This window comes from Nymphaea colorata, chromosome 13 (genome assembly GCF_008831285.2).
Source record: "Nymphaea colorata isolate Beijing-Zhang1983 chromosome 13, ASM883128v2, whole genome shotgun sequence".
In the NCBI taxonomy this organism is placed as follows: Eukaryota; Viridiplantae; Streptophyta; class Magnoliopsida; order Nymphaeales; family Nymphaeaceae; genus Nymphaea; species Nymphaea colorata.
Window position 1 is genome coordinate 10,741,075 of NC_045150.1, and position 72,089 is coordinate 10,813,163.

Sequence of the window (72,089 nt, forward strand, 5' to 3'; positions counted from 1 at the left end):
GGAAAGCTCCCATGTGTCATTTCTTTTCAATAACATGCATCTTTTTTTCACTGCATTTATCCAATTTTTTTCTAAACATGCTTCATCATAAGTTAATGGTTCTATAGTAGCAAAAGCAAAGACACAAAGACACACTTAACATGCTTTTCTTGGTTGAGTGTTATCACCAAGTGTACACTCTATATCTTCAATAGTTGGGTCTTTAATTTGAATGTTCATCTCCTCCTTCTGATTTTTTTTATGATGCTACTTCATCAAGATGGTTTAGTTCCATTTCAACTTCATCAATTTGTAGTATCACAGTTTCATCTTTTACCCATTTATAACAAGATTTTTCCTTAAAATGGCATCTCTTCTAATAATTAGTTTTTTAGTAGTAGGATTATCAACATGATAACCTTTAGCTAGGCTCAATACAATAGCCAATAAACATTCATTTATACCTCATATGTCATAGCTTATAATTAAGATCAACCTTTGCAATAAAAGCACAATCACCTATCTAGATGATTTTAAAAGCAATTTTTTTAATTTGAATAATACTGCTTCCATTTTCAATTTCACAAGCATCATTTTCAAATAAAAATGTGTAGAACTTTTGGATCAATTGCTCCACAATAAATAAATTTTCAGCTGATCCTAGAACATGGTACACATCATGATTCAATTTGCAATTTACACATGTCAAGCTTTAGAGTCTCTTGAATGTTTTTGAATACCACATGTCATATGGTTACTATAACCACTAGCTACAAACTATGTATATTTTACACTTTCAACTTTTAAAACTCATAGATGTACATAACACAAAAAAAAATCATTTTGTTCAACAAAACTAGCTTATTGCTTTGCCTTTTCAAAACATTTGGCTTCGATATGACAAACTTCTTGCAAACATGAAACCACTTTCCTCTAAAATATTGATCTCAACTACCTTCTGCTATGTCATTACACTATCGAAAAGCACCAAAAGATCTTCCCATTCCTCTACCACGCCCTTGAGTGGTTCCTCTAAAGGCTCCTTGTCCTTGACTTTTTCCTTCGTTCTTTTCATCACTTCTTCCATTTGTTTCTTTTGAAATATCTAATAAAGTTTGAAAGGCTTTCGCGGTTGACCTATTTATATGTTGTTCATGAGCTAGAAGAGACCCTCTTAAGTCATCAATAAAGTACATAGATAAATCCTTGGATTCTTCTATTGCAATATGAACATGTTCAGATTTAGAGGGGAGACTTCTCAAGACTTTTTCAACAACCGTTTTGCTCATTTATAACGTCACCAAAAGTCTTCATTTGTTTCATAATAATAAATGGTTTAGCCTAAAAATTTTGATCTCACCATTTTCTTGTCAAACTTGTAGACTCTATTCATAAAGTTTAAATTTGAACTGTGGTTAATCTTTTCATCCTCATGAAGTTTCAAAAGTAACGAAGGGTCTTTGCACTTTGTAGCACTAACAATAGTTGGAAAAATCACTATCAGACACAACCTACTATAATACCAAAAATGCCTTCGCATCCTTTTTTTGGTTGACTTGTTTGCTGCATTTGTTTGTTCGGTATCTTCATAACCATTCTTTTTAACACTCCAAAATTTAGAGTTGTTACAACTAAAAATAGCCACTAATGGTAGGGCAAGTTGAGAGTATTATAATTTTTTTCCATACCAGTTTATACCCTTTCACAAATTCTTTTTCTTGATGGTTCCAGAAATTAGAGGAGCTCCTTGCTTTAGCAGCCCTCCATAATGACCTGTAATGCCCATGTAACTTGGCAATATTATCACAATTTGAAGGTTGATTTTACAAACCTCACACAAACATGAAACCAAGAAATGAGAAAAAGTAGTAGGGTGAAGGCGAAAACTTGCATTATTTTTTTTTGCTTACTTTTCTGTATATGTAGTACATATTTTAAAATAATGGTAATTCACTTATTTGCTGCATCAAATGATGAATTAAATTATAGGAATACTCAGCATGAGGGAAATGGGTTGTGCAACCAGAGAAATTATTTGAGCTTCTCTTGGTAACTAAAGTATTTATTTCAAGCATAAGAGTGATGTTGGAAGATGATGGTATTTGAGAAATTAGTGTACACAATGTAGGCCTTACATATTATACAAGATGTTAACCGCATTTGAATTTATGCAAAGTTGCATAGCCATTTCTACGATATCAGTTCGCACATTTCGAAATGGTGACCAAATCCATTTTTTTAAGAAATTGAAATTATTAAACAAGTTAGCGTGGTTTTTGTTTGTTGGAACTAGGAAACTGAAACTTGAAAATTTTGATTCTGTTCCTGTTTGAGAAGAAATTATGATTCTAGAATTTTTATTTTTGAATAAAAATTTTTAACTAGGGGAGGCATTATCTTTGTGGGTCAAATACAAATGTAGCTTCCTTTAGCTGATGACTTGGGAGAATAAGTTTGCATGCGTGGTGAAGGCAAATTTTTAAATCGTTGTTGACTTTATTTTAGCTGACCTCCTCAACCTCTTTCAGCCCAAATGTATCAACCACGGAGTTTATGAGACTTTTCAGTTGATAAAGGTTGCCAATATATATCATGCCGTTTTTCATGCTTTCTAATGCGTGCTCCTTGCTTCTTTGGTAATTAATTTGTTTAAAAGAGTATATTGTTCTTAGGCAAAAGGGAAGCATAACAAAGTAAATTCTCTTCGCCCAATTGATCGTAATATTTATTTGAGAATCAATGAGTCATTCACTCCACCTAAGGCTCCTTTTTTAAGTTTTCTTCATGTATTGATTTTCTAAATTTTGGCATCTGCCGACTACTTACATCCAAGCCACCTTGCAGTTTTGAATGGTTATTCATTGATGAGCCGCTCTCTTTGCTTTGACATGCACCAATAGGTTTAGATCTACATACTCCTCCTGCTTTTCACAGAGAGAGAGAGAGAGAGAGAGAGAGAGAGAGGAGAGTTGGTGGGGGAGGGGGAGGGGGTCAAGTACCGGGAGACAGAGGACAGAGTCCAGTTTTTCCAAGGTAACATATATATATATATATATATATATATATATATATAAACATGGGCAACCACTGATTTTTTTCCTGCTTTCGCTTTCCTTTGCCTTGACAAAGTAGTTTCCCGTTCTTCATGGTGTTTGTTTGCAAGGTCTATGGCATAACTAAGGACCGATAGAAACCACATTCTCCTAAAAAACCCACAAGGAAGCGATAGAAGCTATGTGGCAATTCCCTTGATAATAAATTCCTAATGATATTATCAAAAAAATATCATACAGAAATAGTGGTCTGCTCGGGTAGGAGCACTACTTCCCTAGCAGCTTTGCATTGGAAACACACACCTGTTTGGATCAAGCCAAATTCTTAAACATGATTGCATATACAAATTCACATACTATGCATTTCGGTAGAATAAATAGGACGAGGTGACCTAACCAGTTCAAGGTGTAGACCGGCAGAAGCCAGCTTGACAAAAATCATAAATATGAGTAATTTTTGTCAACGTAAGCAATTTTAAATTGTCCCTTCAATTTAATGATCATCCTGAGGTAGCCCTCCGACAATTGAGATGTACATAATTTGTAGTTGCCTAAATGTTCGTAGTTTTCTCTACTTTGTCTTAGATTCTAGCACATCACTTGTAACAAGTGAGAATATGTTTTTGATAAAGTTTTATATTCTGCTCCATATATATAATGAGCATACTGCGGTTGAGGATGCTACTACCAATATGCATGTTCACTTTAATGCTCCAACATTGTGCATGCATGTGTAGGAGATAACAAATAGGTGTGAGATCACAAGTATGAGATAACAATTAGGTATGAGATAATAACAGATATATGAAACAACAAATAAGTAATATATATAAAATAACAAATACATATGAGATAATATCTATGAAATAACAAATAGGTAGGAGATACAAATAGATATGAGATAATATATATCAGATAAAAATAGGTACAAAAGAATGACAGATGTTGAGATAATATATAGGTACGAGATAATAAATATGTATGCGATAATGTATATGAGATAGCAAATAGGTATGAGATAATGATGGATGTACGAAATGACGCTAAACATAAGTATGATATAACAAAATATTTATGAGATAATGAGATAACACTATGAGTATGACAAAAAAAATAAAGACACTTTTTTATCACTTAAATGGGTATATTGGTTTAACAATATGCAAAATAATTTTAATGTTTGGGAAGAGTGGGCCTCAGCTCGATGGGCCAAGCCCCCTTTGCATGAGAGGTCCCTGGTGACTTGTTGTATGTAGGGTGCTTGCACATAGAATACCCACTTTCCCTGAGATTGCCCTAAGCCTGGGCATGGGGGCATTGGGTCGGGTACCCAATACGCGGCTCGACTCGAACAAGGCTCAAGCCCAAAAAAAGGCATCGGGCTGAACCAGGTGGGCTTGACTAAGCCTGATGTCACCTGATAAGAGAGTTTCAATGTTATTTTTGTTTATTATATATATATATATATAATTATAGTATTTTATTACAATTAATTATATCTATATATTATTTTATGTTAAAAATAAATATTTTAAATTTTGACTGACCCGGGTCTGAGCTCGGGTTTCAGGTTTTGGGCCGGGGCCAAGCCACAGTTATGAGTTGAGGCCCAGTGTGAGCCTGACTCCTTATCGGCCGTGCCAGGCTGATGCCCAAGCCTAGATTGCTAGTAGACCTTATTAGATCATTGTCTGTTTAAACCTAAAGGAATAGTTTTTGGTCTCAATCTAGGCCATGTTTGTTAGTGAAAGTTTAGTTACATATAAACAAAAAAAGAAGGAAAAAAAAAACGGATAAGAATTTTTTTCAATATAAAATTACCCCATCATTGACCTGTTGAGAAGTACTTAATTAGCTTATATAGGGAGCCCAAATCATTAATTATGAGTAGGTACATTTAACATCCTTAGTGGAGTCCTAACGCAGGTCTGGATCCAAGGGCAAGGGGAAGGAGGGGAGGCTTCAGCCTGTCAACCGAGCAATAGGGTTCACTTTGTGCACCCTAAAGATTATTTTTTCGTATTTGTAGGAGAAAAACACATAGAAAATATAAATTAAGTTACTCACCTTGAGTCAATGGCTAAAAATAAATAAAAACCATGTCTGAAAACATAGGCAACGAGGCGCTTCTCAACCCATAAATTCTTTTAAAATATCACATATGCACCATGACGATAAAACTTTTTGCAAAAAGTCCAAGGTCGAGTAGTAAATTTCAAGAAAATGGTATTATCCATCATAATTTTTTCAAAAATTATGCCAACTAGTTTAAAGGAAGAAATTCATAAAATAGTAATGATAAAATGCAAAAAACAAAAAGAAAATTAACAAGATCTATTCTCTCTCTTCTTACCCAAAAGGAATCCTCCTCCTCCTCCTCCTACTCTCCTTTTCTTTCAATTTTTTTTACATCCCTATGATTATTTCTTTTATTTAAACCATTTCTTTTGTAATATTAATTGGATATGTTCCCCGGAAAAAAATGAAGAAATGAAAAGGTAATAAGAGTTGACTGGCAAGAACAATTTGAGGAAATACTGGGTCCTAGAAGCTTATATGAACCCAAGGTAAGGAAATGAAAAAATAAAGTATTACGAGCCAAGAAAACTTGGTTTAATGGCATTCAAACATCTTCTTGGCGTGTTCAAAATAGAGAGAGAGGTGGGCTTTAGAGATAGAGCAGTTCGCATGTTTGGTGCTTAACATGGGTGTGTTCATTCTACCATTTGAGGAGATGGGGATTTTTGTTATTTTTAGATCAAATATCAGATATATATTTTAATTATTCTTTAGAAAGTGACTATTTCTTTCTATTCTCCTAGAGGAAAGGATCCTCCTTTCCAAGTAGGAAGGCTATCTGGTTAATTTCAACCCCCTAATATGCAACCATCATTAATCATGGCAAATGGCATATTAGAAAGTTTTTCACAAACCATGCAAAGCAAAGAGCTTTTTCTAATATTCATCCAAAAAAAAGTTTTTCTAATAATCCATATATATTCCTTTTAAACTCTCAATTTTCTTTTCAAAGCCAAGGATAATATATAGGTCTATGGTTATACAAGGTCAAAAATGCTAACGAAAATTGAATATATAATCAACTTAATTTTTGAAGGAGCTGCATGATTCCTAAGGAGAAGAATTCATATCCATCCATTAGATAATCACGGCAAATGGCATACCTGTTATAAGCATAAAAACAGTTACCAAAACATGTATATTCAAAAATACAATTTATATCCACTATCATATATATCACATGTCTTTAGAGTACATGTTCAAAAACACAATTTCCTTGTTCATGCAATTGGTGTGATTACTTTCAAAGTTTGAATGTTGAATTTAGAAACAATATCTATATATAATCAAGGTCTGTTTGCTGAAACAATAAAATGATTTTTTATTGACAAATTTGCTATGAGAAAATCTGCATAAAAAAAGATGCATGGGGCAAGAAATAAAAAAAAAATGATGCCAGGCAGTACACATAATGATCGACATGCATCTTGCCATCCAATGTCTTTTATGCCAGTGTTTCTGAGCATCGTTTTGGAAACCTAACTGTTAGAGTGTGTGTATAACATATGTTTATGATACTAAAAAGCAAACAGAAAGTTATGTTCATTAGTCCTGGCATCTGATTTTTGTAAGTCAAAAACATATTTTAGTCCAGTGAATTAATGATCAGGTTTAGATTGTTGGTTTCGATAATTTTCACAACCATATTATATGACCTTTCATGGACGCTTGAAAGGAGTGCATAATCAAACTTTGGAGTCTATTAGACTCAAGGCAATCATGAATTATATCTGTGAGTGCTAACTCCTTTGCCCTTAAGTGTCTTTGTAGTTGACAATTAACTAGCAACTCCATGTTGTTTGAATAGACTTTACTAATCCATGCGATGCATAAAGATGAAAAAATTGTACTTTTGATCTTTTATCTTCATCCATCTTAACCTCCTCATAAATATATTTTGCCGCCCATTTACATTAACCCATGTGATTCTTTCCCTAACATGCTTACACACATGTACAAACATATGAGCTTTATGGAGTTACCTTGTCAACTGTTGGTGCATCAATTGACCATGGTGGGTCCTGTGTGGGCAATCATAGAAATTAACCACCTTTGCGCAATGTCATGACTCACATATTGTTATTCTTTATCAATTAAATGTGATATCAATCAACAAAATCATGAAGAAATCATCACACAGAAGGTTACATCCAAGGAGAAGAAGAGACATCGTACAAGTGAGAATATAAAGGCTACAGGATAATGAGCAAGGGAAGAAATCTCGAAACCAAGAAATTAAGAACAGCCAAAATGCATTCACTAGGAGAACAATAAGCTTCTAGGAATAAAAGATATCACTTCCAAAAATGTGCAACCACCTGATATGCCTTAGCTGGGGGTGAAGATGCTGACCTCTTCTCCTAAATCACGTTATAGTCTCCCCCTTAAGTTGGTGTACAAATGTGAATTTGTCCAAATTTGCTGGCTATGCATTGATGCTTCGCTTTCGCATGACTCTTGGTTAAAATATAGGTTAGTTGTTTTTCACTTCTGACATATAGAGTTAGCACGGTTCTGTCTTGTATTTTTCCCTCACAATAATGGCAATCAACTTCTCTATGTTTAGGCATTAATGGAACACTGGTGCAGCCTAGTAGCATACCCTTTGGCATTAACCCAAGTATGTGAAAACTTGAATTGAATTCGGTTCTCGCACAAGAACCATTTCAAATCATGTTTTTCTAAAATATTTAGAAAGTTAAATTATTTAAATGATTTCAAAAACCTTAGGTCATGTAGACATCGAGTCTACAATAATGACCTGCTCATATCCGTTTAGAGTCACCTACTTGTGAACCTATTTCCACAACCTTTTTGTCTAGTCAAATTTCTTTAGACACCCATTCATATGAAATGAATGAAGTTTATATCATATATCACATGATTTGAATAATATCAAACACGTTTACTACAGTAAAACCTATCCCTATGTAGATTTAAACCTACTTTAGACCAACCTACCCCTGCCTATTTGGATGTTAGGTCTCAATTCATGGCACTGGATTCAAATCATCAGCCTTATAACTGGTCTAAACCTTCATATTAAACCCAATTATAGTACATGGGATTTGGATCTCAATTATTGGATTTTTCATCTTAGATTAGGGATTTCATATCGTGTTATGGATCTTGCATTTTAGATATTAGATTTTGGAAGTTGAATTTCAGACTTTCGATTTTAAAGCTGATTTTACATATGAGTCTCAAATCATGAATCTCAAACTATGGATATTGGATTATGGATTTCAAATTTTGCACCCTAGATTTTAGATCTTGCATTTTCGGTTTTGGAACTTGAATAGATTTTCTAAGCAAATGAGTATTTCATCATAAACCTTGGATCAATTCCCACAGAATCAAGCCCAAGTACAAGTCTTTAAATCATGTAATCACCATATTTGAATCTATTATCTCAAAATTTGGATTTTATAAGATTTAATATGAGATCATGATCTAATGGATTTCTGACCTTAAATTTTCAATCACGAACTCTTAATCTCAATATCATGATATAGTTTTCATTTCAATTTGAAACCAGAATTATATAAATCTCTCACATTTTGATTTCAATTTTTGGTTTCAGATCCAGATTTCCTTGCTAGGTCCATGTCCTACACTCAAGTCCTATTAGAGACTCCAGGTCTATATGGCCTAGTTTTGCATGCATCATATTAAATTTAAGATAACGATTTGTAATGATCTATAATAATTCGATGATAAACAAACTTCATATTAATTTCTTCTTGTTTATCTGTCTATTTCTAATATCTACTAAGATTTCAGCATATGCATGATTTCAAAATTAGGGTACGTTTGCTTTCTTAGGTTTTGGATGACATTCAGATTTAGGAAATGACACATTTTAGTACAGTTCTTGGTCTAATTACTCCTTGATAAAGTGCCAGAAATGATCAGACCTCGTGCCGACAGGTCTGATCTTGTCTTTCAGAATCCCACACAAGGCACACGAGCGTGTATAGGTAGACAAGCTCAATTTGTAACTTTCTTCATGTAAGATTAAAAAATTTGACATGGAAGCAGTTACCCTATTACAAAGTGAACTCACTGCCCATAACACGTAACAATTGGGTGTTCTTTGACATCAATAAGAGTGAGGTGGTCACAGATGATAATAGGTAGAGCTGTGCCATCTCACACAATTAATTGGCCAACAGACTATTGTCCGAACAAAAATGCGTGCATATATTGACTAGTGGTAATGATGCATAATTTTTATGCTTGAAACACCAAATTATTAAGCTCCCAAAATGTGCGAGCTGATTTTCAAAGTGATTAATTGTTTTGTAATATTGTCTCTGATCTTCATCTCCAATTTCTTCCATCATCATTGTGGATTTCCATGCTCGTCGTCAGTTTTCACACGCTACCAATCGTGGCTCAACGTCAATTTTGGCATTCAGTCATGATTTTCACAAACCACCTGCCATGGCGTGCAAGCAAACACTTGGCTCTGGTTCTCTCTCTACATTTTGTGAATCTTATTCTACCATCTCATACACACACACACACACACACACACATATATATATATAGAGAGAGAGGGAGGGAGGGAGAGAGACGAAGTGAAAAATCGACTAAATACTCAAATGAAAGAGTTTCGATGCTCAAGATCATGCTAAGGGCAGCCAAACATATGCTTGTTTAATGTACATTTCAAAAATTTAGATTTGCATGTATACCAGAAACAGGGATTAAATTTCAAGAAGAACCACTTTCACAGAATATATTTGGAGGTCTTCTTCTGGCAAGGATGTCATAAAATCTAATTTTGACCATCGTACGATTGAACTCGATTTTCCGTGAAACAAAATTTTAACATTTGATTAATAAATCAAATTGGATCCGGATTTAAGAAATGACATCCGATTAAAATTTAGATATAAATTCATATTTAAATAAATATCTGATCAGACTAGGATTTAGATTAAATTTGAAATATTAAATATCTGATGTCCAATGTCCAAGGTTTTTGAAAGTCGGCTATTAACATATTATAGTGCAGCTAGGATTCAATTTAAAATGCAGATTCAAATATAAATGTGAATTTAAAAATGAGATTTAAGTTGGATTCAGATTTGGATATGGTATTGATTTCTTTTACAATTGTTTTGAAATCAGAATTTGAACCAAAATATATGAACATCCAAAAAATAATGGATGTGGTTAAGAGAACATCCTATCTAGAGATATAGTCGCTCACCTCTTTCTGTGGGATCTGCTACATACCGCCTGCAAGTTGCTCGCATCTCTCCCCTTGATCTGCGACACACCGCCTGCAACCTGCCTGTCTCCCCTAGAACAGAGGCTTCCAAGTGAAAACCATTATTATAGAGGGAAACCTGTGTGTTGGCCATATTGCAGGGATACGAGTTTTAGGAGAGACAGGTTTCGCGCCCATTTACTTCCAGGTCCAAATGCAATGCACGTCCACACCATTGGAAGAGAGAGCCAAAATATTAAGGAGCAATGCAAAATGACCAGATGGTTGGACGCAAGAGAATAAAAAAAAAATTGCCATCGCCCACCTATTTGAGAGGAAAGCCCAGAGAAACACGACGAAGGAAAGAAAGACGCCTTGGTGCCCCTCTTCCAACCAAGCTTAGGCTCGGTTTCCCTTCTCTTTCACTTTCAAACCCATCTCCTCTCCACTCACTTATAAATACTCCCTTATCCCTCCCGTTCCATCCATCCTTGATCTTTCCCTCTTTCCCTGTCCTGTGGTAATAGAGAAGGAAACTCCTTCCTTCGACGAGCGTTCGTTCCCTATTGCTTTGTTCGTCTGGTAGTCATCGTCGAGAGACAGAGAGTAAGAGAGAGAGAGAGAGGAAGGGAGATCCAGGGAGAGGGAGAGTGTTTCGGTCATAGTCATCTGCAAGGAAAGGAGGGAAGACATGAATTCTATCACAAACCATGTGAGGGACTTCGTCGGCTTCACTATGTGGTTGTTCTATCACACCGCTCCTGCGGTAAACAGGCCAGAGGACCCTGAACTTCCCGCTGCCCTCTCTGTGGAGTTGGAAGTAGATGCAGACGCCGTACTCCACCTGAGCAGGTGGAGGTAGACGTAGAATTGGGCCGGCAGGAGGCATCGACATCGGCGGGGTTATCCGATGATGGTGAGAATTATTACTAGCCCATTCGTCCATCCTAGTTGCCATCCGCTTCCTCTTGCGTCTCCTTCTGTCTCTCTTTGTAGCGTCGTTCTCAAATTAACGTGTCGTTTTGTCAAAGTTGCACCACAAATTGAGCAGGAAGAAGGTAATTGACTAATTACTTCCCAAAGCAGCACGATTAAAGGGAATCTGATGATCGGCTTTGCACTCCTCAACCCTTCTTGCACCAGTCTTTTTGTAGCCGGCACCCGCTCTCATGCCTTGTACGTGGGCATCACTGGGCATAGCCCTCTCCCTCTTCCTTTGTTAAGCAGGTGGGTAGCGCTTTTAGTTTCGTAATTTTCTCTATTCTTTGTTTCCGGTGATACGAGTGTCCACTTCATTCATGACTGCCGGAATCTCCAGATACTTGACCCCCACCACGTGAAATTCACGAGTCTTCCTTTTCCTATATTGCACACAACCCGAAGAATAACAAAGTGTAGCATGTTGCTGGTGGTCACATGTCAATGAAGGTCCACAACGCCCTTCTGATGGTCTCCACCTCCTCCCTTCTTGGAGTGCTATTCATGCTGGGTGTTAGGGCATTACGGTGAAGGTTGGTTTAAAGAAACTTGGACAAACATACCCCAAAAATACAACTCAAAAATGCTATTTCCTTTTTTTCTCTTTAATATTTAAGAAGCAAAAAGGAAAAAAAAAGAAGCAAAGCCACCACACGGCTCAGCCTGCCATCTTGAAACACCACTCAAAAACGACCCACCAAAAAACACCATGCTTTGGAGGAGATGCACGCCGTGCAAAGTCCCCCAAAATAATAAACTATCAAGTCCTTCAAACTTCCATGACCACCACGGTGGCTACACACATAGGATACCCATAAATTTCTACCTGAAGAGTAACTAACATTTCTTCCCCTTAATGTGAAAAATGTTTGCACACCAATGGGCTTTCTAAACGTAACAAATTTTGATGGTGATAATGGTTTTATAAGACCGTTGGGAACATGATAACCTTTAGCTATACCTCATATGTCATAGCTTACGATTAAGATCAACCTTTGCAATAAAAGCACAATCACCTATCAGATGATTTTAAAAGCAATTTTTTTAATTTGAATAATACCACTTCCATTTTCAATTTCAAAAGCATCATTTTCAAATAAAAGGTGTAGGCCTTTTGGATCAATTGCTCCACAATAAATAAATTTTCAGCTGACCCTAGAACATAGTACACATCATGATATTAACTATTCAATTTGCAATTTACACTTACTTTTTGTTGTCTCCAAGCCACATATCAAGCTTTACAGTCTCATGAATATTTTTGAATACCACATGTTATATGGTTACTATAACCACTATCTACAAACTATATGTATTTTACACTTTCAACTTTTAAAACTCATAGATGTACATAAGGCAAAAAAAATTCATTTTGTTCAACAAACTAGCTTATTGCTTTGCCTTTTCAAAACATTTGGCTTCGATATGACAAACTTCTTGCAAACATGAAACTACTTTCCTCTAAAATATTGATCTCAACTACCTTCTTGCTATGTCATTACACTATCGAAAAGCACCAAAAGATCTTCCCATTCCTCTACCACGCCCTTGAGTGGTTCCTCTAAAGGCTCCATGTCCTTGACTTTTTCCTTCGTTCTTTTCATCACTTCTTCCATTTGTTTCTTTTGAAATATCTAATAAAGTTTGAAAGGCTTTTGCTGTTGACCTATTTATATGTTGTTCATGAGCTAGAAGAGACCCTCTTAAGTCATCAATAAAGTACATGGATAAATCCTTGGATTCTTCTATTGCAATATGAACATGTTCAGATTTAGAGGGGAGACTTCTCAAGACTTTTTCAACAACCGTTTTGCTCATTTATAACCTCAGCAAAAGTCTTCGTTTGTTTCATAATAATAAATGGTTTAGCCTAAAAATTTTTGATCTCACCATTTTCTTGTCAAACTTGTAGACACTATTCATAAAGTTTAAATTTGAACTGTGGTTAATCTTTCCATCCTCATGAAGTTTCAAAACTAACAAAGGGTCTTTGGACTTTGTAGCACTAACAATAGTTGGAAAAATCACATCAGACACAACCTACTATAATACCAAAAATGCCTTCGCATCCTTTTTTAGCACCAGTATTTTTTTGGTTGACTTGTCTGCTGCATTTGTTTGTTTGGTATCTTCATAACCATTCTTTTTAATACTCCAAAATTTATAGTTGTTACAACTAAAAATAGGCACTAATGATACGGCGAGTTGAGAGTATTATAATTTTTTTCCATCCCAGTTTATACCCTTTCACAAATTCTATTTCTTGATGGTTCCTGAAATTAGAGGAGCTCCTTGCTTTAGCAACCCTCCATAATGACCTGTAATGCCCATGTAACTTGGCAATATTACCACAATTTGAAGGTTGGTTTTACAAACCTCACACAAACAAGAAACCAAGAAATGAGAATAAGTAGTAGGGTGAAGCTGAAAACTTGCATTTTTTTGTTTGCCTACTTTTCTGTATACGTAATACATATTTTAAAACAATGGTAATTCAATTATATGCTGCGTCAAATGATCAATTAATTTACATGAATACTCAGCATGAGGGAAATGGGTAGTGCAACCAGAGAAATTATTTAGCTTCTCTTGGTAACTAAAGTATTTATTTCAAGCATAAGTGTGATGTTGGATGATGATGGTATTTGAAAAATTAGTGTACACAATGTAGGCCTTGCATATTATACAAGATGTTAATCGCATTTGAATTTATTCAAAGTTGCATAGCCATTTCTATGATATCAGTTCGCACATTTCGAATTTCACATCAATATGAGTATAGACGTAATGCTAGTCAAGGAATAATATAAAATTATAAATTACCCTCTGCCTTGGGCAGTAGACAAATCAGAGCATAACATTTTATTTTCCACATATCACCACTCAACTTTTCACAAGAACTCTGTAGTAGCAGCCTTTATTCATGACCATTAATGTAACTAATATTAAGCACATGCTATCATGATTTTTTGGCAATAATACACCTTGCGATTTTTTTCCCTCAATCCGGCCTCATTGCAAACACAGTGGCTAATTCCTATAGGGGAAAACATGATGCTGAAAAGATAATCATTAAAGGTAACAAAGGAAAATGAAAAGATGGTTTACCGCCATTATAGGATAGGCTATGCTCCAAATTCTCATTAATTATATTGGACTCCCCTGTTGCTTGTTGTAACGTTTTGGCACTTCATGATCACAAATGACCCTGCATGTGTTTCTACGTAAAGAAACAATATATTTCAATCAACTAAATCTGCCTCATCTGTCTGCCACATTCACAAATTTCTGCAATAAAAATGCCCCTACCTCCAGACTTCACCCCATGGAAAAGGATTGCCATCTTCCTCTGCATCATGCATGTTGGCATAGGGCTTATACATTTTTATGTGGTAAGGGAAATGGGAGAGATAACGGCATCAAAATATGTCAAATTCGTAGGATTGGGATGTTGGGACTCCTTTATCGCCGGAGACTTTTTGATACCCTGCTTTTGAGGGGAGTGGTTTAGTGTTTTCAGATATCACAATATAATTGAGGCCATGGTTTGGTTTCCCCTTTGCTAGAGGGATTCATGATTTTGTGATTCTAAGAATAATTGCATGGTCATGTAACATAAGAATTTCATTTTTTTGCCAGCATTTTCTTGGCCATTGGTCAAACAAACATTGAAAAATGGCTGAATTCATCCTAGAAAGCCTCATGGAAGGACTTATCTCTTACTTGAAGATACAAAGTAATATTACTGATGTAACAGAACACCAAATAACAAGGAAGATTAAAAAGTCTAAGGGGTTTAATACAAGCATCCAATCAATGTGTAGGAGGTAGGTGATCAAACATATCCATGGACAAGAGAAATTTACATCCCAACCATTGACATCCAACCACCATAGTTCCTTGCTTTTCCTATTTTTCATCCTCGATAACCACAAGTAAAACCAAGCAATCTGATCCTATATGGTCTTCTTCTCAAGTTAATAGCCACAGTTCTCCTCAAAACGATAGCCACACTCTACTCTACCACTCTAGTTCCTATAACCCGAAGTCCTAGCCTTGAATCTCAAACAAAGGTGGGCATTAATTTATATTAGCCTAAATTCTCCCACTTCACTATTTCCTACTATTGAGCCTAGTTGTATACACCAAATGATCACACAATACCTCAATGTTACACTAAACCCTCGTTTATTTCAAATTGTAATCCAAGATATTGAGAATCAACTCATTCTAATCTTAGACCCGTATGAACCAATAGACTTTTTTCAGTCAAGTCATTATGTTGAATAGCAACAAGCTATGCAACAAAAAATGGATGTACTTGTCAAGAACAAAAGATGGTTGATTGTACCACCAGAGAATATTTCAAACATCATCAGAGTGCAAGTGGATTTCTAAAATAAAGAGACATGTAGATAGCTCTATAACTAGATTTGAAGTTGGGTTAGTCACTAAGGGTGACACTTGGAAGTGGTGATAAAGTACTTTGAGATGTTTTATCTTGTTACTAACCAATCTCACTAAGAATTGTTGACTACCCTAAATAAAAAATAGCCTACCCACTTGTGTAGTATCGATCATGCCTTTTTTACTTGGTCACAATTTTGAAGAATGTAAGTTTGATTCATCACTATTTAGTTTACTTAAAAAAAATATAGGAATGACTAGCATTGGATTATGTAGCTAATATCATAGTCACAAGTAGCAGCAAGAATGCTACACAAAATCTTACTAAAAGCTTTTCTCAAGAATTTTCCATCAACGATTTGTGCACCCTAAATTTCCTTTCAAGCATTAAATTAATTTAGGATAATATTTGCATTGTGTTGTCACAAAGGAAATATACAAAAGATCTTGTCACAAAGAATTGCTTTAGTTGAGAAAATCCTATCAATGCTCCTACTGCTCCTAAAATAAAATTGTCCAAATATCAAAGTGAAGTACTTCAAGATGCTACTTTATGCAAGAGTACCATTGGATGTTTACAATGCATTTTGTTCACCAAGCTGAACATGACATATGCAATAATAAAACTTCTTTCTTCATAAAAAATTCCACTCAAGATAATTGAGGACATATTTCAAAAATACCTAATCTTAACCTAGATGTGTTCTTTGGAGCAAATTAGCTAGGATGTCTGAAGTTGAACTCAAGAATATCTCACCTATCTACACAATAATATAATCTCATGGAAGACAAGAAAACAACAAACAACAGCCAAGTAAAGCACTTTGACTAAATAAATGTCGTATAAAAATACAAGAGTTGTCCAATTTGTTATTTTTGTGTGCCTACAGTTGATTGGTAAGTAAAACTAAAATGTGTTTATAAGCATATTTGTAGTAATAATAATTGCATGCATATGCACAGATGTTTACGAAAATTGTTGCAATAAATATTTGGTACTATTAAATGTTTCGTCACCTATATGTATAATATTGAAACTGTGCATTTTGAGTCACTTCACTTCGTGCAGTAGTGATGTAAGATGACTTTGGGATTGCTTCATATAAGTTGCAATAAAGCAAATGTAGACATTGAACTGATAACTTTTTCAAATTCTCACCCCATTTTCCCTTTTTTGGTGACTGCAAATAGAATAGTTGGCAATGCAGCTGCTACATTGCTGAGATGGTTTGATGATGCCAAACTGGTACAAGATATGTCAAAAGTTTTAATAACTTTGAAAAATTTTGTGTCTTGTAATTGCGTTTTAAGTTTTGGCTTTTGTTGACTTGATTTTATTTGTAGTATTAGTGGTTTGTTATTAATAGTTTGTAATAAGATCTAATAGTTATAAAGTCATGGATGTTGGAAGATTATTTTTGTGTGCTATGTCTTTAAAAGATTTTGCTTCAAAAAATATACATTTGTTACATCTTTAGTTTTCTTGATGATATGGCACATGTACTTTGGCAGTTAAGTGTTTGAAATAAATATTGCTCAAAGTAGTTCACTAGATTGATGGTTTCATATGTCTAAATTTTTTCTTATTTATCCCATGCATATTTCTCATTGCAATTATTCAATTAGGCAATTTATGAAAGGGAAAAAAAACTATGTTTTTGTCCTATGAAATATGAAGTGTTCAGATATGATATTTAAACCAAGCAATTCCAAAAAAGTGGCTGCTATTTAATTGTTGGATGCTATTTAAATCCAACAATTAAACATCTACATAATGACACCATCATCTCTACAACAAGAAGTACATTAATCTTATTTTCAAAGAGCTTCTAAAGAATCAATAGGAGGATCAAAAATGAGATTTACTCAATAAGATGATGAAACGGAGCTACTAATAAAATGAGGATCCAGTTGTTCCTGTCCAATCCTACTAGAAGGATAGTCTCCCAACCTTTTGATTGTGTAGTTCAAAAGGTGAAGCACTAAAAGATGGTACCTTGGAAAAATACAGGAAAGTAATTAATTTTAGAGAGTGGGTCTCAAAATTTTAAATGGTATATGTTTTGGTAAAAATTTTGATGTTTGTGATGGACTTGTAATTTACTATGTTCTAATTTATGGAATAAATTAAATTGTCCTTCCTGGACCATGGGGTGTTCCATCAAAAATTGGATAGAATATCCAACAATCTGGGAAGTCTCTCTATCTCTCTCTCTCTCTCTCTCTCTCCCTCCCTCCCTACCAACTAGTGTTGTAAAAAATGGTTTGTTAATTGAATCGGCAAGGATGCAAATGGTTCATGACCGATTTAGTTGAATCGGTTGTGAATCTGCAAAAATATTATTAAAGTCATTGCAAAAATAGAAAATGCATAGAAATTAATTAAAAATAAAAGATTATTTTAAATTCTTATGTTAAAATAGTTAAAAGTTGACATGTGCATTCTTGAGTTGGATATGGACTTGAATATGTTTGCGCCAATCACATGGCAATTTGGGCCAATTAATTCTTATAATTGCATATACCATCAGTCTAAGGTTTAACATCCAACTCTTATTTGAGTTATTAATCGCTTCACATAACCTCAAACAAAGAGGAAAAATAAAACGAAAAATCAATTTAGCAATAATATTTAACAGCTGATGTGAAACAATATTGTTCACTTTCATGTCTATGATTTTTCAAATATTGAAGTCTCTAATTTTACAAAAAAGAATTGTAATAGTTGCAAAGAAAATTAGCAAACATGGGTTTGTCAAGTCTAATGTTGGGCTATGTAGAAGCCACATAAAGAAGGCTGGTCCCCTTCCCCCTGCACGTCCCCAAGGTCTAAGGTTGTTTCACGATTTAGGTAAACCTACAATGCACCCATCAAATAGAGTGCCATGCTAGCCACCCTTTGAAGTTCAGGGAGTAGCCGCCAAAAAGATTTGAACAGACAGCATGTTGTTAATGTGCCCGCCAGCCCAACCAATTGTGCTTTGTCTCTTGGATGTTAGGTATTGTCATGTATATGTCTATTAATTTTAGTTGAAATCAATTCCAAATAGTGCTTTATTTTTTTCTTTTAATTTTTCAGTACGTGCATAATCTGTTACAAACTTAAGACAAACTAGTTACCCTAACATAATACCTTTATATAAAGAAAGAATTAATTAATTATATAATTATTAAAGGCAACATTTTGGCAAAGAAAAAGAAAACCTATACAAATTTACAACTGTACACCCCTTAATTCTTTCTCTTGTGAGAATGATCAGGTTTACTTCTATAAGTTGGATCAAACTCAAGATGCATGCTTTGCAAATTTTAAGAGCTCTTCCTATGGTTGGCTTTAGATAGTCATTTGCAAGGAGAAAGTGTCTCAGAGGAGGATAGTTCTTTTTCTTCAACCCAATATCAGATGCGAAAATTCAGTGGGCAGCTTCCGAGGCAAACTCTAATGTTCCCCCTTGCTCTGATAGATTGCCAAATATTTCTTTCAACAATTGTAGGATATTATGGAGGCTAAGGTATCTTGTGTCATAAGAGATTTTTTTGAAAAAGGGAGGATGGTCAGGAGTATTGGTCGGAATTGTATAGTATTGATTCCGAGGAAGGCAAATGCGGTTCATATTACTGATTTTTTGATATCTTTAGGGAACATCTTTAAGTTCATTCCAATTAATGCCATGAAGTTGAGAATGAGAGAAATTTTCAGGAATTATTATGAAGAATCAGGAGGCTTTACTTATGAATAGAAGATTTGCCATTGCCTTTGTTGACCTATAAAATGATATACTCAATGTTAAAAACCAAGAATGGCAGTGTATGTCTGAAATTAGATCTTTTCAAGGCATATGAACAAGTTAATTGAGGCTTTCTTGCTGCAGCAACGTCATTTTAGTAGTGTTTGGATTGAGACGATTATGGTGTGACTTTGTAATGCTTCTTTTTCTATGTTGTTAAGTGGAAGAGAGGAAGATTTCATGTATAGTGAGTGTGGATTAAGGCAGCGGGATCCCCTTTCTCCCCTTTTATTTTCGATAGTGATGGAAATTTTGAACCACAGACTTCAAAAAGGGGATGTTTTTTTTGGGAGCCATTAAACTGCTGAGCCTGTTACATGGGTCAGAAGGGTGTGGGGTCTTCATACATGCAGATGGGACTATGCTGTTTTGCCAATTATAGTAAATTATTGTTAAGACAGGTGGGGCCGCATTGATTGAGTTTGCTTCACGTTCTGGCATGCAAATCAACGTCAGTAAATCCCAGTATTTTCCGTTTTTTATTGGAGATTTAGAGGAGTCATAGAATAGACCTTACTTTGGGTGGTCTATTCTATATATGGAGACTTTTCTGTCATATGCAGGGAAAGGATTGTTTGATTAAGTCTGTTCATTCTAATTGACTTATGACTTTAACATGCTACTTGTTAGTTTTTTGCAAAAAGATTGGAAGAGATCACGGTTAGTTTTCATTGAAAGAAGTAATCAGTCTTCCCTTTGCAATGTTACTTGGATGAAGAAGATCAGGAGGATTGTCTATTAAAAAAAAAAAGATGGTTCACTTATTAATTTCTAGTTAAATGGGTTCCATCTTATGCTTATAGAAAGATTTACCTCGAGATTTGCTTGATCTCAGGCGTGGAATGTTATCAGATTCAAAGGTGTGGTTGTTAAGTGGAGAAAGGCTCTTTGGATGTCTAAATCTTAATTTATCCCTAGTGCCCACTGGTTATCATACATAGCAACTTATGGTAGACTCCCCACTCAATGTTGGCTACAGAGGTTGAGAACTCCTTTAGCCTCTTCTTGTCATCTTTGCCACAAAAAGTGGGAAGATCAACATCACAAACTCTTACAAGCTCATAAAACATCATTTTTTGTAGTCTCGTCCATGCATATATCATCATTATAACATGCATCCAAGTCACAGGTCTAATTCGAACTTTGATCCGGCCTCCATTGCCACAAGATCTAAAATCTTAAATCCAAAACTCAACTTTCATATTCAAACATATCCATTTTAGATCCAAAATCAGTCCTAGTTCTCAATTCTGAATCCATTTCGTATCCAGACTATCAATTGGGGATTCAAATATGGTTTACAGATCCCATTTAGATACAAATCCATCTTTCAGGTCCATTTCAGATCCAAACCTAGCTTCCGGATCTGATTTGGTCCCAAATCTAACTTCTGTATCCAATTTCATATCGAAATCTAACTTATGGATCCAAATCTCACATCCATATCAATTACGGTTGCAAACTACCAATTTTAGATACAAATGGAACTTCTGGATCTAAGTGCCACTTATGGATCCATTTCAGATTCACAATATCAATTTCAGGCCTAAATCTAACTTCTGAATCCATGCAAATCCAAACTGTCACCTTCATATCCATTTGAATCCAAAATGTTGCTTTCGGATCAATTTGGATCTAAACTATTACTTTTGGATCGGTTTGGATCTGAACTATAATTTTGATATCCAAGTTTCGTTTTTTAGATCCAAATGTCCATCTGAATCAAATAATCACATTAAGACCTAAACTCCAAAGTTCGATCTCTTGAAGCACAAGACCTGATGTATGATGAAAATTACCCAAATTATCCTTCATTTTCATTTAAATTTTTTTAAATTAACCACGACTTTCCTTGTAACCTTGGTTTTGCTAATTACATTTAGGTTCCACTTCAAAAATGCCATAAACGTTCATTGTCTCAAAATACCCCTGGTTGGCCTTTTATTTTTTCTAAAATATCTAATATTTACAAATATTTCAAGACAAAGTAGGGAGGTGCCATGCACCGGATATGCAGGATATTTCTGCCATTTTGGCTTGGCAAGGATGGATTAGCCGGAACAAATAGATCAAATACGACCTGCCCATACTTTTGACCTTATAAAAAGACCAAAAAGACATTTGGTGCCAAACATTGACATTTTATTGGGCGGGGCCAACTGAAAGTAAAGATAGCTAGGTAAGCTAGTTATGGTGACTGAAATGCGAGTTGGCTTTGACGGACACGGTGGGCGATCAGAAATTTAAGAAATCTAATTTATATATTGATGCAAACATCATACTTAATTTTTAATAGGCGGCTTAGGTGGGCTATAAGTGCCCATTCAACATTTATTCTGATCAACTGCACCCAACCAATTGGGCAGAGATAATTTGTTTATATGTAAGTTTGTTCTTTAAAGGAAGGACTTGTAGGCACATGCACATGGCAGGAAATATATTTCGTTAACAATCTTAGTTTATGAATTGAAACCACCGTACGTTCGATCGAGAAGATACGCACGATTCCGCACCTCCTCGCCTCCCAGCTGCATCCAACTTTTATATGTATCCCGAACCAGCAGCTGGCAAACCTTCTACAGATTACCCATTCATGTATATATGGGAAAGAAGTCGTGTCGATATCTGTCCGGGAATCGTACCTTCAAATATCTGACCTTCAAAGGGGCGAGTTTCAGAAATTGCCCCCTTCTTTCGCACCAACCGATCTGCCAACACCGCCCCTGCCTTGACGGCAAACACAACCACACCGTATAGCGTACGTGAAGCAACAAAGTGGACGTGTTCAATTTTTAGAGAGAGAGAGAGAGGGAGAGAGCTATCTGACTAAATGAAAATATGTTAAGACAAAGAAAAAAACAAGCATCGCTGCTAGAGCCACCCTATATAGACCGTTATTACATCATAAACTATCGGTAACGTCGATCTAATGACACCTTTTTTTCTGATATTTTTGTTAAAACTTTAGTGATCTGAGAAAATATTCCACATTCAATAGGATTGAATTGTCATATATATATATATATATATATTAATATTGTTTAAAAAATAGTAATCTTCTATTTACATCAACTTCATTGTCATTTAAACTAAGATTGCATAAACAATAGTACTCTTTATTAGCATTAAGCTTCCGGTGAAATCATTTCAACGTTCACATAAAATTCATGTTTATTTAATATCAAAAATTTATATCGGTGCTTTTGGTTAAATCTTTTGCCAAAATAGTCCAGTTTTGTCACAGCAGTCCAACGTTAACGATATTGTAGTTTCAAAATCCACAATGATCGTATAGCATACGTGAAGCAACACGCAGGAAATTGGATTCGATACATAAAAATTAATTAAGAAAAGGGCAGCAGTAAAATGAATAAATAAATAAATAAATTACAGTTCTTACGCCAGAATACACGCACCATTGGTTTGATTAGACCGCCACGCCGGAGGCACTGATTCTTTATGATGACAACGTGATTTAAGTTTCAACGTCGACATTTACAATAATAATCCATTATCAGTTATCTCCCATCATTTCTTAAAATCGTACATGTGATCAGGTTGTGGTTTGGCCTCATAAATACGTTCTGCTACTTTAAATAATTTCAAGTTGCTGATGATTCTTCCTCAAATTTACAACTGTACAAATTTAAGGTAACTGATTACCCTAATATAATATCTTTATGTAAAGAACTTTAATACAAACTAATTACCCTAATATAATACCTTTAATAGTTGAAATGAATTCCAAATTGTCTTTTAATTTTTCAGTAGATGCATATTCTGCTACAAACTTAAGACAAACTACTTACCCTAATATAATATCTTTATATAAAGAATGAAATTAATTAATTATATAATCTATTAAAGGTAACATTTTGGCAAAGAAAGGATAACCTATACAAATTTACAACTGTACACCCCTTACTTCTTTGTCCTGTGAGAATGATTATGGTAACTTCTATAAGCTGGATCAAACTCATGATGCAAGCTTTGCACATGTTAAGAGCTTTTCCTCTAAAGATTTGTCATCTGGTTGGCTTTTAGAGAGTCTTTTGCAAGGAGAAAGTGTCTCAGACGAGGAGAATTCTTTTCCTTCAACCCAACATCACATGCCAAAATTCGGTGGGCTGTTTCGGAGGCAAACTCTAATGTTGCCCCTTGCCCTGATGGATAACCAAATATTTCTTTCAACAAATGTAGGATATTATGGAGGCTAATGTATCTTGCGCCATAAGAGATCTTTTGAAAAAGGGAGGACGGTTAGGAGCAATTGTCACAGAAAACACGTCTTATTCGAAATTCAAGAAATCAAATTTATATATTGATGCAAATATCATACTTAATTTTTAATAGGCGGCTTAGGTGGCCATAAGTGCCCATTCAACATTTATTCTGATCAACTGCACCGAATTGGGCAGAGATAATTTGTTTATATATATATATATTTGTTCTTTAAAGGATGGACTTGTAGGCGCCTGCATATGGCTGGAAATATATTTCGTTATCAATCTTAGTTTATGAATTGAAACCACCGTACGTAACTCCGGTTGATAAGTTCGGACCAAAGGAAGTGATAAGTTCGGACCGAAAGGAAGTGACTATGTGAAACAATGAAAGGTAAATTTGCTCAGAGTGGTGCATATTTCACCTTGATGTCGGAGTGACTAGTTGGCATATTTAATTCTATTTTTGACTTGGAATATAATTATAACTGCACTCGGCTAAATTAGTTTCCTAATTTCAATCTTAATTTGAACATGCCAAGCCATTGCTTGCATGTCACCTTAGACATGTTTCATTGCTTTATAAGCTTTGCAATTTGGGTCCTTCCTTCACCGACAATTAATTAATAAAAGTTATGACCATTATCTGTGAAATGCCTTTGGGTAGAGGGAATTTGGTCCATAATTTCCCTTCATTGAAAGTAAATTCAGTGCTAGTAAGATAGAGGGCATGCCTTGCATGTTACAGCCTGAACGAGCAAAGCTTAGGATGTATATTATGGTCATTTTCATCAAGAGGTGCCTATTTAGATGATGAAACAAATTCTTGGAAAGCTACACGGGTTAATATTACATGACAAAATTATATGGGGTACCTAGCTAGAGTCAAGCATAAATTTAAACTTGAGAGCTTGAGTGGAGATCTAGTTTACTTGAGCACTAAAGGAACACAGAGTTAATTTAAATGGAAATTTACCTGGCTCATCCTTTTCCTTTTGATGATGATCAGCAACATTGTCCATGGATTAACCATCTCCCTTTTGTCTACATGCCCATCAAACGATCAGACATCGCAGCCCTATATATGCCTTTAGGGAAAAGCCCATTTGGTGGCCAGCAGTCGGATTGGCATGCAAAGAAAATTCCGCTAGCTGCATGCCAGGGAACGACCGAAAATGAAACTCAGGAGATGCACATTTATATATTAACCGAGAAGACGATCAACCTTTTTTGTTTTTTCCTTTCCCTTTTTGAGGCCCATCTTGGCGGAAGGCCTCCTGAAGCGATATCTCTTACTCTATGGTGTGGACTAATTTTCAGGCTATAAATAACTGTTTCCTAATTTCAAGCGGCAATGGAAGAGTAGCAGCTGAGTGCGTGTAGATCATAAGAAGATGCAAGAACTGGTAAAAGAATAAGCCAGCTGGGGGTGGGTGCCTCCGGAATACTGGAAACGGTAGCTAAGCAAGGAGGAGGGAGGCGCCGCGGCTGTCACCGGTTCGATCGACAAGATATGTATGGCTCCGCACCTCCTTGCCTCCCAACTTTTATGTCTTTCCCGAACCAGCAGCTGGCAACCTTCTTGTTGCTTGGGGTCTACAAATTAGTATATATGCGTGGGGATATCTGACCTTGCCCCCCCAACACCGCCCTTGCCTTGATAGCAAACACAAGGCACAAACAACCATGCCGTGTAGCGTACGTGAAGCAACAAAGCAGACATGTTCAATTTTTAGAGAGACAGAGAGGGAGCTATCTGACTAAATGAAAATATATTAAGACAAAGAAAAAACAAGCATCCCTGCTAGAGCCACCCTATATACAGCGTCGTTACATCGTAAACTATCGGCAACATCAACATAATGACACCTTTTTTTCTGATATTCTCTTGAAAATTTTAGTCATCTAAGAAAATATTCCACATTCAATAGGATTGAATTTACATATATATATATATATATATATATAGTTTAAAAAATAGTAGTCTTCTACTTACATCAACTTCCTTGTCTTTTAGCTTTCGGTGAAATCATGTCAACGTTCACATAAAATTCATGTTTATTTAATATTAAAAATTTATATCGGTGCTTTTTAGTTAATTTTTTTGCCAAAATAGTCCAGTTTTGTCACAGCAGTGCAACGTTATCATGGTTGTAGCTTCAAAACCCACAATGATGGTTTATCACTACGTGTAAACTTTTTGTACAAAATTTATGTTCACTTATTACTAGCAACTCAATTAAATTGGTTTCTTTGGCTGAGGCTTTTACCAAAATAGCCCACGGTTGCAGCTTCAACATCCATAGAAACCTGCTCGGGGGGAGCACGACTTCATATTCCGATATCTTTAATCGGTACAAATATTAGCTCCCAACACTGTACCGGATTCAGATGTCAGATCAATCGGATATTAGCTCACGACTTTGGATTCAGATATCTATATTCGGAACAAATATTAACTCATAACATTGTATTCAGATATCTAAACTAGAGTTGGATATCCATGTTAAGATTTTTGTTATCCAATCTCCTTTTGTCTACATGCCTGTCAAACGATCAGATATCGCAGCCCTATATATGCCTTTGGGGAATTAACATTTGGTGGCCAGAAGCAAGATTGGCATGAAAAAAAGATTCCACTAGCTACATGACAGGGAACGACCGAAAATGAAACTCCGGACATGAACATTTATATACGAACTGGGAAGACGATCGACCTTTTATGTTTTTTCCTTTCCCTTTTTGAAGGCCATCATGTGGTGTTTGCCATGGGAAGGCTTTCTAACGTGATTTCTCTTCCTCTATGGTGCAGACTAATTTTCAGGAATTATTTCCTAATTTCAAGAGGCAAAGGTGGAGATATAGCTAGTAGCGACTGAGTGCATGTATAGCATAAGATGCAAGAGCTGGTAAAGGAATAAGCTAACGGAGTGGGTGGCTACACGGCTGGTGCCAGACCGCCACCCCGTTTTGCCTCCAAGTTGCGTCCTCCGCAATTTGACACCAACTTAATTTTATGTATATCTCGAATCAGCAACGGGCAACCTTCTTGTTATTTGGAGTGAAATTAATGGAGGGGAAGGCGTCTCAGATTGCTGATTCATGCATATATGGGAAAGAATCCTGTGGACACATAAGTTTCAGGGAAGCATGCATACCTTCAAATGTCTGAGCTTCAAAGACCAGAGTTTGTTTAGCACTCACGCCTTGTTTCGTGCCAATCTTCTAAGACTGCCCCTGCCTTGACGGCAAACAAAAGGCACATACGGCCAGGCTGTATAGCGTACATGAAGCAACAAAGCGGACATGTTCAATTTTTTAGCGAGAGAGCTATCTGACTAAATAAGAATATATTAAGACAAATAAAAAACAAGCATTGCTGCTACAGCCACCCTATATAGACCATCATTGCATCATAAACCATCCGCAGCGTCAATATAATAACAGCTTTTTTTCTGATATTCTTTTGAAAATTTTAGTCACCTGAGAAAATATTCCACATTCGATAGGATTGAATTGTCATATATATATATATATATATATATATATATATATAATATATAAATATAAAATATATATATATAATATATATATATATATATATATATATATATGGACATATATTGTTTAAAAAAAATAGTATTCTATTTACATCAACTTCCTTGTCATTTAAACTAAGGTTGCATAAACAATAGTACACTTTATTAGCTGCATTAAACTTCCAGTGAAATCATGTCAACGTTCACATAAAATTCATGTTTATTTAATATCAAAAATTTATATCGGTGCTTTTGGTTAAATCTTTTGCCAAAATAGTCCAGTTTTGTAACAGCAGCATGGTTGTAGCTTCAAAAACCACAATGATGGTGGCAAAATAGTCTAACTTTTATGTATATCTCGAACCTGCAAGTGGCAACCAACCATATATATATGTATATACCTGTTCAAATTTGTTGAGAAAAAGTGAGAGACGTGGAAGACGCGAAGGGAGTAAATGAGAGAAACAGAAAGCCGACTCAATGAAAAAAAATAATAAGAAAGCAAATGGAAGACAAGTATATATATATATATATATATATATATATATATATTAACTTTATCAGGTAGTTGGGGCGATGATACTCGGTTCAAAACTTTTTCGGGCCAATAAGAGGGCAGTCAATTCTGCAGCTTGGCGCCAGCCTATATCCTATATAAGGGTCACGTATGAGACTGCCAATTGGAGCTTATTTGAGTTGAGGAATTGTACAACATGGAAATAGAAATGGAAAGCATGGTCTCTACTCCGCCCTATGTACATAACAAATGTACTTTAATGGGTCGAAGAACTTTCAGTATTGACCTCTGTGCCAGTACAAGGTGTAAATAAATTGTTGATTATAACTTTTCAACTAAACTTAGCAATGAATTGTCAATTCATGTTTTGTTGCTTTCACGTATGCACTTAGTTGACTTTCTCAAAAAAAAAAAAACAAAGACCTTGATATATCATTTTTTGTCTAGACCAAACTTACTGTTTAATTTTTCTTTCATATTTTGTAACATCAATGTCTGCCCACGTTGCGATGTTCAAAGTGGATTGATAGATCAAATAACATGAAACACCTATTTTTGTATAAGGAAAAGAGTAGATAAGCTGCCAGTGAATGGAGATTTGAGAAGACATACTTCTTCAGTAATTGGTATGCATTTTTTTCCACGGTTGTCCACTAGCGGCTTAATTAGTTTGCATAAGATGTTTGGTTAGAGCTTAATAACCAATGTGTCTACTACACATGCCCTCATGGGATTTTTTTTATTCCTCTTGTGCATCTTCTTTTGTCAATTATCAGGTGTATTCAGAGTTAAACTTCCTTCAATATCAAACTCTTGCAAAATGAAGTATTGATTGCCTGCTTACCCTTTGAGCCATCTCTCCCTAATCAAAGTAGTCTTCTATTTACATCAACTTCCTTGTCATTTAAACTAAGGTTGCATAAACAATAGTACTCTTTATTAGCAGCATTAAACTTCCTGTGAAATCATGTCAACGTTCACATAAAATTCATGTTTATTTAATATCAAAAATTTATATCGGTGCTTTTGCTTAAATCTTTTGCCAAAATAGTCCAGTTTTGTAACAGCAGCTCGGTTGTACCTTCAAAACCCACAGTGATGGTGGCAAAATAGTCCAACTTTTATGTATATGTCAAACCTGCAACTGGCAACCAACCATATATACATGTATGTACCTGTTCAAATTTGTTGAGAAAAAGTGAGAGACGTGGAAGACACAAAGGGAGTAAATGAGAGAGATAGAGAGCCGACTAAATGAAAATGAATAATAAGAAAGCAGATGGGAGACAAGTATATATACATATATATGTATATATATATATATATGGAAGTTATCATGGTAGTTGGGGCGATGATACTCGGTTCAAAACTTTTTTGGACTAATAAGAGCTTGCAGTCAGTTTGGCAGCATGGTGGCAGCCTATATCCTATATAAGGGTCACTTATGAGACTGCCAATTGGAGCTGATTTGAGTCGAAGAATTGTTGAACATAGAAATAGAAATGGAAAGCAAGGTCTCTACTCCACCCTATGTACATAACAAGCGTACTTTAATGTGTGGACCCCAATATATGAACTTTCATTATTGACCTCTGTGACAGAGAAAGTACAAGGTGTCAATAAATTGTTAATTATAATTTTTCAACTAAACTTGGCAATGAACTGTTAATTCATGTTTTGTTGCTCTCACATATGCACTTAGTTGACTTTCTCAAAAAAAAAAAAAACCTTGATATATCATATTTTGTCTAACTGAACTTACCGTTTAATTTTTCCTTCATATTTTGTAACATCAATGTCTGCCCACGTTGCGATGTTATGGAGATCTGTGGTGCCCATTTGAGAAGATATACTTCTTCAGTAATTGGTAAGCATTTTTTGCCATGGTTGTCCACTAGCGGCGTAAGATGCTTGGTTAGAGCTTAATAGCCAAGGTGTCACTACACATGCCCTCATGGGTTTTTTTATATAACCTCTTGTGCATCTTCTTTTGTCAATTATTAGGTGTATTCAGAGTTAAACTTCCTTCAATATCAAACTCTTGCAAAATGAAGTATTGATTGCCTGCTTATCCTTTGAGCCATCTCTCCCTAGCAAAAAAGGTTTCTATCTTGGTGAAGTTTTTGATGTAGGGGGTCCATGAATGATTCTCACTCGTTCTATTCTATTATTAACCTTAGCTGATCCCTTACATGTTGGAATATGTTTTCCAACTTTAAAAGACTTGTTAGAATTGCCTTTCTAGTATAAATATAGGCGCAAGCTAATTAGGTTGTCTACCATGTTGTTTAGTTACTAATTGGTATGGGAAAAAAGCTATTTGTTATTAAAAAACTCTTACCAATTTTGAGAATATTTTTTCATCCCCGAAGGTGTGGACGGCACCGTAGATTGTTGTGCAACTCTTCAATATTTTGCAGTAATATCTGTGATATGTTACAAGGGAGTGTTTCTTTGACATCTGTATCATATAAAGAAAGTCGTCCAAAGCAACACTTTCCTTTCAAAGCTGAAAAGAGCACTTCTCCAACAAATGCATGGGCCATATTTTACATAATTAGACGCAAGACTTCTAAAGGTCAGGTTTTCAATACCTAGGTAAGACACATGATTAGACGCTACCTCATCATTGATTATCATATTAAAAAGGGATGAACCGCAGACCATCCAGATTTCACCAATAGAGGAAAAATATACTTGAGTGGGGAAAATTGGTCATGTTTGATTTTAACTTTTTAAGATTCCCCAATCAAATGATTAGATTGGATGACATTCAAAACCAAGTTTCTCCCTAAAAAAACATAAGTTCCTTACGAGGGAGAACTAAAAAGGGTGCTGCTTTTTCAACTGCCCCAATTAGTTCAGTTTACCCGGAGTTTGTGTTCAGATATTTAAACTTGGAATAGGATATTTAAGTTAAGACCTTTGTTATCTAACGAGACATTTATTTAAAACTGAATCTGAGTTTGATAAGATGGAGTTTCTTATTTAAATATGATGAATTCCGATTTCTTACTCAGATATATATATATATATATATAATATATATATATATATATATATATATATATATATTGCTATGTCCAATTCTTTAAAAGCATTTTGAAGGGATATCCAATCCAGATCTGATCCATTAACATCCCCAAGCGCCAATTGTTTAAATCCCCCACACCAGATGTACTGTTGGTCGTTAATTGTTTAGTGGATCATGAATGTGAATTTTAAGTTTTCCAACGTCCACATTTACAATAATACTCCATTATTTCCCACCATTTATATTAAAATGTACCAGACGTCCTTTGTTTAGCGGTCAAGGCGGGGATTTTGATTTTTTAAATTATTTAATCCTTTACATTACATCTTAGACATGTGAGGTTCTGATTTTCCCTCAAAAATACATTCTGAAAATTCAAAATCAACAATTGCAGGGACTTCACCAATGAACGTGGGAGTCAAGATCAACAGCAATTAAGATCATGCTGAGGATGAGAGCTGGTTAAAGTTCCTTCTGTCATACACCAAGAAGCATTAACTTGAGTTACATATGGCCTAAGTTTCCCATCAAGACAATGGAGGTGTTGATTAGCAGATCGGAGGGTGCACCTTGCTCGTTTTTGCAGATGGAAAGAAACTCAGATCTTTGAAGGGGTACGCTTCATGCAAACCTTATCTTCTATCCACAAGCTTTTTTTTTTTTTTCTCATACATGAATTGGAATCTCCAGCCTCCTGCCATTCTCTTCCGCCCAATAGTTTGATACAGTTAGTCTCAAGCCTTTGCTTGGGACACAACCTTTTACCTAAGAGGCAAAGGAAAAGGGAAGCCATGGTTTCTTGCCCCTCTCTCTAAGACCTTGTTCATAAGGTAGCAAGCTTCGTTTAGCAGTTCATGCATCGTATGGAATAATCTGGAAACCATAGCAGTGTAAGTGCATACTTTAACTTCACATCTCGTAGCAATTTTCTCATTTACATACTTAGTTCCCATTATCAGTCTTAAGATTTAAAATGTTAGGGCCACTCAGCCAGAAACTTTAGGCTCCTCACTCTCAGGAAGATTGAATAAGCCACTTGAGCGATTGATCTCCTTCTTTGCTGTTCAGAATTATAGGGGAGGAATTCTTTGGAAATTAAAGAAAAAAAAATTCCTCTTAACCATAAAACTTTGCACGGTAGAGGAAGAGAAATCGTGATAAAAGGTGCCAAGAGCAAACGATGACAAATTGACCCTTCTAAACGTAGAGTGAGAAAGGACAAGATTGCCTTCACAGTTGACATTCTTATACATGCATGTATGTAGCTATCATTTACTGAGTTTGATTTTACATTGTCCTCTCGCAGCACAGTTGTTTGGGCATCCCACTGTTACTGCTAGCACAACCAGTTAATGGCTTCTCACAAAAATATAAGGCTGCTTCTTCTGTGACATATAGACAGAGGCCGATGTAAATTCGTGGAAAACCTTTGTCATCATCGGTCGGAAGGAGGCAACCAGGTAAATTCCCACCATTCAACTTCTCACCGAACTGCTGTTCTTCTTCTCTTTTGAATGAATGGACACCCCTAGCTAGGCCTAGCTTTCATCTACTTTTGGCTTTCAGTAGGCAAGCAGAGGGAGAATTTGTCTCTCTCCCCACATCTTAATTAAGTGCCAATGAAGCGTAATTGTTGGCCAAATTAAGAAGCCAACTTCAGTAAGTTTAACCATACTGTTAATTGTTGGGTAGTTGGTCCTTTTTCTACAATCAATAATTAAATCTCAAAGAAGATCATTTCTCTAAGGAGGAGTTTGAAATATCCAGAATAGAAACAAAATGCTCATTTTTTTAAGAAATTGAAATATTAAACAAATTAACGTGGTATTTCGTTTGTTGGAACTAGGAAACTGAAACTTGAAAATTTTGATCCTGTTCCTGTTTGAGAAGAAATTATGATTCTATAATTTTTATTTATGAATCAAAATTTTTAAATAGGGGAGCCATTATCTTTGTGAGTCAAGTACAAATGTGCTTATTTTAGCTGATGACTTGGGAGAATAAGTTCGCAGGCGTGGTGAAGGCAAATTTTTAAATCATTGTTGACTTTATTTTAGCTGACCTCCTCAATCTCTTTGAGCCCAAATGTATCAACCACGAAGTTTATGAGATTTTTCAGTTGATAAAGGTTGCCAATAATCATGTCGTATTTTCACGCTTTGTAATGCATGCTCCTTGCTTCTTTGGAAATTAATTTGGTTAAAAGAGTCTATTGTTCTTAAGCAAAAGGGAAGCATAACAAAGTATATTCTCTTCGCCCAATTCATTGTAATATTTATTGAGAATGAATGAGTCATTCACTCCACCTAAGGCTCCTTTTTTAAGTCTCTACATGTATTGATTTTCTAAATTTTGGCATATCCCGACTACTTACACCCATGAGCCGCTCTTTTTATAACAACCTGACCCACTCTAGGTTCGGGCCCCTGGTTTGACTGATCCCAACCTGCCCCCTAGCAGTTTCAGCCCTAGCCTCAAAAAGGTAGGGACCAGGACAATCATCTCATTAATGGCCTCCCTTTATAAGTCCTTGAAGATCCCTCACTATCTTCGATACAGGACTAAACTTCTGGGTGTTACAATCCACCTCCCTTAAAGCACACGTGTCACGTGTTTGGGACCACAAGTCCGAGTGTTGAAACTTCTCTGATACCACTATAACAACCCGACCCACTCCTGGGCTCGGGCCCCTGGTTCGACGGATCCCAACCCATCCCCTGGCAGTTTCGGCTCTAGCCTCGCTAGGAACCAGGAGAATCATCTCATTAATGGCCTCCTTTTATAAGTCCTTGAAGATCCCTCATAATCTTCGATACAGGACTAAACTTATGGGGTGTTACACTATTTGCTTTGACGTGCACAAATAGGCATAATCCTCCTTCTGTTTTTCACACAGAGAGAGGAGAGGAGAGTTGGTGGGTGAGGGGGAGGGGGTCAAGTACTGGGAGAGAGAGTCCAGTTTTTCCAAGCTAATATATATATATATATATAAAAACATGGGCAACCACTGATTTTTTTCCTGCTTTCGTTTGCCTTGACAAAGTAGTTTCCCGTTCTTCACTGAAGTATGGCATTTGTTTGGAAGGTCTATGGCATAACTAAGAACCGATAGAAATCACATTCTCCTAGAAAACTCACAAGGAAGTGATAGAAGCTATGTGGCAATTCCCTTGATAATAAATTCTTAATGATATTATCAAAAAAATATGATACAGAAATAGTGGTCTGCTCGGATTGGAGCACTACTTCCCTAGAAGCTTTGCATTGGAAACACACTCCTGTTTGGATCAAGCCAAATTCTTAAACATGATTGCATATACAAACTCATGTACTATGGATTTTGGTAGAATAAAGTAGACAAGGTGACCTAACCCGTTCAAGGTGTAGACTGGTAGAAGGCAGCTTGACAAAAATCATAAATATGAGTAATTTTGGTCAATGTAAGCAATTTTAAATTGTCCCTTCAATTTAATGATCATCCTGAGGTAGCCCTCCGACAATTGAGATGTGCATAATTTGTAGTTGCCTAAATGTTCATAGTTTTCTCTACTTTGTCTTAGATTCTAGCACTTCACTTCTAACATTTGAGAATATGTTTTTGATAAAGTTTTATATGTCGCTCCATATATATAATGAGCATACGCCGGTTGTGGATGCTACTACCAATATGCATGTTTACTTTAATGCTCCAACATTGTGCATGCATGTGTAGGAGATAACAAATAGGTGTGAGATCACAAGTATGAGATAACAAATAGGTATGAAATAATTACAGATATATGAAATAACAAATAAGTAATATATATAAAATAACAAATACATATGAGATAATATGTATGAAATAACAAATAGGTAGGAGATACAAAAAGATATGAGATAATATATATGAGATAACAAATAGGTACAAAGAATGACGGATGTTTGAGATAATAAATAGGTACGAGTTAATAAATATGTATGCGATATTGTATATGACATAACAAATAGGTATGAGGTAATGATGGATGTATGAAATGACGCTAAACATAAGTATGATATAACAAAATATTTATGAGATAATGAGATAAAACTATGAGTATGACAAAAAAAATGAAGACACTTTTTTATCACTTAAATGGGTAAATGGGTCATAACAATATGCAAAATAATTTTAATGTTTGGAAGAGTGGGTCTCAGCTCAATGGGCCGAACCCCCTTTGCATGACAGGTCCCCGGTGCCTTGTCATATGTAGGGTGTTTGCACATGGAATACCCACTTTCCTTGAGATTGCCATAAGCCTGGGCATTGGGCCGGGTACCCAATACGTGGCTCAACTGGAACAAGGCTCAAGCCCAGGTGGGCTTGACTAAGCCCGATTCTGCCTGATAAAAGAGTTTTAATGTTATTTTTGTTTATTATATATATATATATAATTATAGTATTTATTAAAATTAATTATATCTATATATTATTTTATGTTAGTAATATATATTTTAAATTTTAACTGAGCCGGGTCTGAGCTCGGGTTTCGGGTGTTGGGCCGGGGCCAAGCCACAGTTATGAGTTGAGGACTAGTCTGGGCCTGACTCTTTATCGGCGGTGCCAGGCTGATGCCCAAGCCTAGATAGCCAGTAGACCTTATTAGATCATTGGCTGTTTAAACCTAAAGGCCAATACATATATAACGAAGAATAATGCCCCAATTAGTTTTTGGTCTCAATCTAGGCCATGTTTGTTAGTGAAAGTTTAGTTACGTATAAACAAAAAAAGAAGAAAAAGGAAACGCATAAGAATTTTCTTCAATATAAAATTACCTCATCATTGACCTGTTGAGAAGTACTTAATTAGCTTATATAGGTAGCCCAAATCATTAATTATGAGTAGGTACATTCAACATCCTGAGTGGAGTCCTAACGCAGGTCTCGATCCAAGGGCAAGGGGAAGGAGGGGAGGCTTCAGCCTGTCAACCGAGCGATAGGGTTCACTTTGTGCACCCAAAAAATTATTTTTTTGTATTTGTAGGAGAAAAACACATAGAAAATATAAATTAAGTTACTCACCTCGACTCAATGGCTAAAAATAAATGAAAACCATCTTTGAAAACATAGGCAACCAGGCACTTCTCAACCCATAAATTCTTTTAAAATATCACATATGCACCATGACCATAAAACTTTTTGCAAAAAGTTTAAGGTCGAGTAGTAAATTTCAAGAAAATGGTATTAACCATCATAATTTTTTTGAAAAATTATGTCAACTAGTTTAAAGGAAGAAATTCATAAAATAGTAATGATAAAATGCGAAAAACAAAAAGAAAATTAACAAGATCTCTTCTCTCTATTCTTCCCCAAAAGGAATCAATCCTCCTCCTCCTCCTACTCTCCTTTTCATTCAATTTTTTTTACATCCCTATGCTTCTTTCTTTTCTTTAAACCATTTCTTTTGTAATATTATTTGGATATGTTCACTGGAATAAAATGGAGAAATGAAAAGGTAATAAGAGTTGACTGGCTAGAACAATTTAAGGAAATACTGGGTCCTAGAAGTATATATGAAAAAACCCAAGGTAAGGAAAAGAAAAAATAAATTATTACGAGCCAAGAAAACTAGGTTTTATGGCATTCAAACATCTTCTTGGCGTGTTCAAAATAGAGAGAGGGGTGGGCTTTAGAGATAGAGCAGTTCGCATGTTTGGTGCTTAACATGGGTGTGTTTGTTCTACCGTTCGAGGAGATGGGGATTTTTGTTATTTTTAGATCAAATATCAGATACATATTTTAATTATTCTTTAGAAAGTGACTTTCTTTTTTCTATTCTCCAAGAGGAAAGGATACTCCTTTCCAAGTAGGAAGGCTATCTGGTTAATTTCAACCCCCTAATATGCAACCGTCATTAATCACGGCAAATGGCATATTAGAAAGCTTTTCACAAACCATGCAAAGCAAAGAGCTTTTTCTAATATTCATCTAAAAAAACGTTTTTCTAATAATCCATATATATTCCTTGTAAACTCTCAATTCTCTTTTCTTAGCCAAGGATAATATATAGGTCTATGGTTATACAAGGTAAAAAAAGCTAAGGAAAATTGAATATATAATATACTTAATTGTTGAAGGAGCTGCATGATTCCTAAGGAGAAGAATTCATATCCATCTATTAGATAATCACGGCAAATGGCATACCTGTTATAAGCATAAAAAAAGTTACCAAAACATATAGATTCAAAAATACAATTTATAACCACTATCATATATATCACATGTCTTTAGAGTACATGTTCAAAAACACAATTTCCTTGTTCGTGGAATTGGTGTGATTACTTTCAAAGTTTGAATGTTGAATTTAGAAACACTATCTATATATAATCAAGGCCTGTTTGCTGAAACAAGAACACGATTTGTTATTGACTAATTAGCTACGAGAAAAGCTGCATAAAAAAAGATGCATGGGGCAAGAATAAAAAAAAATGCTAAGCAGTACACATAATGATCGACATGCATCTGGCCATCCAATGTTTTTTTTTCCAGTGTTTCTGAACAATCATTTTGAAAACCTAACTGCTAAAGTGTGTGTATAACATATGTTTATGATACTAAAAAATGAACAAAAAGTTATGTTCATTAGTCCTGGCATCTGATTTTTGTAAGTCAAAAAACATCTGATATATCGCTAATCTTTTAGTCCACTGAATTAATGATCTGGTTTAGATTGTTGGTTTCGATAATTTTCACAACCATATTGTATGACCTTTCATGGACACTTGAAAGGAGTGCATAATCAAACTTTGGAGTCTATTAGACTCATGGAAATCATAAATTATATCTGTGAGTGCTAACTCCTTTGCCCTTAAGTGTCTTTGTAGTTGATAATTAACTAGCAACTCCATGTTGTTTGAATAAACTTTACTAATCCATGCGATGCATAAAGATGAAAAAATTGTACTTTTGATCTTTTATCTTCATCCATCTTAACCTCCTCATAAATATATTTTGCCACCCATTTACATGAACCCATGTGATTCTTTCCCTTACATGCTTACACACTTGTACAAACGTATGAGCTTTATGGAGTTACCTTGTCAACTGTTGGTGCATCAATTGACCATGGTGGGTCCTGTGTGGGCAATCATTGAAATTAACCACCTTTGCGCTATGTCATGACTCATATATTGTTATTCTTTATCAATTAAATCATGATATCAATCAACAAAATCACGAAGAAATCATCACACAGAAGATTACATGGTTTGACATATTAGCATACATCCAAGGAGAAGAAGAGATATCATACAAAGTGAGAATATAAAGGGCTACAGGATAATGAGCATGGGAAGAAATCTCGAAACCAAGAAATTAAGAATGGCCAAAATGCATTCACTAGGACAACAATAAGCTTCTAGGAATAAAAGATATCACTTCCAAAAATGTGCAACCACCTGATATGCCTTAGCTGGGGGTGAAGATGCTGACCTCTTCTCCTGAAATCACGTTATAGTCTCCCCCTTAAGTTGGTGTACAAATGTCAATTTGTCCAAATTTGCTGGCTATGCATTGATGCTTCTCTTTCGCATGACACTTGGTGAAAATATTGGTTAGTTGTTTTTCACTTCTGGCATATAAAGTTAGCATGGTTCTATCTTGTATTTTTCCCTCACAATAATGGCAATCGACTTCTATATGTTTAGGAACTAATGGAACAATGGGTCAGCCTAATAGCATACCCTTTGGCATTAACCCAAGTATGTGAAAACTTGAATCCAATTTGGTTCTCACACAAGAACCACTTCAAATTCATGTTTTTCTAAAATATTTAGAAAGTTAAATTATTTAAATGATTTCAAAAACCTTAGGTCATGTAGACATCGATTCCACAAAGACCTAGCTCATATCCGTCTTAGAGTCACCTACTTGTGAACCTATTTCCATAACCTTTTTGTCTAGTCAAATTTCTTTAGACACCCATTCATATGAAATGAATGAAGTTTATATCATATATCACATGATTTGAATAATATCAAACACATTTACTACAGTCAAACCCTATCCCTATGTAGGTTTAAACCTACTTTTGACCAACCTACCCCTAGCCTATTTGGATCTTAGGTCTGTTTTCACTCTACAACTTTGATGGCCTCCTGCAAGCGTTTCAGCTTCTCTTGGCGCTTCTCGAGTTCGACTTTGGCATTCCGGATGAGGTCCACCTTGTCTTTCAACAAACTCGTTACAGACTGGAACAAATTAGAAATGGCTGCTTCTGCAAGTGCATCGATTACTATTGCCATCTTCCCTGGTTTTTCAGTAGGTGGAAGAGGAAGAGGAGCAATTTTCAAGTGTGTGTGAGAGAGAGAGGGAGAGGGAATAAATACAATAGGTTTCCCTCTTTCTTTAATTTCTAGTTGCCAATTTTAGAAGACAGGCTGGAGCAGAGTTCCTCAGTTTTTCAGGTTCAAAACCTACCATGCTCCAACCCGTCTTTTAAAATAACAAACCATTTTCTGTCAATTAAAGAAGCCAAAAAGAAAAAGCCTACCTCGAAGTGGGCATCAATGAGCTAGGCAGTCCTTGAGTGGGTGACACTTAGAATATTTAAGTGGCCGAGGTAGTACAATGGGGCCTTTTAGTTTCATAGCCAAAATGATTTGGATTCAATGATGTTGATGGGTGCACTCAAAAACTCCCACTCACTCTAAAAATAACAATCTGTTCATCATGGGGGCCAACCCATTTGAAAATGGAGAATAAAATCTACCTGTCCATTGAAGAAAGGAGAAAAGAAAGGAAGAAAAGGACACCATGCACATGGTTGCCCTTCTGCCTCTTTTTTGTTTTTATTTTAAAGGAAACTAGAGAGCACCCATGTGGTGATCATGAGTTAATGGCCCTTTGGTAGGCAACTCTTCAAGGAAGGAATCAATAGGCTCAATCTAAGAGGTGACAAGAGCATCATTTTAATTAGGAAAGACCAAGGGTATTTGTATAAACTAAAGCAAAAAAAAGGCAGTTCTGATATGAATTTAATCCATAATATCCACCTGTAAAATAGACAAAGTGACGGGAACATCATTTTCTTTACGATAGACAAAGGGTATTTGTACAATCTAAAGCGAAAAAAAGACAGTTATGGAATGAATTTAATCCAATGCATCCAGCAGTCAAAAAGACAGTGATAAGAGAATTTTATTTACGATAGACCCAAAAGAATGGCTGCAAGGTGCTTGAACTGGCTTTAAGCACTAAAAGATTGCATTACTCATCCATTGAGAAAGAAGCCCCTTTAACCCTTCTCTCTCTCTCTCTCTCTCTCTCTCTCTCTCTCTCTCTCTCTCTCTGTGTGTGTGTGTGTGTGTGTGTGTGTCTTCATTCCATATGGTAACTTCAACTGATTTGGTGACATAGCCTCCTTTTATTGCTGGAACATTGCCTAATTTCCATCTTTTGTCTGTGTGTGCAATCTATGGAGCAAGTTTGCTCAGCTTTACAACAAATGCATGGCGTGAAGCAGCAACTGGAGTACTTTCTATCTATTTCTTCAAACTTCCATCTGACATTTTCTAGTTAATTTTTTTCTGCTTTACTCTGTATGTGTGAATATGCATGCTTGCTTGCATGCATATGTGTATGTGTCTGTGGCAGAAAGAGAGAAAGAGGGAGAGAGAGAAAGGACACAGTTGAGCGGCAAAAAAGGAGTCCACCCATGAGGAATGAGATTCCTTCACCAATGAGATATTGCCTCAAGGGACCCAACCACCAAGAAGTTCTGGCTGGATGACATGGACCCTGCACTTTGCTTTTGCATATGGCAGCCATGTTACTCTTTGCCAAACACTTTTCATGTTGACATGACACCCCTCAATTTTTTTCCCCTCTCTGTGTATCTGAAACTTGTTCTATATTCAACATTAATGGCACAGCATGGTTTAAATCCCAAGACAATAATAGATGGTAAAATTTTCACTTTCTATGTCTATCTGAAAACGACAAGTCCTTCACCTCATTCCCCCACATTAATTTCAAAGTTCTGGATGTTAGGTCAAGTATATCTATAGATATGCATCAACGAGTATGCACATCCAAGATGTCAGTTTCAAGTTTTCAACATCACCAAACCTTGGAGTGTAACTTACATCAACAAGAGTCTACCCCTTGAACATGTGTAAATAGTTCGTTATCAACATGACTGCCTTCTTTTCTTGATTTTCCTTACATGATATCTTTATCTGATGTGCATCATCTTCATTCCTCCGTTCAGTTAGCTGGTTCCAAAATTTTCTTGAAGGAGAAAGCGCTCTCTTTCTTGAGAGTCGAGCAAACGTTTCTTTAGGAGTAACAGACCTTATTACACATTATTGTTAGTTGGTTGAAACAGTTCGTGTGATTGAAAACGTCTCGAGGTTTTAAACAACGAGGTTTTTCTCAAGTATAATACGGCGAGCTTGACAAACATGACAAAAATACAATAAATTTTTTTAAAAATCTAAAAACTAAAACTGAGAGAAAAATAAAATAATTGGGAAAGTAATAACACAAACATCACAAGATAAGTAGATTTGCAACAAATAAAAAATAGAAAATAAAAAAAAACTATTTGACATTAAAAAACTGAAGAAAATGAAAAAAGTGAAAAAAAACACATTAAAAACATGTGTTTTCGTTTTTAACGTTTTTTTCAAAATAACGTGTTTTTTAAAGTATTGAACGGCTATTTAATTTATCATGTTTTTTTCATATTTTTTTTTACAAAACACGTGCTGTCTGTGACTATGGATTGAACCATATTCCCATTGCATTCTCAACTTATATTTTAAAATTGAACACATGTTGTGCCACTTTATTACACACATGTACACACAAAAACACTATATATATATATATATATATATATATATATATATATATATATATATATATATATATATATATATATATATATATATGTATGTATGTATGTATATATAATCAAAATGCCATAACATATGAGAAATTGTAACGAGCATTTGGATCAAATGGCTGTCCATCCATTAGCAATCATTTTCTTGACCAAGATAAGTACACCTAATTAAAGTTACAACATACAATTCTTGATTGATCATCAACATTGGGTCATCCTGCAGAAGAAGACGGACAGATTTTTAGCTCTTAAGGACTCACATCACTGCACAACAGATATCAGTTTAACAACAGTTAATTTCCCATGTGCCACATGCCCAATTCTACCGGCAAAATTGGAATAAGTGGTCACTCAGTTTGTGTGCATACCTCAGGTGGGAACATTAAAAATTCTTTTACAGTAATGATAATAAGAAATCATGTGATGTCTATAAGTACTGTTGGTGTTGGAGTAGGAATTATGAACAAAGTAAATAGACAACTTTTTCACCCAAAGTAAATCTTGCCTCCTTTTATATTCTCTCTTTATTAACTTGGGTATATTTCTTACTGCAAATACATGAAAAGAAAAAGATTTATCTGAAGAAGAGAAAGGAACTGCAACAAAATAGAAAGATGCAGATCTTAAGCGGTGCAGTTGGTACATCCTTTTCACTTCAGGGAAGGTGCATGCACTGTCCTTCAGGGAGCTGTAGTTATAGCATTCCTGCCTACTGGGTTTCAGGCAAGGTAGGGGTGTCTATCATTTTTAACAGACACAAGTTAACGACGTGGCTGTTGCGTATAACAAACAAAGCAGTTGTTTGCATTACCCACAGAAATGACCATGAAAATTGTGCCAGTTGTGTCTGCTATATATATATACACACACACACTACAAATTTTGATTTGAACATAAGTACAATCTTTTTTGCATAATTATCTTTATAAAATTTGATAAAATCTAGAATATGAAAAATCTATATTGACACCACCAACAGTAGATGCCGAAATCATGCTCCTTCCTTCGCTAATTGATACCACCAACGTGAATCTAAGCTGGCCATCACCGTCTCCATCTTGTTTTGCATGGTTCACAATCTAGTCCTGTGCTAGGTTCATCCATGTCGACAGCCTTCACAAGAGAAAACAGATGGCATGTCAGGAACAGAAGCAGTCAAGATGGTCTGTTAACTCCTGCTGCAGGTGGACTGCAGAACAGCTGTCAATTGTCAACAATTCAAGCTTGGAGAGTCAGGCGATCTCTTCGTTTGCATCCCTGGGACATGTTCTTGCTGCTGCAACTTTTTGTTGGTGAGTAATATTATTAAAGTCCACCAGAGACTTGAGACTGGGGAGGTCAGAAAGCCATAGGTGTCTTAGTTTCGCGAGGCATTTCCAGTAGCCTCCAAAGGTGATGTCCCCAGTGAAACCTTCCAGTTGCAATTCCTCAAGTCGGGAGTGACACCACACCCACTGCAAATGGATTGGATTCATATCAGCTTGAAAATGGATTCAACATGCATATTGTTGAATTTTGGCAGGTAAAAACAAATCCATTCGCAATAACAGCTTTATGGGGGTTAGGCCTCTTACCTTTATTTAAACAAAATCGCCTATACAGGGAATGGTTAGCATTTTACAAATGCTAATTTTCACAATCAGAAAAACAAAGGGTTGACTAAACCCTCCAGATGAGCAAAAAGAGAAGACCAACTATGAGCAGCTGTTGGTCTGCACAAAATAAATTTCCCCTCTCCGTTAGATGGGCATTATGAACACACCAAATCGACCATAGGGTTCCCTTTTTCCTCCTTCACTCTGTAGTCAAAACCTTCTAAAATTCTGCTGCAAACCGCCCCCACTCTCCTTCCATCAAGGTGTAGATGTAGCTTTAAGAGATTATTATTATCTGTTCACCATATTCTCTGTGGAACCTGAAAATCTGCTCTAGCACCTCTACCACACCCTCCAACATGCCTCCTCTAGGAGCCAGCAATATCCACACTCCTTTAGCTCCATCACCAGCGAATTGATGGTTCCTCCCACTTTATCTTTCAAATTGTTCAGAAAACTGGTTTTCATATCTAGTACCGTTGTCAGATTGAAAACATTTTATACCAATTTCAAATTGAGTTTCAACTATTTTGTAAAATTTTAGAAAATTTGGCAAAAACTTCATCTTTGGTTTATGGTAATTAACCAAGTAGTTTTTGAAAAATCATCAATAAATGTAAGATAATAACGAAAATTGAGTATGAGTTCACTGGGGCTGGTCCTGACACGTCAGTATGCACTAGTTCAAAGGGAGACAAAGCTTATTCAAAGATTCATTGAACGAGAGTCTTTGGACAATTTAGCATGCTTGCAAGTTTCACAAACACCTGAATCATAATTCAAATTTGGTAATAAAATATTCAGGTTGTGTCATGATGGATGAGCAAGTCTCTCATGTCAAAGCTCCCCATCATGACTGATTTGGGTAGTCAAGGAGCATGCATTAATTTTCAGCATATATAAGTCATTTTCTTGAGTTCCCTCACCAATCTTCCTCTTCAAAATACTCTCTTGCAATATAACATGAGTGGAGGACAAAATAACATGGCAATTTAAATCTTTAACGATCTTTGAAACAGAAAAGTTAGTTGAGACATCTCCCATAGAAAGTGCTTTAGGTTTGATACGATTTCTAAGAAAATCCAATTATCCTACTCATAGAACATTCATGAATATTCATTAGCAATAACGACAGATTTTATTCTAGACATCGAAGAATAATTGGTAAGGTTACAGCAATTCATAGGCACATGATCACTAGCTCAGTCGACTATCCAATAATCAGGTGTTAGGGAGACGGGAGCATTACAGATGGGAGGTTATGGTACCAAGTTGCTGCTCGATGCCGCATTGGTGTATAAGATGGCAACATGGATACCGATACACACCAGGGTATTTACTTTCACTTGATTGTTTCCAAGGTAATTTTTTTGCCTCCAAAACTAAAGCACAAGTCACAACACAGAGCCATATTGATTATGGTATCGTCATTTAATTGCCATTTGACATTTTTATTCTTATTTCTTATGCAATAACTATGTAGTAGCTTCAAGGCAAGTTGTATCTCGGTATTTTTCCTTTCGAAGAAGTTAAAAAAAAAGCTACACTATGTTAAGACTGCTCAAGTTTTAAAATATACTTTTAACGCACAGAAGGTTAAGTACTTGATACAGAACTGCATTTTTATGCGAAAAACACTTTCTTAAAGGTTCTTTTTATAGTGCCTCAATTATCTTTCAATCTAAACGTCCTTCAAGTTATTCTTTTTTTTAAATCTTTAACTTTCAATTACTTGAGTTTGTTTATGCGAACATTTAATTAACATGAGATTTTGTACAATATTTGACTTTTCAAAACCTAAAGTCATCTGGATATTGGGTTAATCATGTCTTTGGGAACATGTCATTATCAGTGGGAACTGACGAAACTGTGCTGGGACTCTGTAGAAGCTCACAAGAAGACCAGAGCTGAGATCTGTAATCGAGTGCGAGTAAGGAAGACTAAAGGGTGCCACAAAAGATTTGGTATATCTGTGGCTTCGGCCTATTCTACAAACTAATGCAAAATGAAAGTTTTGAAATGAATTTGATCCAAAGCATCCACCAGTCAAAATCCAAAATTTTGTTAGATGTTGGATTTGAGCATACGGCACACACTCTGGCGAAATCCTGGTGTATGTGTGTGTGTGTTTGTGTCTATGTGCATGTGTACATGTATGGATTTCTCCAACTGTCAAGATGCTCCGGCCTCTCAAACACACAGTCAAATGGGTGCTAGCATCTGCTAATAGTTAGTCGAGTCAAATGATTGCATGTACACGCGAAAATATTGTGTTTGTGCCATGTTTACTGTAAGTGCATACGCTCCACTGCTTCTACACCTCTCTTCTAGTAATCGTTATAGATATGATTTGGATCCAATCAAAATACACGACACATATTAAAACATGTGAATGCAATAAAATTTCAAACTAGATCCAACTCTTATGTCTTTGAATTGGATCCATACATCTTCAAATAGAATTACAGAATGCTGAGATGTAGAAATGTAAGTTTGAAACCATTCTGCCCCACTGCAAAGTCAAAATCTAATGTTATGAGAGTCTTTTATATTTTTATTATTAAAAAATATTTAAATAAGAAAATGACTAACTTAATATATGTTTCTCATCAAATCACTGTTAAGATCATATTTATGTGGTTAGATTGCCCAAAAATGTTTTAATAAATAATTTTAACAGGTCTAGTTTTTGTCTCTTACGCAAGTGGTCTGCTTTTCACTAACTTTCATTATACACACACACACATTTAAAGAGAGAGTGCAGCAGAAGTGCGCTCAGATCTGATTGAAGAATGGATCAATGGTGCAGGTTCACATGAATTGGATCTTAGAAGGGATCCAAAATACAATTAGTTAGGAAGCTCTATTTAAATGGACGGGTAGTTCATTTGGAGTGGGTGAAGATGATAATTAATTGAAAACCCTAAATTTATTTTGCTTTCATTTGTACATGTTTCCTTCTTTTACATTCAATTTGTGCTCTTGTTCCTCGCTAGATTTGTAGTTTTTCTTAGGAAATAGAGCTTATACTTTAGAGAGAAAGAAAGAGAGAGAGAGAGAGAGAGAGAGAGATGTTTTGTTTTGTCAACAAATCATTCTGTTTGTTAACCGTTCCAAAGTTCAGCTGCTGAAGATTTGATCTTCATTGTTCTTTCTAGCTCTGAAAAGTCTATGGTGGCGGTTTAATGGTTCAGTTTTATTCTTTTCCTTGTTTTCTTTTCAATGGAAAACCTGATTAACACTACAAAAAAAAACAATAGTTTTACCAAGGGTGGCATCAATACCTTAGGCCATCTCTATTGCCTTGTGATCTACCTTGCTAACTAGTGTCCTCTTTGCTGCGGAATCGACATACTAATTTTTTGTTGACTCTCATTTCTTTTATTGCTTGCTTGTCACCGCTTGGCCTTCTCTCCCCCACACACTCCCCTCCCCCCACAGCAGCTTTTTCTCCTTTCTCCTTCACCTTCAGTGAACAGTGGTGGCAATTTACTTGGCAGGGTTAGGAAGAGCACAATAATAGTATGTTCAAGAACATTTCAGTGAGTGTCGCTTCAATTGGATGCATTGTGAAGGTAGATGTGCACCTTGCTCTTTGCATTGGCCACGGAATGACTTCTGCCGAGAGGGGGTTGAGGGTCTGCCCTATCACCAAGCCCATTTTTTTCATCAAACATGAGAACACTCATCCAAGAAACTTCATTCCATTCATCACACGCAAGGGTGGAGGGAAGGGGGGCAGGCAGGGAGCCTTGCCCCCTCCCTCCCCTCAGATTTTAAAAACTTTAAAAATTTTATGTAAATCTAAAAAATTTTAGTTTAATATATATAAAAATTTCGAAAATTTCTATTTTTGTATTTCTGCCCCTGTTAAAATTTTGAAACTATAGTTTGCCCCCTGGTACGGCCCCTGATCATACATGGCTCATAACTAGAATGGGGACAACAGTTCCCATTCCAGTGATTCCTAGAAACAAGTTACCAGTTAAAGGTTTGCATAGGATCAAACTATACATAAAAGAAAAGTCTATACATGTAAAATTATTCATGGTATAGACTTTTAATCAACACCACCCTTCTAAGTATCAACTGTGCGTGTTCTCGCCCTTTCACTTTCGCTTCTCATGCTTTATGTTTGTGACCTTATCGACCATGTTTTTTCCTCTCTCATTTGTCTTCGTTGGATTCCTATGCTGCCATCTAAGAAACAAGCAGGGGCGGAGTCAGGAATTTTTCATGAGGGACCGATTTATAGTTTTAAAACAACAGCGAAAATATAATTTTTAAAATTTTTACATCAGATATGTGAATTTTGTAACATTTTTTTTACATGTGAATTTTCATTTTTATTTTTATTTCTTTTAAGGTCTGGATACCTGCTATTGGAGATACAAAAATTGGGGAGGATAAGTTCACCTTGGACTCATTGGAAATTCAGCTATCCTTTGCTTTGAGTTTCGAATAAGTGAACCTAGGGGATGAATCCAATGGAAATTCGAAGATATTCTTTGCGTCAACTTCCACTGGATTTTTTTTTTTTTTTGGCTGCCCTCCTTTATTTCCTTCTCCAATCATCTTGAGACTCTTCATTTCTTTGCCGTCTTGTTCATTGATTCAATTCTCATGCAGAATTTCCTGGAATAATGTTTTGCATTTCTTTCATAAATTTCTTTTCTGTATTTCTTCACTCCTATCAATAGCTTTTGTGATTGCAATCGGATTTGGTGTTCTTTTTTCTGGTTGCAATTGATTTTTAATGCGACCTCGTGAGTTTAAATTGATTGATTATTACAATTGGAAGAAAACAGAGCTGGTCGAGACAGAGGTGATGCATGAAAGCAACTATGTTCTTCCTCCATTCTTCCCGGTCCCAATGTAGAAAAAAAAATCAAAATTAGTATATAAATTCTAGAGATCACAATGCATAAAAGATTGATGAGTTAAAAAACCATTATTTTACTTCTTAAAATGTGTTAAAAAAATGTGACTTTTTTTAACAACAAAAATTGGGTTGAACATACCTATGAGCTTATTGTTCGCACCGCACTTCGATTGATGTGGGCTAGGAAGTTTGCATGCGAAGCAGGACAAATCAAGTTTTGATTGAAAATTGATTTTAAGAGAAAGGGACCCGTCCCTGCCACCATTAACAAGGTAATTGATCCAAGGTCTGAGTTTTATCAAGCTTGACAAGTTTTTTTTTTTTCTACACGCAAGTGTGGGGATTCGATTTCAGACTTTTAAAGTTGAATTTAAACAAATAGTTGGATTTGATTCAGAATAATTCTGTACTTCAAAAATTTTCAATATTGGAAGATCATTCTTGGAATGGAATTTTTGAATTAATCATAGATTTTAGCAACTGAAATTTGATTTGGTCCAAAAATTGGAATTTGGAATTGGAAATTGAGATTGAAGTATTGGATTTTGAATTGAATTGGGGATTGGACATTAACGCTTTGTTTTTGAAACTAGGATCCTAGAATTGAAAATTGAAAGTTTGAGCTAAACTTTAGAATTTCAAAGATAGTTTGGACTTGGGGATTTGAAATTTGACTTGAAAACTCTAGGAAGCCATGGAACTGGAATTCAGATTTGAAGCCAAAATTGAATGTGGAAAAAATGGATTGGATAGTTGAAGGCTAGTTGAAATTTTCGAGAATTGAATCTTTTAGATTGAAATTTTGGGTTTGGAATGGGTGGAACCTGATCGATTTTCCTGAAAACATCTTTGCGTTTAAGATTTTGATATTTGAATCTAGTTTTGGCATTTTGAGAGATTTGACTTTATTTGGTTGGTTTTCATACTGAAATGAGATTAGAAATTTGGAAATTGGGTGTCCAAGTCTAGTTTTATGATAATTTTCTTGATTGGATAAATTTGAATTTTGATTTTCTTTTTTGGAATTTTCTCAAGGTTATGAAATTTTGCTTGAGTAATTTTTGGATTTGTTTGAAAAAAATATGGAATCATTTTGAAATTCATTTTGAAAGTTTGGGTTTTATAATCATGTTGAAAATTTTTTGCTTCTGCATTAAACAAAGCGAGGTGCACAAGTTTTTGTCACAATACGACTTAATCATGGAAGCAACTCTGACTTGATTCACTTAGATTTTAGTGAATATGAGTGGGTGCATTCATGAAGTGAGTGCATGTATGCATGAAATAAACTGCAAGTATATTTATGCTTCGCTCTATTTCTCTCCATGCATAATTAAATTTGATCTCACATAGACATAGGTCCATCTTGGAGGTAGAAAATATAAGACGTTCCCAAGCCCCAACTTGATGTGGAGGACATAAGCTTAGGTTTTGAAATAGGATTTCAAAAATTCATTTGATAGGCTGATTTCAACTCAGTTTTTACTAGATCGTAGGCAAAAGGAATTAATTTGTTTGAAAATTTGGAGAATTTGAGCTTTGACAAATTTTCTCTTTGGGTAGCAATATCACTTTTGCGAAGTCTTTTAGGAAGAAACTTTTTGAAGAAATGATTCTTTAATTTTGATTTTGGAAATAGCTTGATATATATTGATTTTGGAAAATAGCATGATTTTGAAGATGATTGGATTTTTGGAAATAAGTATTCCCAAATGGGTTTTGTAAAAAATTGAATTTCTTTTGTGGTTTCGAACTTGATCAAAGTCTAAGGATTTCTTTTTGAAACCCAACAAGATTAGATATTTTCATTAATTGCTGATTTTCAAAATCACGAGGATTTTTGAAAATTTCACAAGCAAATGGGTTAAAACGGGCTCATTGCAATTGATATATTCCATTTACAATATAAACCACACTCATAAATTGAGTGGATCAGATTCTTGGTGGAATCGATCTGATGAGATAATGAAGTCTGATTCGTTGCTCGTCCAAGGAGTAAGGAAACCATTCAGGCTTCACTCGTCTTTTTTTTTCTTTGCATACATCATTCACATAGACAATGAACAACATTTTCTTCCAAGCCATAGTGGTCTTCTCTTTTCAATTTTGCACAGGTAGGAGGACTCTTTGAAAATTAGATTTTTTTTTATGGAATAAACTCAGCTTGAATATTCAATTTCCCAATTTTTAAAAATAAAACATTTAGTTTGGATTAGTTGTGAGAATCATGATGCACATATGCTTTTAATATGTATATTATCATGGTGACCCATCAGACTGCTTTTAAATGTGCAGGGTAGAACAGGGGAGGCCAGGCTGGGCTTGACTTGAAGGTAGGTAGTAGTTGGACGCCAAGCAAATGATGCCTTGGGCATGGGTTGTTTTGAGCAGGGGTTGCCTTGGGCAGGGGACTGCTTTGAGCTGAGGACTCCTTGGGCAAGAGTTCAACTATCACTACAAAAAACCTAAGCATTACTGGCAGCCACAAAATGTCAGTGAAAATAGAATGCATGTCAGTAATGGTTTAACTGACATTTCATTTTTTTGTTGGTAAAGGGAATGTCGGTAAAAGTCATCATCGATACATTGGACAATGCATCAGTGTATGGTATCACCAGCGCGACCTAAACATAGGTAAACATTGACTACTAACGACGTCCTCTCACATCGATAATAATATATTATTTTCAACATGTTAGTGACCTTCGGTAAAAACACTACCAGCAGCGAGACAGTCCATTGGTAGAATATAACTTTTCACTCATTTAAACAATTTGGTACAAACACTGATGGGTGGCTAAAAAGGCTAAGGACGGGAAACATTCAAACATCCAAAAAACATTCATATGACAACTAATCAAAATAATATTCTATGAATAAATATATCTGTACCTGAATTTGACATGGTCTAAATTTGATGCCAAAATTCAGCCACAGTGCTCTGGAATCCGGTGATGACAAAAATTAGGGTAAAATTGAGGGTTTTGTAGACATTTTGTTTAATTAATATATCAAATTGAAGGTACTAAGATCAACAAATATTTTTCTGAAATTTCACGTTGGCTTACATCCTAAGCCAACTCAAGCGAAGGAAGCCTACACAGCCTGACGATTAAGCCATTCCAAGAGCACTACTATGTGTTTACGGCAGCTGTACAAGCAACTCAAATTGTGTTGCTTCCATTGGCTGGTTGCCACATCCATGCCAAAGCAGTCCTTTGCAACAAGCATCTCTCTGCGGCCCGCACCTTGGCTTAACAGTGACTTTAACCGGTACATTTATAGACATGCCACCCGTGAAACCTCAGCGTGGCTTGCAGTGACAATCATGGAGAGCCATTCCATGATCCACCATGGCCGAAGTATAAACAAGAACACTTGCAAAGTTATCTATGGACACAGTCATCATCTCTTGGCTATGAGGGAACCTTTTATAGGTGAATGACAAGCTCAGCAGTCTGCTCTCACCTAGAAGGGGCAGAGGGGCCCTAGACCGCACTCAAAAAAAAAAAAAGTTTACTTGTAAATTTTAGAAAATTTCACTTGTCCTATATAAGAATTTTGAAAAATGATATTTCGGTCCCTATCAAAATTTAGAAACTTTAATTCAGCTCTCCTCATGAATGTTGATTTTACAACATAAAGATTCCTCATACAATCATGTCAAGAGCTGAGTAATGCGGCACCTGGAGTTCAAAAGCCAACATTTTTGCTGCCGCAGAAACTTGTTTAAACTTTTTTAAAAAATTGAAAAATCTGAACAGTTTTAATCGAATATGAAGATATCCTCAAAAGATGCTGGTAGAAGTGAATTTGGCTTTCTTGAGAATCTTCATTGTTTCGAGTTTGTTGACAGAAAGTAACTAGCTCATATATATAATAAAATCATTGGCTGGTGGATTTGAAGGTATATTTGTATGTATGTTATCTCTTTTGCGACGGTATCTGGCGAGTATGGGAAGAGAGATACTGACAAGGATTTAGCTGAGAATGGTACTCCTCAGGCCAAACCTCCCGTAGCGCTGTTTCTAAAATTGAAAGCCGTGAAGTTTTGGAATGAAGTGGACAAGTTTTTGTCAGCTTCCTATGGAATAACCAAAGCTAAAGGTTTATATATATATATATATATATATGTATATATATATATATATATGGATATATAATTAATGACTCCACCATCTAACCCAGGTCATTCTTTGAAAATAGATAAAGATTGAGAGAAAAACAAACAGAAAAATGTGTTAACTAAAAAATGCTCATCTTTTTTTTTCTTTGTTTTTCTTTTAAATATCTATCATGCTAGATTCAATAGTTTTACTTAAGTGGCTGGGTGACTCTGAAAGCCAGAGTCACCATGACCTTACATGTTGGCAGCTTCAACCACCACTAGCAAGCATACGAGATTGAAGCAATGGTCAAAGCCCCCTCTGAGCATCCTTCATGTGTCTTCACGCCTCCCTCTAGTCAAGGCAATCACTACTTGCCGACTGGCATGATATTCGGCAACCTCGTGATATTGGCAGGCCTTCTACCATGGATTATGCAAGAAGACATGCACCGGTAGGTTGCCCACTCGTTGGGCCTTGAGAAGAAGGCCCATTTTAAGGGGAGTGGGTTGATGTCGTCCCGGCTTCACCTGCATCTATTTATCTACCCTTGAACCAGCTGCAACCTGCCACACTTGACAAGAGCCATCATAGGCGCTTTCAAGGAGGCTGTCTCTTGGTCCAGACCTCAGTATGGGCCTACCCGCCCTTATCAAACCTTGCCTGCATCCACTTATTCTAGCATGTCCGTCTGCCTCACGAAGAAGTTAACCCAGCAGCTCTAGCAGCCAAGAATGAACCGGCCATGCCAGCCCAATGCCAACTCTAGCAACAAGGTTTGGAGAGTAAAGCAGGGAAGGGCATTTTGGTAATTTATTAAAAAGAAATGTCTTCTATAGTCTTTTAAATTTTTTCTGTTTCAATTTTGTCTTTACAAACAGTTTTCTTTTTCTATGTGAATTAAGGGTATTTTAGTCCTTAATCATAATGACACACGAAAATTCATGCACCAGTATGGTGCATATAACCAGATTCGTAAGGCATGCAAAAGGTAGCATCCAAGGCTTGGTTGAAATGTTTTTGTTGTTTCCTATATTTAATGACCAGATCATTTGCCTATGACCGCTAAATATAAGGATAGAAGGGAATGTCCATACAAAGCATAAGATTGCTGGACGAACATAGTGGTTAAGGTCTTGCCACCCAGTGGGTTCTTCGGCCTTCTCTTTTAAGCCATGTTTAGATGGAGGGAACTTAAGGAAATGTTTAGTGGATGGAAGGAACAAGAAAGGAAAGGAATTGAAAGAAAATTGGTACCGAAAGGAAAGAAAATGAGAAGAAAAGTAAAAAAGATTATTATAAAAGCTTGTTTGTATATAAAAGAAAGGAAAAGAGAAGTATTTTATATTAATATGCATGCCATTTCATGTAACATATTTTACTTCTTCTACGCAGGTTTGACGACACCTCCTGATTTCTGCCATTGATACATATAGAGGAAATTTGAATTCTAGAGTATTGGACTTGGTCCCATGTTTTGAATATCATGTATAAATACCATTGGAATATCTAAGATGGACTTCATGTATCAAAAGCCTTGTTAGACTTATTCATACCTATATACTTGTTATTAAAGATAATATCATTCATTTGTATGTTGATCAACCATATGTTCTATATAATACATTGATTGCATCTTTGTTCTGTTATTGATATCGGGCAAGGCTTTTTTGTATTCCTATTTTTCAGGTTGTACATATTATATAAATTTTTACTGACAGGTATGTCACATCAGTAAAAATGTAATTTGGCGTCCATAAAATAACTATTACTGGCAAGAAGTGATCATCAATATTAAATATAAATTCTTGACGGGTATTTCCTTTAGTAAAAAGTGCATTGACGGTAGCCAGTTGTTAGTATATCTGGTGGACTTTAATAATGGCTGTGGGTGTGTGTCAGTAAATCCTCAGCAATACATGATGTTCACGATTGTCAGAATAAGTGTACAACTTACTGACAGATGTAAGCAAGTGTCGTTAAACCCAATGCAATATACTAACAGCAACAGCGGTTAGTATTTAACGACACAATCTACACTGATGGATGTGCATCCATCAATAAAAATATTAATGGTGGTTTTGACCATTTTAATTGACGTTTTTTGTCATCTCAATAATGTTTTTTTTTTTTTTTGGTGATCTAAGCCTTTGGATGCCAACAAATTGGATTTGAACCACATGTATCGTTTCATAATGTCCAATTTCCAATGAAAACTGACCAGCAGTAGGCTCCCACCTTTTATTAAGAACAGAAAAAATTTGGAAACCATACACAAGTTATAAATATCCAGTTTATTGGATACGGTCCATGTACTTGAATTCAAATTCAAATGTAGAAACATTTCAATCTAACTTTTATATTCATAATCTGAATTTTATATGAATTTGACTTTTTAATTACTATCTATATTCAAATCCGACTTCTAAATGAACAACTAATCATTCGAACCGCAGTAATTGACATTTTAAGAATCGACTTCCAGAATAAATGGATATTGGATAGGCATTTATTAAAATTCAATCTAAATTTAAATCAAATGGAATATTTATCTAAAACTGAATCTGAATCTCAATACAATCAGACCAAGTCATTTGTTCAATCCGAAGCCAATGAGATTTTTAATCGGATGACTTTTTTCTTCTAGATCCAACTTTTTGAAGTAGTTGGGTTGCATTCTAGTCGAAATCCAATCCATTGACATCCCTAGATCTCGATATGCTCTTCATTTAATTCGAAGCACTAACTTAATGGCAATTTAGGTCCCGATCTATGGGTTTAGGTGAAGGATCAGACTCGTATGATTCAATGGGGATCGTCCATAATAGGTAGTGCTTGAACTTGTAGTCACGTTAAATCAATTGTGGAGATTCAGTAGCCAACAAGGGTTCTTAGTGACGGCTAAGAGTGGCCGAGATAGAAAGTAGTGACGGCAGCAAATAACTTGTTAGTTGGTAGGGCTGCACACGAGTCACATCGAGTTCGAGTTGGGCTGGATTGAGATTGACTCGAGTCAGAAAACTAAAAGCTCGAGCTCGAACTTAACTCATTTAGCTTGCTTATGCTAAACATGTTTTTTTTTTTTTTAACTCGTTTAGTTAGTACTTGTTCACCATTCTGTCATTATAATCCAACACTCATTATGTAGTCTAACAGAATCAAGTTTAAACGATCGAGTTTTTACATACATGTATTAATTTTAATTAACTTATATATATTTATCAGCTTTATTTGCTTTTTCAAAAATAATTCTTTAATATTTTTTACTAATTTGGCTGAAACACTAAATGGACCGATTCAGTGCTCCATAATAGGTGGCTCAGCTGATTTGGTTCCAAAAGCAATCGTGATAACATTGGGTTAAACAGTTTCAGATACATTTATGATGCTCCTAATTGTTTCTTATATCGTACATGTATTACTAAAATGTCATTAATCATTTTTTGACTTTAACCAAACAATGTTTTTTCGAATGCTGCTTATAACATTATCATGAAAGCTTTGATAAAAATAACTGGAATTGAAACATGATTCATATTTAGGGATACCATTATGTTCAATTTGGATTAGATATCCTACCGAACCATTTCAAAAAAAAAATTAATATCCAATTAAGTAATCGGATTGGATTCAGATTTAAGAAATGATATCCGATCGGATTCGGATATGGATTCAGTTCAACAAATATTGAACCGTTTGAAAAAAAAAATTAATATCCGATTAAGTAATCGGATCGGATTCAGATTTAAGAAATGACATCCGATCGGATTCGGATATGGATTCAGTTCAACAACTACCCTATATCCAATTCTTTTACATTTTGAAAGTCGGTTAAATTCGGTTCAGAATTTGGACTAGGATTCTAATTCAGATATGAATTTTAAAATGGGATACGGATAGCGAAATTGGATTTTGGATTTGGATTCGGATATGACTTTTCCTTGTTTTGTTTGTATTTGAATCTGAATATTTGGATATCTGATAAATGAATAAGTTAAGAGTATATCCAATTTGAATATGAATCGTTGACATCTTTATTCATATTAGTTTAACGCTTACTAAATATTAGGATGTTCAAATATTGTTTAAAATATTTTTTTGTAAACACACATTGTGATACTAGCCATGTTAGAAATTGGTTCAAGTTTTCCTTCGTGGCAATGGTTGTTTCACTTACACCATCCACATTTCAGAGCAAATTCTTTTATATATTTTGTAACTTAAATGATGCTCCTTTGCCCACAAGAAAAAAAATTGAAAAGTTTGAAAGTAACCCAATGAACAAGCAGTGTAATATTCGGTTAAATGCACAAAAAGAGGAAAGAGAGAGAATAACAGATAGGTAAACAAGCGAAGGGCGCAGATGTGATATGAACCTGAAAAGAGGGGCAGCTGTCGATCACTGGACGTTTTTTCTTCATAGCAAGTAGGGCTGCACAACAAGTCAAGCCATCTCGAGCTCAACTCGAACACACTCGTCAAAACACGACTCCAACTCTGCATGTTTATAAACGACTCGATTGAGTTAAATAAATTAAAGAAACGAGTCATACTTAGCATAACCGAGCTCAATGAGTCGAGGTGGAACTCAAGCTTGAGTTTCCTGAGTGGAGCCAATTCGAGCTGGGCTCCTGTGCAGCCCTAGCAAGTCATTGACTGTGGTCACTACTTTCCATCAGTGGAAAAGGGGAGTTGAGATGGACAAAAAGAGAGAGATCCCCCTTTATTCTATTTCAGTACTAAAAGGGAAAGTAGCATCACCAACATTCCTTGTTGCGTGCCTTCTACCTCTCTCTCTCTCTCAAAAATTTTCTCCTTCCATTTTCTCTCTCTCCCTCTGTGTGTCTCTCTCTCTCTGCACACGAAATTGGAAAAAAAGAATGGGAGGAAAAAATTTTCACATACAGAGAGAGAGTTCCTTTCTGTTGACGATAATTCGTGCGTAAGGAATTAAATAGGTTGGATATATCTGATTATCAACCTGATTTTGAATCCATTTAACTGGATCTAGTTAAAAAATGATTCCTTCGTAGCCAAACTAGATCTACTAAAGATCCAACCCGGTTATGTTTATTTTTGGGATCTTATGCTACCAGATCCAAATTCAGCTTTAAAAGATAAAGCCCAAATCAAAATCCAAATGGACACAATTCTGTTAACTCAAATACAAAAGAATTGAATCCAATGCTCCAAACCATTGATGATCGAGTACAAGAAATATGATTTTGAATAAAATTGAAGCAATGCTGCGATGAGATGCCGACGGATTGGATTCGAATCAGATATACCCTTAATCATACCTACTTTTTCAGATATTAACATATTCTGATTCGAATCCAGAATCAGATTTTAATATGAATGAAGAAAAGTCATATCCCAATCTGAATCCAAAGTTCGATTTCACAATCTGAATTCAATTTTTATAGTAATATCTGAATCCGAATTTTGAATTAGATATGGAATATTTATTCAAAACTAAATCCAATCTGAATCAGTTTCCGAACCCAATTAGATATTTATGTACATCCAAGTCCGCATCAGAAATTTATCAGATGTCATTTCCTAAATCCAAATCCGATCTGATTTCTTAGTCAGATATTAATTTTTTTTCATATCCAATTTGTCTCGAATCATTTTAGTTAGATAGCCAATCCAAATCAGATGTATTCACATTGCTATGATGCATCAATGAAGAATTATTTTTCTTTTCCACCGGAAGGAAGGAGAATGCCACTGGGAAACAGTGTTTTTGGCATTTGGTTGGCAACTACGACAGTTGTTTGGGAATTTTGTTGGCCACTGGATCCCGTTGAAGAGCCACGACCACCTTCCACGAGTGACAGAAGTCATTAAAGAAAGCATTGTTTCTGGTGTCGGAACACCGCCAGTGAACAGGGAACAATTTTCACACTATAAAGCTCCTCCACCGTCTTTTTTCTCCCCGCAACTTTGGCCTTCCTTCGGTTCATATCCAAAGCCATGTGCACTATTTCATTTTCTTCTTCTTCTACATTATGTAAGCTCAGCTATCACTGGTCTCCATAGAGCGTGCACCCACAAGGATAATCTAAAGCTTTAAATTTATAGTTAGATTTTCATGGACCTGGGTCTACTTATATGAGGCAGCCCCATGAACTTGGGTGAACTCAACTTACTCCAGATCGAAGTGACCATCTAGGCAGCCAAAAACTCATCAGGATGCTTCTTTGCAGTAAATCAATCCCTCGTCTACAACACTGATGGATCGAACCCTCTTTTCCCCATATTCTATTTTCAAAGCAGAATGAATCACAACTCCTTTTCCCTTCTTTTTTAAGTTGTGATTTTATACCCATTTATTTTTTCCATTAAACTGAATTGATTGATGGCTTTTTTTCTCTTTATTTGAAGGTAAATGATGAAAATGGTGTAAGCAATTGAAGATTCTGAATTCTGGCGAGCTTGAAGGATTATTATGATTCTGTGTTGTTCTATAGAATGACATGGTTCATATTTGCTTTCGTTGAATTTTTTCTACATTTAAGACGTTGATTATTCTTTCTTTTTCCAGAAACTGAACTGAAAGCTTGCTTATTTGCTTTCGTTGATTTTTTTCTACATTTAAGACGTTGATTATTCTTTCTTTTGCCAGAAACTGAACTGAAAGCTTGCTTCTTCATGTTTGTATCGATCGATCTGGTCTTCTTGCTTTTTGGCATCCTTTCATTGTGGCCAGAACTCAACATTCATTTTTGCTGACTTAGAACATCTGGAAGAGGGTTTTTTATTTGACTTCTTAAGCTATTCAGACATTCAAGGGCTGCTTGGTAATTGTAGTTGTTATTTGAATATACTAAAAATCGGGTAAATTCATGAAACATTTTAATAAGTGTTCCATGAATCTTATCCAAATATTTACAATATATTCATGAAACAGTTGCAAATTGTTTCCTTTGCAATTCAGCAATTCAAGTCTACAGCAATTTATGAAGTTCCTCTTCTCATGTATCTATGGTTGGTTAGATTTTCTAAATAAAATTACATGTATAAGATTTCTTTTCTATCTGATAGAGGGTGTAACACACTAAATTTAAAAGCGAAAAGATCTTTGAAAATGTTGATAATGATAAAGAATTTACTTTTCACTATTTCTTCATGTTTATCTATAATGAGTTGCAAAACAAAAAGGTACTAGTTTTGTAAAATTTGAAGCTGGGATTGGTTGTAGGGAGATGCTATTGTCACTCGTTTATAAAGAGAACTTGGATACTGGCCTCCTTTTATATTCTTAATTAAATTACATCCTTGTTATATTAGATTTTTCCATCGATTCTCTTGTGGATAGGAATCACAAACTTTTTTTGACCATATAAACAACAGCCACCATATTTTTTCTCCAATAAATTCTGGATGAAAGAGGTCAAATTGTAGTTTCAAGATTTTAGCAGGAGAAGAAATATGATTTTTGAAAATTTTTTATATAGGATAAATCATTTTTTAAAATTTACGTTTTTTTTTAGGAGGGGGCTGCCGCCCTTGCTAGCCCCCTAGCTCCGCCCCTACTGTTCATAGAATCTATTCTATTTGTCACTGCAGATTGAAATGAATAGCTCTGCATGTTTAAGGAATAAATGCCATTGAAAAGCATTAGTGACACAAATTTAATATACTAATCCATGACAACTATAAAACACCACTACTGACCATTCAGTGAGACACACCACATGCCATCTATATTTGATGGCAGATCAAAAGTGCCACTAAAGACTTTACAACGTCACATATTTATATGTCATCATTGATATTGTATACAACCCAAGAATACCACAATAGACCTTTCACTACTTCCAGCAATAGTGTGCATATGTCAGTGCATCTACCTAAAAGCTGGCAAATATTTAGACCGCTTGGGTAAAGGATTAAAGCTGGGTCCATTAAAGTTAATTACTAAAATATTATTTTATCAATCTAACCTTGTAGATATGATCTTAAGAATGATTTTTTGAGAAATATATATTAAGTTGATCATTTTTTATATTAATAACGTGTTGTTCAAATAAACGGCTCTTATAACATAAAAAGTTTGTTTGTAGAAAGTTCAAATTTTGTATAAAGTTAACTTTAACTAAAACATGTTTTACCTTAAATTAAATTAGTATTTAGAAACAGATGGGGGAGGTTCACATTTTTTTAATACCCGTTTTATCGCTAATTTAACCAGTCTAGCTTCTATCCCTTAATGCGCGGCCGGTATGTGGATGACCCACTTACTTCTCTTTTTCTTTTTTTCTTTTTTCTTTAATGACAGTCAATAGTGTCGCCATGGTCTAGCATCGTGTGGGATAGAAGATGCCTCCCCCTGCCTCTGTGAGAAGGGCAAAGCTGTCGCGCCTTGCCATCGTTGTCACAGCCCAACCTCACCGGCAGAGTATCCGCCCGCCGTTGAGGGTATGGCAGGTTGTTGCTTCCTCAGGGTGGTGACTTCCCCTGCCCTACCTTCACTGGCAGCCAGCAAGGCACACATCTTGGGGTACACAACAGCATCCATTGCCTCAATTTTTTGTTTAATGAAGAAATAGTAAAACAAAGGGAGGGAGGTCACCTGCTCCCTCACCACTGAAAGCCTATCGAGGCCTTTCCATCACCGGCAGGTCCACTGGACACAAAAGGCAGCAGCAGGCACTGAAGGGGCCAAAAATTTTTGGATATGGAGCACTATTATAGAAATTCTCATTTCTAAAGGGGCAGAACATATATAAATAAGTAAATAATTGTAAGAAATCTATGTAAAAATATGTAAAAATAAATAAAAATTTTATTGGTGGCATGGACAACTGCCCACGCCAGCCTATATGTGGCTATGCTACTGGCGGCAGCTGCAGGCAGCAAGGGGTGAGGGTTGGTTTCTCCCTTCCTGCTGATGGGGAAGGTGGCAACCTCCCCTTTCGATATTTTACGAGTATCCTTTTGTGTATATATATATATATATATAGACTTTAGATTTTCAAAATCACTAAGAATTCGATCCAACATGATGGACCGCTTAAAAAAAAAAGTATCAAGTAACACTTTTTTCTCTTTATTTTTCTCTCAATCATTTGTCTCCTATATATATATATATATAAGAGAAATTGTTAATTCAAAAAACATTGCAGCTTTATTATTCAAGTAATCTATTTACACAATTAAGTGAAATCTAAAGACATGGATAAACTGAAAAAAAAACAAGAGGAGCGGGGGGGGCAGTTGCCTCCCCCAAGTGGCGGAAGGTCACCTTCTGGGCAAGGGAGGAGCTAGAAATTTTTTTTTGAATGAGGCAGAATTAATGTTTCCAAATTTTGAGCGGGCCAAAATACCATTTTTCAAAATTTTTATATAAAACAAGTCAAATTTTCTAAAATTTACATGTAAGTTATGTTTTTTTTTTAGGTGGAGCTAGAGCCCATAGGAGCCCCCTTGGCTCTGCCCCTATGTAGGTGACAGCTTCCCCTCCCTCCCTTTTTTTTGGTGAAAAAAATATGATATGCAGTCTCCCTCATAGTAGCAGAGGCGACCTTTGATCGAGGTTGCCTCCTCCCCCTCCTCAAACAAGGCGACACCTCCACATGTAGCAGCAAGCTTCGGTTTCGTTTACATTCTTTATTTAAAAAAAAAAAGCCTCCACATGCAGCAGCAAGCTTCAGTTTGGTTTACATTCTTTATTTAAAAAAAAAGCATGAATAGTTGAAAACAGTGGAACAATTTCAAATGCAAATCGGCTGGGGTGTAGGCACCCTCCCTTTTAATACTAAAAAAAACAAATGACTGAAGATGTCATAAAGAAACCAAAAGAACATAAGGAAACCCTCAAGGTAGCCTGCAGAAGGCAACAAGGATCCAAAACAAAGAAAAGAAAAGCTTTTAAGACCACTACCTTATAGAATTTTCTGGAATGGGGAAAAGAAGCACATCAGTCACCTCAATACTAGGATTGTAACCCCTGAAACGACCTTTCTTTCCAAACCCCATCCAGAAATGCTCACATACCTTCTATTCTACCATGGCCAACTGTCTTTTTCCCCTTTCTCCTTATCCCCTGTTCTCTAGAGCACATAACAATAGCCTGCAATCCATTACGATAAAAACATATGGATTCTACCACCATATCGACATTGGATGGCACTTTCCCTGGATCTGATAGAACACCTCACGGAAACCACAGTCCCATCTATCTTTTATGCTTTTGAATCTACCCTGCATTTTCAACATAAACCTTTCCATAGATTATAAAATTTATATCTTCTATCTCTTTCAGAATTAGTGTGCACTTAGTTATCTGTTTCCAAATCATCCAGATGATCATCGGGAAAAGGAGACACCAGCATTTATTTATCCAACTGCTGCCAAAATGTTTCATTCTCCACCAATCGTACTCTTTCTTTATCGAACTAAAAGAAGGAACAAAGATATTAAATTTTCCTCCCACATATTTCTTCACATATGAAGAAAGCTCGCAACATCCAAACAGATAAAAAGGAGACTCTTCCCTTTTTTTACAAAGGACACATCTTGTTTCCCTAAGCCTGAATCTATTTTTGCTGACTTCGCTTTTGCTTACTATGTCTTTGGTTATACTTTTCTTTACCTGTGAAGGAGCACCCACCCACCGGTCCCAAGTGCATATAAGGGATTCTGTGTTTTGGGTGGTTGGCATTTGAATACTATAAGAGGCCCCAGCCATCCTATGTAAGTAAAGTTGTAATTTCTTTCCAAACAGCCTTGCTTACATTGCTCTTGCGATCAATGTAATTTATGCCCATTGCAAGAGCATCCCTCAAATTTCCTTGCGATCTTTGATTTCCTTGCACCCGCGTTATTCTCAAGTCTTCCACAAACTCTTGAGTCCTTTAGGCTTACGGCGAAGGTGCTATGACCGGGCCACACGAGCCGAAGAAAGTCAGCTCGTGACAACTGGTATCAGAGCCAGTTTGATCATCTGGCGTGGTGGGGTGTGAGGAGCTAAGTCGGTGTCGAGCTATCCAACAATTGGCTGCTATCTGTGGCATCATGGCTGCTGATGAACACAATTCTGTAGTGGAGGGAGTACAGACTCGTCAACAAAAGAAAACGAGTGTGACCAACGAAGGAATGGAAGCACGACTGGTTGCGATCGAGACAACCATTGCCTCCTTAAGTCATTCCATGACCGAAGCTGCGTGGAGCTTCGAAGAGTACAATGTTGGACAAATCAGAAAATGGACCAGGCGAACTCTCTGTTAGGAGAAGTTTTATCCTGTTTAGCTGCGATGGAGGATGAGACGGAAGTCCTCAGAATGCGAAATAGGACCCTGGAGAATCGGCTTCCCAGAGGTGACAAAAGAGGTACAGCAATGTTCAAAATGCTAAGGAATTTAAGAACTTTCTCTATCATCTCAAAAAATACCTCAAGGTGAACCAGATCCGTGATGACGAAATGAAGATCACAACTGCCTCAATGTTTCTGACGGATGACGCCATGCTGTGGTGGTGGAGGCAGGAGAGTGATGTCAAAAGCGGCATCTGCACTATTGACACTTGGGAGGAATTCAAGCATGAGATGCGTGAGTATTTCCTGCCCAAAGACATAGAATATCTTGTAAGATGGTGATTGATGGAACTCAAGCAGATCAGATCGATCCATGACTATGTTCAAGCAATCACAACGAAGATGCTTGAAATTTCAAGAATGTCTGACGAGGATCGACTCTTCCATTTCATGAATGGATTACAATCATGGGTGGAGCAAGAACTCCGGCGACAAGACCCAAAAGACTTGAGTAGCGCCCTTGCAGTGGCTGAAAGCTTGGTAGATACCTTAAGGTGGCTGAAGTTTGAATACAAGCCCTACAACTCCAATAAGGGTGCAAACAGCAACCACAACAGTGGTGGGAACAATCGGAGAACTGGACAAGTAGAAAAGGGGAACACTAATGCAACGGTCTCAGAAGAACAATGGTGAAAATGCGTGAGATGGCAACACTTATAGGCCTTTCCGGCCACCACAAGGATTGAAGTGTTGGCACTACAGTGGGAATCACTTTGCTTCAAAATGCCCGAATGTCGGAAGCCACAAGGCCAGCACTTCCAAACAATCTGATTTTTCTATGTAGGGTCAAGAAGAGGAAGCTCTGCATATGGGAGCACTCCAAATCCTCAGTGCTTTGAAGGAGACCCTGAAGGTGACAACGACGACAGCTACATGACTCATGTACTTGGACATCTTGGTGAAGGGGAAGTCCATGACAACGATGGTGGACGCTGGTGCAACACACAACTTTGTCTCGGAAGAGGAGGCGAAGAGATTGGGCTTTGCCCTAGAGATGGGGGAGTTACACATGAAGGTGGTGAACTCAGAGGTGAAGCCCAACTGTGGAGTGGTCCGGGATGTGGTAGTGAAGATTGAGAGCTGGTCTGGAAAAGCCAACTTCTCGGTGGCACCGATGGATGATTTGAAGATGATCCTAGGCATGGAGTTTCTCAGTTTGGCAAAGATAATCCCGATGCCGCATCTGCATGCCATCGGTAATCTTGATGAGAAGTTATCTTGGTGGCGAACAAGGAAGTGGCAGAAGACTCCCTTGATTCGGTCCTAGAGGCGCTTGTGCCTGTCTTGGAACTCCCCAGACGACTGCCACTACGATGTGAAGTGGATCATGCTATTGAATTGGTCCTAGGCGCAAAACCACCTGCAATGGTGCCTTACCAGATGAGTCCCACGGAGTTGAAGGAATTGTGACGTCAACTAGATGAAATGTTGGCGGGAGGAATCATCAGGCCCTCCAAGTCTCTTTATGAAACACCTGTGTTGTTTCAGCTGAAACACGATGGCTCAAAGAGATGTGTGTCGACTATCCTACATTGAACAAGGTAACAATCAAGAACAAGTATCTGTCCTCATTGTTGACCTATTCGATCAGTTGGGAAATGCACGAATCTTTTCAAAGTTGGATCTTTGATCGGCTATCGAGCTATTGGCAAGTCAGAATAGTAGAAGGGGATGAACCAAAGACTATTGTGTCACCCGCTATGGTGCTTATAAATCCTTAGTTATGCCATTCAGGTTGACATGCGCCAGCAACATTCTCAACACTAATGAACAAGATCTTCTGCCCATACATTGACAAGTTCGTGGTAGTCTATCTTGATGACATCATGGTCGTTAGCTGCAGCATGCAGGAGCATGTCAGTCATCTACAGACGGTGTTCGGAGTATTAAAGGAGAATGATCTCTATGTGAAAAAGGAGAAGTGTCTCTTTGGTCAACAGGAGATCAGTTTTCTTAGCCAACTACAGTACCAGAGTTGCGGTCCTTCCTCGGATTGACCAACTATTACATATGGTTCATCGAGGGGTATTCTCTGATTGTTGCACCTGTCATTGACTTGCTCAAGAAGAACACCACTTGGGCTTGGACGCAGTCTGCCCAAGATACCTTTGAAGAATTGAAGAGAGCACTTGTCAGAGAGGCTGTGCATAAGTTGCCTGACCACTTGAAACCTTTTGAAGTACACACTGATGCTTTCGATTTTGCCATTGGCGGTGTATTGATGCAAGAGGGGCATCCAATCGCTTATGAGAGCCAAAAGTTGATGGAAGCAGAGACGCGCTATACTGTGCACAAAAGAGAAATAAGTACAATCGTGCACTACCTTCGTATATGGAGACACTATTTGTTGGGAGTGCAGTCGTGAAGACTGATAATCTATCCACAAGCTACTTATAGATGCAGAAGAAGTTCTCTCCCAAGCAGGCTCGTTGGCAATAATTCCTGGCCGAGTTTGACTTCGTGTTGGAATACAAGTGGGGGTAGACACACTGAGTCGCAAGGCAAAGCTTGCGGCCACGTGAATAGGGGCTTCTGAAGTGCAACTAGAGGGGTGACCTTCTAGAACATATTCAAGAAGGCATGCAGCAAGACTCTACGGTGAAGCATCTAGTAGCCCTGGCTAAGATGGGCAAGACCTGGAGATTTTGGTTGTGAATGGACTCCTTCTCCCTCGAGGTGGATGAGTATTTGTGCCGAGCTGGGGAAATCTTCGGTGAGAACTATTGAAGGACTGCCATGATACTTTTTGGGCAGGCCATCCTGGCCAGGAGCGAACCTTGGCCTTACTTGAACGTGGCTACTATTGGCCACAAATGTAGGATGATGTGGAGACTTATGTGAAGGCGTGCCTCATCTGTCATCAAGACAAGGGAGTCAATTATAAGACTGCCGGCTCATTGGAACCTCTTCATATTCCGAAGCGTCTGCGGAAAGTCTATCCGTGGACTTCAATGTTGGTCTCTCAAAGGTCGATAGACTCAGCTATATCTTGATGGTTGAGGATTGATTCTTCAAGTATGCAACATTCATGCCAACCTCAAAGGAGTGCCCTACAAAGAGCATAGAAAAGTTGTTCCTGAAGAATATAGTGAAGTATTGGGGTGTGCCGAAAAGCATTGTTAGCTATCTTGACGCCCAGCTACACAGGCAAGTTTTGACTGCTGGGCTTGGACTTATTGTTTTCAACAAGCTTCCACCCACAAACTGATGGCTAGACTGATTGCTAGGCACTTTGTGTGCACAAATCAGAAAAATTGGGTGAAATTACTTGATGTAGCCCAATTCTGCTACAACTTACGAAAGAGCAGTCTTCGGGGCACAGTCCATTCGAGATAGCCACTGATCAACAGTCGTTGATGCCGCACACTCTCGTTGCTCAAGAAAAGGGAAGGCCATCTTCGCTTTTCAGTTTGTCAGAAACTGGCAGGAGCAGACGGAGCTAACCAAGGTGTTCTTGCACAAGGCAGCCAAGAAGATGAAGAAATGGGCCACAAAATGCTTCATCTATAGAGTTTAGAGTTGGAGATCATGTCCAGATCATGTCGTCGTAAAGCTGTACCCAGATCATACAGGAATCTTTCGTGAAGAACACGTGTCCTGATACGAAAGTACGAACGACTATTCATCATGATCAAGAAGATCAGCAAGCTAGCGTACAAGTTAAACTTACCACTAGACTTCAAAGTACATCCAGTGTTCCATGTCTGCAACTTGAAGCCCTTCCATGCTGATGAAGAAGACCCAAGAGGAGCATGCCACAGTGGGAGCCGATCCTCTAAAGAACACCATCATCAACAAAGCGAGTGGCGGATCGACGAATGGAGCGGATTCTTCAGCAGAAAATCAACACCTTGGAGAGGCGAAGAAGTACTTAGTCAAGTGGGCAGACGGGGAGTAGCCGACATGGGAGTATGCCTTTCGACTGAAGAAACAACATCCAGAAGAAGTCCTGGAGTACCATGCAACAGTTGGCACCGAGGGCGACGCATGATTTGGAGGGGAGATGTTGTTCGCTAAGTCTGAATCTATTTTTGCTTACTTTGCTTTTGCTTACTATATCTTTGATTATGCTTTTGTTTACCAGTAACGGAGCACCCTCCCACGGTCCCAAGTACATATAAGGGATTTTGTATTTTGGGTGGTCGGCATTTGAATCTTGTAAGAGGCCTAGGCCATCCTATGTAAGTAAGGCTGTGAGTTCTTTCCAAACGTATTTGCTTACATCGCTCTTGTGATCAATGCAATTTATTCTCATTGTAAGAGCATCCCTCAAATTTCCTTGCGATCTTTAATTTCCTTGTGCCCATGTTATTCTCAAGTACTCTGCAAACTCTTGAGTCCTTTAGGCTTACGACGAAGATGCTATCGCTGGGCCGCACGGGCCGAAGAAAGTCAGCCTGTGACACATCTATTGGCTATAGATATTCCAAATGTTTGATTCCTTCTTCCATGAAAAATCTCCTTTCTAAAGTCAGAAAACAACACCATTTCGGAGCATCCCTCAAATTTCCTTGCGATCTTTAATTTCCTTGTGCCCATGTTATTCTCAAGTACTCTGCAAACTCTTGAGTCCTTTAGGCTTACGACGAAGGTGCTATCGCCGGGCCGCACGGGCCGAAGAAAGTCAGCCTGTGACACATCTATTGGCTAAAGATATTCCAAATGTTTGATTCCTTCTTCCATGAAAAATCTCCTTTCTAAAGTCAGAAAACAACACCATTTCGCATGAGGAATTGCTTTACAACACTATAGCAACTTTCTCCATTCTAAAATTGGTCTCTTCTTTTTAATGTCCTCATAAAAAGTCCATAATCTGCATTACTTTCATAATTTTAGGACCCCTAAGAGATTATCTTTGTAGTAGAGAGTCTTGACATCTCAACCATTCCCTTAATCTAGATCGATCTAGGAGCGGCTAAGTCTCTATTTCGATAAGTCAAAAGCATATCAGGCACAGACCATTTCAAGAAATGATCAGGTCGTCTACTTCTTCCTGATCTGCTTGTAGAAGACAAAAGTCCTCAACCCAAGTTGTAGGGTTGTCAATATATCCGATTTGAATCGGATATTCGACCGATCCGATCCGAAAAAATCAGATATGGATAAAAATTTAATATCCGATTAAGAAATCGGATCGGATTCAGATTTAATAAATGACATCCGATCGGATTCGGATTTGGATATACATAAATATCGGATCGGATTTGGATTTGGATCGGATTCATTTTCGTACAAATATCATCTATCTAATACTTGAAAAATGGAAAAATCCAGTTCAAAATTTGGATTCGGATTCAGATATAATATAAAAATCGGATTCGGATCAGATTCAGATTAGATTCAGATTGTAAAATCGGATTTCGGATTCGGATATGACTTCGCTTTATTCGAATTCAAATCCGAATATATGAATATCCGAAAAAGCATATATGATTAAAAATGTATCCGATCTGAATCCGATCCGTTGACATCCCTACCCAGTTGCCCAACCAAAACTTAGTCTACCTGCCATCCCTAGATCCCATTGAATTTGATGACCAACTGCCTGTGAGCTATCCAGGACACCTTTCCAAATCAATGACATATTTGAAATTTTTCTACAAGTCCAAAGACTGTCACAATCCAAATATTTCTTTACATAAGCACACCATAAAGAGGTTGCTAAGATAAAATTTTTAGCAGGATATAGAAGAAGATCAGAATTAAATGTCCATAGATTGACAAAACCTGCTCCTCCTTCTTTCAGATGACCACACAATTGATGCCAGCTGATAGCATGAAGTGTCTTACTTCCTTCTTGCTCTCCCCAAAAAAAACATGCACATTTTCTTGAGATATCTCGTACAACAGAATTATGAACCTTAAAGCATCTCATCCAAAATCCTATAACACTTTCAGTAACATGCATGATTAAACATGCTTTACCCTAGAAAGAAAGTAATCTACTTTTCCATAGCGCCAGTTTCTTCAAGATCTTCTCACTTAAGGGGTCACAATTTTGAACAAGGAGAGAGACCGTAAACAGTGGGAACCCTAAATAGGAGACAGGCAAGGGCACCGCTTCAAGCCCAAAATATGCTCAAACTCAACAAACATTAAAACCTCCACATGAAAAGCAACAAAACAGGAATTTGAGCGGTTTACTGCAGGAATTTGAGTGGTTTTTTTCCAAACCTGCATTTACCACAAAATCAGCAAACACTTCTTTGGTTGCTAGAATAGAATCTTTTTCAGCAGTTGAACACAATCACAACATTATGTCATCGGCAAAGAAGGAAGCAAGGTAGATTAAATTGTATCCAATAACTCTCGGCACTTTCAAAGCTCCTCAATATTTTTCCCATTGAAGTTTCCTCGAAAGAATCTCCATCAGAAAAATAAACATAAAAGGAGAAATGGGATCACCTTGTCGAAGTCCACGCTAGGCATTAAAAACATCACGTCCTTACCATTTACCACAATTACATATGAAGGTGTCGTCACGCATAAAAGAACACCATTAACCCAATGCTTTGAAAAATTTAAACGAAAGAGAGAAAAATTGAAAAATCATTGAAAAATACTTGGAATTTGCATAAAAAATGTTGTTAAATTCAAAAAATTCAAATTTTGAGTTTTTGCTCCAAAACTCACTATAAATATCTCCACAATCTTCTCTTTTGGGCATGAGGTAATTCTCTTTTGGGCATGAGGTAACCCTTGGGGAACGTCTAGTACTTTCTTACTTGTAACCTTGAGTCTCTCTCTCTCTCTCTCTTTGATTTGTCACTTAAAGTCTCTCTTTCTCTTTCTTTTATTAACCTCTCTCTCTCTCTTCAACTTATCTCTCTTTCAAATATCCCTCTCTTTGATTCCTCTCTTAAATTCTTTTTTTCTCTATTTTATTATACAGCTCTGTTCAAATCACTTTTTCTCTTGCTTTTATTATGACCTTTTTCTATCTCCCTCTCTTCGGTTTCTCTATTAATTTTTTCTCTTCTGTTAATATTTCTCTCTTTGATCTTTTTCTCTCCCTTTCCCCTCGTTGGAATTTTCTCTTAAAATCTTTCCTTTTCTCTTTTTTATTAATCTGTGCATCTCTTCAAATTTCTCCCTCAAATTCTATTTTTCTATTGTTTTTATTAATCTCCCTCTCTTTGTCTTAGATTTATCTATTTTTTTAAACTCTCTCTCTTCCCATCTCTCTCTTTGATTTCTCTCATTAAATCTGTTTTTCTCTCTTTTATTAATATCTCTCTAACTCTCTTCCATTTCTCTCTTAAAATCTCTACACCTCTCTCCAACTCCCTTAGATTTTTCTCTCTTTTATTAACCTCTCTCTCTCTTTCTCTTATTAGTCACACTCTCTCTACAATTTGTCTATTTCTCTCTCTTTGATCTCTCTCTTATTAGTCACACTCTCTCTACAATTTGTCTATTTCTCTCTCTTTGATCTCTCTCTTAAAATCTCTCTTCCTTTTTCTCTTTCTTTGTCTTTGATTTCTCTTTGTTGCTCTGTTTGATTTCTTCTTAAGCTCTCTCGCCCTGTCTTTTTAAAATCTCTATCTCTTTCTCACTCGCGCCCTTTCTTTCTCTATCTCTCAAAGTCATAAGTTTTAAATTCCTATTATCCTTTGTCTAAAATCTAGTTATTCTTAAGAGCCACACAACTTTCCAAGTAACACAACCAGCATTTTCCACATCCAGCCAACAAATCGAAGAAAGAGAGAGTGAAAGATTAATAAAGAGAAAAAAAAGAGATTTGCTTTAATAATCAGATACCATAAATTTGATAAAACAAGATTGTAAGTTCAAGAAATAATTTGAGAAATTTACAAAAGACTTCATTTTTTATATAGGCTGGAAATTGAACTAGGGATCAGTGAAGAGCTTAGAGTAAGTCTCCAAAGTTCCTTAGAGGCTTATTTCGAAAGACTACTGAAAATTTCTTAAAATTATCAATATATACATATAAGGAAAAATTTATATATATGTGTGTGTTTATCTTTGGGATTATGAGAATATCTCTCTTCCATCATTGAGTATGGGAGGAAGCGCCTATTCTAGAAGAAGTTGATGAAAGTAACGCTTCTCGTGCCTTTTTGTGCTTCAATTTAATCGAGGATCTGCATATTAAGGAAATTTATTCTTTTGAGACTACTAATAGGATGGAAACAGGTATATATTAATGCCCTGTTTTGATGGAGGGAAAGTAAAGGAAAGAACAATCAATCCTTTGTTTGGTTGATTAATTAAAAAAGAAAGAAAATGAAAGGAAAATAAAAAGTTTGTTTGGTTGCAAAGGTAGAGAAAGGAAAGGGAGGGAAATGAAAGAGATCTCTAATGTAAATCCAATCCTTCCATAATTGGAAGGAAAGGAAAAACCTATCCCTTTCTACTGTGTATACCCTTTCCACCAGCCCTCAGAAGAGACATCAACCGACTTTGCGTGTCTCTTTCTCTCCCTTCCACCACTGCTTGAGTCTTAGATGGTATTTACAATGGCCCTTTACCAAAAT

The 72,089-nt window shown here is 36.4% G+C and overlaps 1 long non-coding RNA gene across 1 annotated transcript; it reads left to right on the plus strand.

Moving 5' to 3' along the window:
• Positions 1 to 31,368: 31,368 nt before the first annotated feature.
• On the plus strand, positions 31,369 to 40,514 carry LOC126409213 (uncharacterized). Its single transcript, XR_007572010.1, has 3 exons — positions 31,369 to 31,432; positions 32,125 to 32,278; positions 40,262 to 40,514. It is a non-coding gene; the product is annotated as an uncharacterized LOC126409213 (long non-coding RNA).
• Positions 40,515 to 72,089: the final 31,575 nt, after the last annotated feature.